Source organism: Ornithorhynchus anatinus, chromosome 14, assembly GCF_004115215.2.
Source record: "Ornithorhynchus anatinus isolate Pmale09 chromosome 14, mOrnAna1.pri.v4, whole genome shotgun sequence".
NCBI classification, from domain to species: domain Eukaryota; kingdom Metazoa; phylum Chordata; class Mammalia; order Monotremata; family Ornithorhynchidae; genus Ornithorhynchus; species Ornithorhynchus anatinus.
The window spans coordinates 44858703-44913047 of NC_041741.1; the positions used below are offsets into that span (position 1 = coordinate 44858703).

Genomic DNA, 54345 nt, shown 5'->3' on the forward strand with positions numbered 1-54345 from the left:
TAAGGATGACAGAACTGGGGCCTAAGGCTCCCAGCGTTTCTCATTCAAATCGCCAGGGAGAGATCACTCTGGGGCATTTGAAGTGATCCACAATTCTAATGCCCAAGGGACCAGGGGCTCAGATGGTTCTATGGATGCTTGCCTGTCAAAAGAGACACTGTTACAGTGATGTTTGTTAGGCGCTTACTAGATTCCAGGCACTTTATTAAGCGCCGTGAGGGACACCAGGTTGGACACAGTCCCTTTCCCATATGGGGCTCACCATCTAAGTGGGAGGGAGGACAGGTATCGAATGCCCATTTTACACTGGAGGAAACTGAGGTCCAGGGAAGTGAAGTGACTCGCCTAAGGTCACCCAGCAGGCAAGTGGTGGAGCCAGGATTAGAAACCAGGTCTTCTGTGCTTTTTCCACAACTTGCTCTGTTTTCTAGGAGGGAGAAGCCATAACAAAACCATCTCTTAGCATTTTGAGGCTCCATGACCTTGACCCTGTGCGAGAAAATCCAGGATGAAGGTCAAAGACGGCCGGTCGCTGCGGAATCGTTAGTGAATATTGGTTGAGGCCCAGAGCTAGCGGGATAGGTTGGCAAACCTTGGCCTCTTTGCCAGGCTGGTTGATCTGCCAGGCCAGGGCCACCGCCGGCTGCGTGTGCCAAGGGGGTTCTGAGGCTTGGTCTCTCCTCATCGTCATCGCTGGCGCCGTCTAAGCCCCTGGTTGGCGTTGAGGCCATGACTGTGGGCACTGCCCAGCTTCTGCTTAAGAGTGTGAGCCCCATGTGGGACGGGGACTGTGTCCAACCTGATTAACTTGTATCTACCTCAGAGCTTAGAACAGTGCTTGGCATTTAGTAAGCGCTGAACAAGTACCAACTCCACTGGCCTCAATGACCTGGCCAACTGTTAGTTGATCATCATGGCTATGGATTCTGGCTGGGGCCCCTTAGCTCACGCCCATGGAGATAGATGGGAGCGGCTTATTACGTTAGGGCGTACCTCCTTGGTGAGAGTGAAAGGGCCGAGCTCCCCCTTAGAATATGCTCCTTGTGGGGTCTCGAATCACACGGTCACACCGAAAGGCATTCCCGTGATCCTCTAGGAAGCGCTGCATGGGTCAATCCCTCCCCCACCCCGCCACCTCCCAAAGAAGGGGCCATTGTCCACAATGGGTTAATAAGTGATGCAAGGAAGAGGCCCTTTAAAACATGGTGCCCTCTGACCTTTCATAAATCACAGTGGCTGGGTTGAGGGGAGGGCGGGGGATTTTCTGGGAGAGGCGAGACATTGGCCAGGATTTGGGAATGGGGGCTTGTTGGGGGGGGGGGGTCCGAAGGCAGCTGCGCGCGACGTTGACATTGTTCCCACCATCTCTAAGTGCAACAAATCCCTCTATTGTGTTCCCGGTTTATCTGGTTCCTCTTGTTTATTAGCAGAGGTTGGTTGGCAGCGGTTCCAGCCCTGGGCGAGTGGAAAAGAGTGCTGGCACGCACCGAGGGGGGAGGGGGGAGCCGGAGGATGGGGGCGGGGGGGAGGGGGGGCCAAGGGTGTGGGGGGGGGCAACCTATCATCAATGCCTTTATTGTCCTGTCCCTTTTTGTTTCTACTGTAATGATATGTTGGAAAAAGGGGATTAGAAGAGAAAGAGAAAATGCGCGGGGGACTCGGGGAGGATCGTCGTCTGGGCCCGAAGCGGATGCGTCCGCAGCTGGGTAGGCCGAGCCTGGACGGGGCCGTCTCAGGGGAGCGCCGGCCGCCCTCACGAGGGGGCCCCCGGAGCCGAGGCCCAGCTGCCGGCGCCAGGGGACGGGGGACGGTGGGACCGTCGGCCTCCCGCAATCCCCCGCCCACCGCGGCCTGGCACCGGCTCCTCCTCCCGCTGCCTTCCGAACACCCTCCTGCCGAGGCCGGGCTCGGCCCTGGGTCCCGTTCCAGGTGACTCGAGGGTCTTCTCCGTCAAGTGGCGGGAGATGCCCCCAGGAGGCCGTTCCTTCGGGGTCCGGGCTCTCCCTCCGCGTGGCAGCCCTCCAGGACCCGGGGCAGCGCCCGGCCCAGAAGGCAGGGACTCCAGCTGGGACGGGCGCTGTGCTCAGCGCGATGGTGCCCAGTAGACACTGAGTCAGAATCCAGCCAACTCTGAGTGACTCAGAGGCTGATGATCTAGGCTGCCCCTTATCCAGCCCCTTGGCTTCCCTCCTCCCTTCCCTTGCCAGACGGTGGCCAGGGGCAGGGAGAGGAGGTGGAGCTCAGAACACACCATTTGGGCCGTGAAAGTCGATCTGGTCTGGTGAGAATGTCTAGGTGGGGAAGGATCAAGGTGAGGGCCTTGTCTCCGGAGCCTGGAGAGCAGAGAGAGGCGGGATGGGGAGGCCTGCTTGGGAGACGAAGGAGACGAGGTTGGGTTTGAGGCAGCTCGGCGGGCCCGGGGAGGACCGAGGAGCTCGGGGGTCTTCTCTTGGTCACCCCGCTCGCTGGGAGGTGGTCTCCCAAACCAGATCCTCCCCGGCAGGACCGGAGGAGGCAGGCGGGAGAGGCTAAGTGGCAATGGGGACCGCTCTAGCTCAGGCAGGCAACATGGCGCATTCCATGGTGGGAGAAACCTCAGGACGTTGGGGCCCCCATCCCCCAAGGCCTAAGGGTGTCCACAAGGAAGGGGCTCATTGGCTCCTGGCCACAGCAATGGAGATTCTGAAGAGAAAAATACCTTGATTTTCTGAAGCTGCTCACATCCGAAGGGCTCACAGTGCCCTTTCCGCATCCCTCTGAGGTAGGGAGGAGCAGGGATTATGATCCCAAGAGCCCTTTCGCAGGAAAAAAGGTCCCGGAACTGGTAACTTCTAGGTCCCAGCCTGAGGGAAGGGCTGTGTGTGTGGGGAGGGCGGGAAGCGGGGAGAGGGGAAGATGCTTCAATAACGTTGGTTCTGAGCCCGGAGCTTGGGGGCTCCAAAACAGCTGTTTGGTGGTGGCGGGGCGGGGCGGCTCTTTCAAAACCGCCTCCCTCCCTTCTTCCCTTTATCTTTTCCTAGCCTAGGGGTTGGCTCTCCTGCTCCTTTCTGTTGGTGGTTTGTGGAGCCCCCATTGGGTGTTTTCCACCTCCTCCAGCATTGGAGATGCTGGAATAATAATAATAATTGCGGTATTTGTTAAGCACTTACTATGTGCCGGGCACTGTACTAAGCGCTGGGCTGAACTCGAGCAAATCCAGTTGGACACCATCTCTGCACCAGACGGGGTTCCCAGTCCCAATCCTCATGCGTCTGTGCAGCCCTGCCATCCTCCTCTGGGCCCCTGCTCAGAGGAAGGGAATTTCCCCAGGAAGAGGCTCTTGGCTGGGCTGGGGGTGGAGGGGTGGGGAGTTGGGGAGGCGGGGGTCTTGGGAGAATAAGAGCTCTCAAGACTTCAGGTTCCTTCTCCTGCTTTTCTCTTTGAGAATAGTTTCTGCAACCAGATAAATCAATCAATCAATCTGTAGTATTTATTGAGCGTTTTCTACGTGCAGAGGACTGTACTAAGCACTTGGGAGAGTACAGTACAACAGATTTAGCAGATGTGATCCCTGCCCATAATGAATTTACAATCTAGAAGTGGAGACAGACATTAATATGTATGGATCTCAGCCTCCAGACCCCAGGTCTTGCAAACCTTGTGATTTTGCAGAGCTGATGCCGTCCATCAGGGCTCTAAGGGCTGAGGGTCAAAACGAGGCTCGATGACGCAGGAGCGCTCTTTCTTCCTTCCTTCCATCGTATTTATTGAGTGCTTACTGTGTGCAAAGCACTGTACTAAGCACATGGAGGAGTACAAAATGACAATAAAGAGATACATTCCCTGACCACAACGAGCTTCCTTGTGGGAATTCAGTAGAGCTAGGGTTGCCCTCAAGCAGCTTGGAGAACAGCATAGACTAGTGGGAAGAGCCTGGGTCTGGGAATCAGAGGACCTGAGTTCTAATTTTGGCTCCCACCACTTGTCTGCTGGGTGACCTTGGGCAAGTCACTTAACTTCTCTGTGCCTCAGTTCCCTCATCTGTAAAATGGGGATAAAGATAATGACTCCTATGTCAGAGACTGTGGCCAACATGAGTATCTTGTATCTACCCCAGAGCTCAGTAATAATAATATTTGTAAAGCGATTAGTGTGTGCCAGGCACTGTATTAAGCGCTGGGGTGGATACAAACAAATCGGGTTGATCATCCTCCCTGTCCCATGCGGTGCTCCCAATCTCAAACCCCATTTTACAGATGAGGTAACTGACGACGTCCCACCTCTGGCCTGGAAGGCCATCCCTCCTCAAATCCGCAAGCAATCACATTTCCCCCTTCAAAGCATTTCCCCCTTCAAAGCCCTCCTGAAGGCTCACCTCCTCCAAGAGGCCTTCCCAGGTCAAACCCCCTTTTCCTCAGGCCCCCCTCCCCTCCACTTTGTCCCGACTCACTCCCTTTACTCTACCCTACCACCCCCACCTCAACACCTATACACATCTATAATTCTATTTATTTATATTAATGCCTGTTTACTTGTTTTGACATGTATAGATCTATAATTCTATTTATTTATATCGATGCCTGTTTACTTGTGTTATATCTGCCTCCATTTCTAGACCGTAAACCCAGTATGGCAGGGATCGTCTCTCTTTATTGCTGAACTGTAGTTTCCAAGCGCTTAGTCCAGTGCTCTGCACACAGTAAACTCTCAATAAACATGAATGAATGTATGAACAAGTGGAGGAGCCGGGATTAGAACCCATGACCTTCCAAGTCCTAGGCCCGTGCTCTATCCACTACACCATGCTGCTTCTCAGTGACTGGCGCTCAGTAAGTGATTAACAAATATCATAAAAAAAGCCATCCTCGGGGAGACTCTGCTGCTCTACCCCACCTCGATCCCCTCACCATCCAGCCACTCCTTCAGATTGCAAGAAGAAGCCCAAGTTTCCTCTGGAAGCCCACCCACGGCCTGCTACAGAAGTGCCCCTCACCACAGGGCAAATCCCCACCCTTGCACCACCCCCCCAGGGGCACTGTCTGAAGAAATGTTCCCTTCCTGGATTCCAAATCCCACCTCCTCCAACAAGCCTCCCCGATTAATTCCCTGCATCCCCAATCTTATTGTCTCTCCCGTCATTTACTTATTTATTCCCATCTTCATTTGTGCGTGTTTGTTCAATTGCACATCTAATCATTTACTTTATTGACTCAATTTGTAAATGGTTTTATTTATGTCTCTTCCCGACTAGAGTGTAAGCTCCTTGTGGGCAGGGAAAGTGCCTCTTCTTTCCTTCCCAAATGCTTCATACAATGTATTGCATTAAAGGGTGCTCAGTATATATCAGTCCTGCTACTGCCTGTGAAACCGAGTTTGAATTTTGGATGATATTTGACCCTCCCCAATGGGCAAAGTGGCAGTCTCTCCTGGATAAGTATAACATTTCCCCACGGTCCTCTCTGGGAGACAGTGGAGTTGAAAAACCTCTGTCGCCAAGGAAGTTATTACATTCCTCTAGTTCTGTGGGATGGGGGGGATAGGGCAGAAAAATCATTTCCCCCCACTTTCCCCCAGTATAAGTGGATCAGTCCACGGCTGTCTTGAGAGAAAACGGAAGAGTCCGCTGGGGAGAACCATGGAGTGAACCCCAATAATGTAGGAGACGTTGGTCATGGCCATGAATCCACCTGATCGTGGACGAGAGAGGCCCCGGGACCCTCTGTTGCGTATGGCAATGACCACTGCGAATGGCAGGTCTCGTGGGGACTGGTGAATCAGAACCGGGTTGGGGGAGCCAAGAGAAAGAGAATGAATAATAATAATAATGATAATTTTTATGGTATTTGTCAAGCGCTTACTATGTACTAAGCACCGGGGTGGATACAAGCAAATTGGATCGGACACAGTCCCTGTCCCATGTGGGGCTCACAGTCTCAATCTCCATTGTACAGGTGAGGTAACTGAGACACAGAAAAGTGAAGTGACTTGCCCAAGGTCACACAGCAGACGAGTGGAGGAGCCGGGATTAGAACCCATGACCTTCTGGCTCCCAGGCCTGCTCTCTATCCACTAGTCCGGGGCCTCTGGTGAACTTTTCGCCATAGATTAAGCCAGGGCCTCCCCGTTCCCCACAGTGGCGCTTGGGGGGGTCAGTTCCAAAAGAAGCTTCCTTCCGCTCCAGCGCCCAGCTCCTTGAGCTCCTTGAGCTCTGGCCCCACAGGCCCCGGAAGGGACTGCCTGAAGCCCCCCTCCTTAGGGGTGCTGGGGTCCAACTGATCTCCGCAAACCCCAGCACAACTGCGAGATCTGCCGGGCCCACCAGCTTCCCTAGCTGGCCCGCCTAAGCCTCCGGAGCCATTCGGGCGGTGTAAGGAGGCTCGGTGGGGGCCGATCCGACTGGGTCCCTGGGGACCCCATCCTCTGCCCGCTCCCCAGAACCACGTCGGGGGAGTCGCCCCGCGCCCGCAGCGGAGATCCGCCCTTCTAAGAAGATCCTGTGGGTGCCCACCTCCCATCCAGCCCCTCACCCTGCCTCTTTAATGGGGAGATGGGGGGGAGGGGGACGCCCTCCCGTCTGTTCTGCCGCCCACCGGCCCCCCCCCAATCCCCTTCTGAAAGAACCCGAGGCCTCCGGGGCCCAGTGAGTCCCCCGGGCCCTCTCTCCCTTCCCGGGATGAATGGAGGCGGAAAGATGTCCCCACTTCAAACAGCCCCTTCCCAACCTCCCCCCACTGCCACCCCCACCACCCCAAAGCCGCCCCCTCCCCCTTTCCCCTTGGAACTTCCCTGCAGCTGCAGGGCTGGGGAGACAATTGGGTGTTTTAGAGAAATACATTTTTGGGCTAATTTGCCATGCATAAGTGTTTCTCTTACCCTTTAAAGGCCGGGAACAAAGAGCGCATTCTCCGCCCGGCCGGCCCGCTGGGGAGAGGGGCCCGCAGCTGGACGGCGCTGGACTCCTCAGCGCTGCCCTGCTCCTCTCGCTGAAGGCCTGGGAAAGCGATGGGGCCCGGAGCCCCCGCTCTGTCTCCCAACCCACCCCCCTCCGACCCCCACCCCAGTCGGCCCCACCGGCCCCCGCCCGACCCTTCTACCCTGGTTGCTCCTTCAAGACGAGAGCGAGAGTGGGCGTGAGCCGGGATGGGAGAGGGCTCTTCGTGCCAGTTAAGAGTGGGATCTTGGAGAGGGTTGGGGGGCAATGTTATCTCTTGGGGGGCACCGAGGCGGGGAGACGCATCAGGCAGGGATGGGGGTACCTCGAGTGGGTGTAACCATCACATGTGGGATTCATCAGTCACGTGTCAGGGCGTCGGTCATACGATGAGCGGATATTAGCATGTGTGGGTCAGGGTGTTAGGGCAGCTTTGCCCATTGATTCAAAAATCTCCCAGTCCTTCCCACGCACACACACCCACGGCCGGGGGAACACGCGATGCCGTAAGCATCTGTGATCTGGAGAAGTCCAGACCCTGGGCAGTGAGGGAAGGGGAATGGAGTGGTTGGGGTTTTTTTTTAAATTGATATTCCTATTTTCCTGGTTGGTTGGTAGGCTGGTCAGAACAATTCAGGAGCTCCCAGTTATGGACAAGCTGCATAGTAGTCACCTCGTAACCCTTGGTTAGGGACGGAACGCGTACCTCCGGGGGAAAACGAGGCACTGAGTGGGGTCGTGACGTGCCCACAGCACCCGGGTTGTCTGACTCCTCTTCCGCTGACCCCTATGACTTCAGGTGCCACCTTTCCATTCTGAGTGTGAGAGAGGAAAGGGGGCTGGGCATCTCTGGGGAGGGGGAGCTTTGGGGATAGAGCCAGGAGGGCAGGGTTTAGGACAGATTTCTCCTTTTCCTCCAGCTCCCACTTTTGGTCAACAATTTCTGTACAGTTGTGCCCCCCGCCTTCCCCTCCCCAGACTGTAAGCTCATTGTGGGCAGGGACTGTGTCTGTGGATTGTTGTATTGTCCTCTCCCAAGCGCTTAGTACAGTGCTCTGCACACAGTAAGCGCTCTATAAATATAATTGAATGAATGAAAGCTCCTGGAAGGCAGGGGCTGGGTTTTTACTCAAGTGCTAGTTCTCTATCCCCAAGAGATGCTAGATAAATACCACCAATTGATTGATTTAAACTTGCCGGGGGCAGGGAAAGTGTCTACCAACTCTGTTATATTGTTTGATTGTATTCTCCCAAGTGCTTAGTACGGTGCTGGGAACATAGTAAGTGCTCAATAAATACCACTGATTGATCGATTGATTGATTTCTCTGCTTTTACATTTTGGAGAAATAGTCTGAACTAGTGGAAGGAGCATGGGCCTAGGAGTCAGATGAAGTGGGTTCTAATCCCAACTCCACCATGCACTTGCTGTGTGACTTTGGGCAAGTCACTTATAACTTTTCTGTGCCTCAGTTCCCTCATCCACAAAATGGGGATTCAATACCCGTTCTCCCTCCTACTCAGGATGTGAGCCCCTTGTGGGACCTGATTATCTTGTATCTACCCTCGTGCTTAGTACAGTGCTTGGCACTTAGTAAGTGCTTGACAAATACCACAATTATTATTATTATTAAATACCACAATTATTATTATTATTACATCCTCTCATCATTCAATCACAATACTAATAATAATTACGGTATTTGTTAAGCGCTTTCTATGGGCCAAGACCCGTTCTAAGCGCTGGGGTAGGGACAAGGTAATCAGGTGGTCCCACGTGGGGCTCACAGTCTTCATCCCCATTTTACAGATGAGATCTCTGAGGCTCAGAGAAGTGAAGTGGCTTGCCCAAGGTCACACAGCAGACAAGCGGTGGAGCCGGGATTAGAACCCATCTCCTCTGACACCCAAGCCCGGGCTCTTTCCACTGAGCCACGCTGCTTCTCAAGCCCTTAGCCCAATGCGTTCTGTTCCCAGTGATAGAGTCTCCCTTTGAAAGTGTCAGGCAAGCCCTGTTCTGGTCCCAGAGACCCTATGCAAGGGAGGCGATTGTTAGCTTAGCGGTTTGCATAGTGATACTGACATAGGTGCCTGCCAGTCCCGTGTTCCCACTGTCGTGCAACAAGCAAGTAGGCGGGCAAGAATTCATCATGTAGCAACATTCCTCCTGCCCCCCATTTTACACACACCCCTCAAGGCCAAAGTGAACGCAACCCGGTGCCGATGATGTGCCAGTGTGGTCCTCCAACAGGCCTTCCCTGACTAAGCCCTCTTTTCCTTTTCTTCAACTCCCTTCTACATCATCCTGACTTGCTCCCTTTATTCATCCCCCCTTCCGAGCCCCACAGAACTTTTGTCCATATCTGTCATTTATTTATTTCTATTAATGTCCACCTCTCCGTCTAGACTGTAAGTTTGTTGTGGGCAGGGAAGGTGACTGTTATATTGTTATATGGTACTCTACCAAACGCTGAGTATGGTGCTCTGCAAACAATAAGGGTTCAATAAATACGACTGACTGATTGACTTCCCCACCTACCTTAGGATTCTTGCTGAATCTGTCCCCGACTCCGGACACTCTAGGTGGTTCCTGGGTCGCAGTTGTTCAGCGCCGATGGCCTCAGGAGGTAAGCGCTGCTTCTGGATGTTGCTCCTCTACTGAAGTGAAGGGTGGGCGAACTCTGAGGGAGTCTGACACAGGACGGTCGCAATAGCCTATTCAGCTGCTCTCTATACCCCGTTCTTCTCTGTCCTGTTGCCGACTGCTTCCTCGCGGCTTCCCTCCCCTGCCTGGGACTCTCTCCTGCTTCGCATCCTCAGATCGCAGCTCTTCCCCTCTCCAAAGGCCTCCTGAAATCCTATCTCCTCCAGGAGTCCCCTTGCCAATTAATCTTCTCTTCTACATTATGATTATTATTTATGGCATTTGTTAAGCACATACTATGTGCCAGGCACCGTGCTAAGTCCTGGGGGAGATACAAGATAAACAGGTTAGACACGGTGCCTGACCCCCATGGGGCTCACAGTCTTAATCCCCATTTTACAGAAGAGGCACGGAAAAGTGACTTGCCCAAGGTCACACAGAAGAACTTTTGCAGCAGCTCAATAAATGCTATTTGTCTATTGGTTGATTTGGGACCCATTTAGCCCCACTCAGAAGCGCCCAGGTCTGTGGGGTAGATGGAATAAATGAGCTGGGAGGGGTCACAGCCAAGTCAGCTGTCAATGGGGATAAATAATAATAGTAATGTTGGTATTTGTTAAGCGTTTACTATGTGCAGAGCACTGTTCTAAGCACTGGGGTAGATACAGGATAATCAGGTTGTCCCAAGTGAGGCTCACAGTCTTCATCCCCATTTTACAGATGAGGTAACTGAGGCACAGAGAAGTGAAGTGACTTGCCCACAGTCACACAGCTGACAAGTGCCAGATGCGGAATTCAAACCCATGACCTCTGACTCCCAAGCCCGTGCTCTTTCCACTGAGCCGCGCTGGATAAAGGCAGCTAGAAATCCAGGGAGGACGGTGCCCTCTGATACCCCTTTGAGTTGGCTCCCAGGCCGGCAGCACTGCCTTTCTCTGAATGTCCCTCTGTGGTTGAGGGTCCTCCATGGGGTGGGTAGGTCTTGGGGGGGAAGCGTGGGTTGTGGACGCTCACGTGCGTATCTGGGGTCTAATCCCGGCTCTGCCACTTCCTGCTATGTGACCTTGGACAAGTCACTTGACTTTTTCGCTCTGGTATTTGTTAAGGACTTACTAGGTGCCACCTGTCAGCTGTGTGACTGTGGGCAAGTCACTTAACTTCTCTGTGCCTCAGTTACCTCATCTGTAAAATGGGGATGAAGACTGTGAGCCCCACGTGGGACAACCTGATTACCTGCATCTACCCCAGTGCTTAGAACAGTGCTCGGCACATAGTAAGCGCTTAACAAATACCAACATTATTAGGTGTCAAACATCGGTTTAAGCACTGGGGTAGATGCAACCTCATCAGGTTGGACACAGTCTATGTCCCACAAGGGGCTCACAGACAATAATCGCCATTTTACAGAATAGGGAACTGAGGCACAGAGAAGCGAAGAGACTTGTCGAAGATCACACAGCAGGCAGACAGCCGGCATTAGAACCCGGGTCCTTTTGTCTCCCAAATCTGCCACACTTCTCTGGGCCTCAGTTTTCTTCTTCTGTAAAATGGGGATACTATACCTGTCTTCCCTCTTACTTAAACTGTAAGCTCCAGGGGAACAGGGACCGTGTCCGACCTGATGATCTTGTATCTACCTCAGGGCTTAGCACAGTGCTTGGCACACAGTGAGAGCTTAGCACAGACCACACACTATTATTATTAATAGAATAATAATTAGTAGAATAATTAATAGAATAATAATAACAGCAGCTCTGGCTTCCCTGCCTTTCCTGATGTCAGAATGGTGAAGCGACCAGTGGCAGGTAACAACACCTTGAAGAATTGCCAGGAAGGTGGTGGTGGAGGAGCCGGAAGGGCAGCTATTTTCATGGTTTATTATGATCCTTCCTTGCCTGCAGCCTGATTTCTTCCAAGCCCTAGATTAGTGGGTCTGGTTTCACGGGCATGGTTGGGGCATTCATTCAATCGGATTTATTGAGCGCTTACTGCATGCAGAGCGCTGTACTAAGCACTTGGGAGAGTACGATATAAAAATGAACCGACGCATTTCCTCCCACAACGAGCTCTGCAGATGGGGAGAAGACTCCCCCGGCCCCCAGGAGTGTGGGTGGGTATGGGAATAAAGCAGCAGGCAGTGGGATTCAGGGAAGTTTGCCTTGAGTCTATGCCTCCTAAGCACTTAGATATCCACCCCTTCTGCCACCCCTTCATATGTATATATCCTTATATATTTATGTGTAGCGTGGCTCAGTGGAAAAGAACCCGGGCTTGGGAGTCAGAGGTCATGGGTTCGAATCCCAGCTCTGCCACTTAGCTGGGTGACTGTGGGCAAGTCACTTCACTTCTCTGGGCCTCGGTGACCTCATCTGTAAAATGGGGATTAAGACTGTGAGACTCACGTGGGACAACCTGATTACCCTGTATCTACCCCAGCGCTTAGAACAGTGCTCTGCACATAGTAAGCGCTTAACAAATGCCAACATCATCATCATCATATATGCATGCATATATGTGTACATCCTCTTACTGTTAGTTCCTTAATAATAACAACAATAATGATAATAATAATAATTGTGGTGTTTGAGAAGCACTTACTGTGTGCCAGGCACTCTTCCAGTTATCGCCCAATCACCATCCTACCATTCCTCTCCAAATTCCTTGAGTGAGTTGCCCACACACGCTCTCCCCATTTTTGTCCACACACGCTCTCCCCATTTTCTCTCTTTCAATTCTCTCCTAGAGCCCCTCCAATCTGGCTTCCATCCCCTTCACTCCATAGAAACAGCCCTCTCAAAGATCACCACTGCTCTCCTTCTCGCCAAATCCAACAGCCTCTACTTCATCCTAAACGTCCTCGACCTCTCAGCTGCCTTCGACACTGAGGACCATCTCCTGAAAACGTTATAATAATAATAATGTTGGTATTTGTTAAGCACTTACTATGTGCCGAGCACTGTTCTAAGCGCTGGGGTAGATGCAAGATAATGAGGTTGTCCCACGTGAGGCTCACGGTCTTCATCCCCATTTTACAGATGAGGTCACTGAGGCACTGAGAAGTTACGTGACTTGCCCAAAGTCACACAGCTGACAGGTGGGTCCAACCTTGGCTTCACTGACTCTGTCCTCTTCCCAGTTCTCCTCTTACCTCTCTGGCCATTCATTCTCAGTCTCCTTCACGGGCTCCTCCTCTGCCTCCCACCCCCTAACTGCAAGGGTCCCTCAAAGCTCAGTTCTGGGTCCCCTTCTAGTCTCCATTTACACCCACTCCCTTGGAGAACTCATTTGCTCCCATGGCTTCAACTACTACTTCTACGCGGATGATCCCCAAATCTACATCTCCAGCCCTGATCTCTCTCCTTCTCTCCAGCCTCGCATCTCCTCCTGTCTTCAAGATATCTCTACTTGGATGCCCTCCCATCAACTCAAACTGAATATGTCCAAAACGGAGCTCTATCTTCCCACCCAAAGCCCTCCCCCTGACTTTCCCATCACTGTAGACGGCACCACCATCCTTCCTGTCTCACGAGCCCATAACCTCGGCGTTATCCTTGACTCGTCTCTTTCACTCAACCCACATATTCAATTCATCACTAAATCCCGTCAGTCCCACCTTCACAACATCGCTAAAATCCGCCGTTTCCTCTCCATCCCAACAGCTACCAGAACACTATACTAAGCACTTAGGAGAGTACAGTGTGAGAGTAAACGGATACATTCCTTGCCCACCACGAGCTTGCAGTCTAGAGGACGAGCTCCCTTCCCCTGGCTCCCTCCCACCGGATTATCTTGTATCAACCCCAGGTTTTGGTACAGTGCCTGGCACATAGGAAGTGCCTAACAAATGCCACAATCTTGTAGTAAGCGCTTAAGAAATACCGTTAAAAAAAAGAGGATGTGGCTTCTCTCTCTAGAGAGATCTTCAAGAAGAGGGTCTACGTCTGGGTTGCTGCAAGGGTAAGTCTGGCCGGGGGCAGGGAGATGGACTAGGTGGCCCCTCTTCCACCCCTGGCCGCCGGCCTCGCTCTCTCCCACCTGCCCAGCCCCCAGTGCACCCAGGGTTGAGTTGAAGTGTCTGAAGGGCTTGTCGTAACTCGGGGAGGGTCTGAGCATTGACGCCATTTCCTGTGAGAGACAGCCAAGGAAGAATGGAGAAAGAGGGAAAACTGAGACTGCCTGGGGCTTGAGAGACCTGCTGGGGCATTTCTCCTGGTCTCTTCCGGGGGAATGTGCTGAACAGATTGCTTGGATCTCCCCCTGCAAGGACCCCAGCCCGCCTCTGCCCTGCTCTAGCCCTAGCGAATCTCCTTCCCTCCCTCCTCCCAACGTCCCCAGCCTTCCTAAAATTCCCGGCTACTCTGTCTGACTCCCTGCTTCTTGTGGCAAGCCCCTCCTGTCAGAGAGCCTTTGATGGGGAACCAGGAAGAAGGCTATTGTAGAAAGCTGCAGAGTGGGGTGTAGTATGAGTGTGTGTGGATATGGGTGGGTATGCACGTGTGTGCACGTGTAATCACATGTGGGTGTGGGTGTGTGTACCATGTCAGCAGCCCCTTCTTGCCCTGCGAAACTGGAGAGTGGGAGAGGGAAGAAGCTCCATCTGCAGCTGGACTCTTTCTGGAGTTCTCCTCATCTACCAGGTCTTCCACCGTTCTGAGTCCTCCAGCCACCCTGGAGGCCGGACATGTTTTTATGGTATTTGCTAAACGCTTACTACGTCCCGGGCACCGTTCTAAACACCGGGGTAGATACGAACTAACGTAGTTGGACACGGTCCCTTTCCCAAATAGGGCTCACGATCTTAATCCCCATTTTACAGATGAGGTAACTGAGACACAGGGAAGCGAAGTGACTTGCCCGAGGTCACACGACAAATGATGAAGGCAGAATTAGAACCTAGGTCCTTCTGACTCACAGGTCCCTGCTCTATCCACTAGACCACCCTGCTTCTTTGGGCAGGCAGAAGTTCGGGCCCCTAAAGCCCGGTGGCCTCAAGTGGGCAGATCCTAGTCCAGGGACTCAGTGACTCGCTGAACAATAATAATAATAATAATAATGGTATTTATTAAGAGCTTACTATGTGCCAGGCACTGTACTAATCGCTGGGGTAGATACAAGCAAATAAGGTTGGACACGATCCCTATTCATTCACTTATTCAATCGTATTTATTGAGCGCTTACTATGTGCAGAGCACTGTACTAAGCGCTTGGAATGTAAAATTTGGCAACTGATAGAGACAATCCCTGCTAACCCACGTGGGACTCACGGTCTCGATCCCCATTTGACAGGTGAGGTAACTGAGGCACAGAGAAGTGAAATGTCTTGCCCAAGGTCACATAGCATACACGTGGTGGAGCCAGGATTAGAACCCAAGACCTCCTGACTCCCAGGCCTGTGCTCTATCCACTAAGCCATGCTGTTTCTCCGAATGTCCCCCTTCAAACAAGAAGCAGGTTCTGAACAATCTTAGGGCTTCTAGGACTCCCAATTCTGGACAGGGGGCTGCTGACTCACAGGATCTGGGTGGAGGAAATGGAACCCGGTGGCCATTAGAAAAAGTGGGACGGAAGGCAGAAACGTTATGGAGGGAGGGGGTGTTTCTAATGGCGGCTCCCACCCACGCGGGTAGCAATCGGCAGGGAAGGGGAGATGCTGCTTTGGAGATGTTGGGTGGGATGTGGGGCTTGGGGAGGGCCGATGGAGACCCAGACAATAAGAGAAAGAGTGTGTTTGTGGAGGCGGGTGAGGGTGGGTGCAGGCCCGGGGATCCTGGCTGGAGCCGAGGGGGCGGGTGTGCCCGGGCTCTGCCCCTGGGAAGTTGCCAGAGGCCTAGCTAGTCCGAATGGCCCAGGTAAGGTGTTGCCAGCGGGACCGGGTGCCAGCATAAACGCCCCAGGGCCCGGGGCAGAGAGACAGCGGAACACCAACCTGGGCGTTTGCGGTTAGAGTCACACACACCCGGAGCGCGGGGCTGGGGGGAGGCGGGGGTGGGGGGGACGGGGGACGGGAGGGGGGAAGTTAAGGAAGGTCGCGGAGGCGGGGGGTGGGTGGAGGGGGGAGCGGGCGGGAGGAAGGGGGAGTGGAGAGGGACAGCGGATTTATGTTTCCACATGATTTCCTTGCTTGTTTTCCAAGGGCTGCCGAGGGGGAGGAAAAAAAAGAAAAACTTCGAGAACACATATCCTGCCCCATGTGACTGCCCATTTACGAAAGCAACAGCGCAAGAGGTTGTGGGCAGCCCGCTCTGGGCCAGCACCCTCCCCCGTGCCCCCCGGCCGGGCACCGCGTGGCACCGTGAGAACCAGGGAGACTCTGGTCAGGAGAGGGCTGTGGCCTGGGTCTTGGTCCCTCGGTTACCCCTAAGCATCAGCACCTGGGGCAGCAGGCAGAGCTCGGCCCTGGCTACCGGGTTGGCTGGGGTTGGATCCAACTGCCTGCTGGTTGGCCCCTTCCCCTCTCTGGTCCTCAGTTTCCCCCTCCTCTGGGAAGGATGAAAATACCCTTTTCCCTCTGGACTGAAAGCTCATTATGGGCAGGGAATGAGATCGCTCATTCTGTTGTACTGTGCTCTCCCAAGTGCGTATTGCGGTGCTCTGTGCATAGTAAGCGTTCAATAAATACCATGGCTTGATTGGTTGAGAGGAACTTGTCCGTGGGCTGGAAATGCTGTTCTCCCCAGCCGGATTGAAGCCAACAGAGGCACGGAGAGGGCAGGTGAGCAGGCTTAGGTTCCAGATCCAATCGGCAATGGAGCTAGAATTTAAATTCAGAGCTCCCTGGATCTTCTTCTAAGCTCTGTCTACTTGGTGAGGCCATCTTGGGCCTGGGCCCAGAGCTGCATAAGTGGCCGCCGTTATGGGGGTGCTCTCTTCCGGGGACCATCCCGGCCTCCGGTCAGCCCTTGAAGCGCTAGATCAGGACCAGGTCAGAAAGCGTGGCAGCCAGCCCTGAGGTGTTCGGACCCAACTGGAGTCTCGATTACCTTCGGCTATTCCTTCAAAATGGCCAAGGATCGCCCTCTGTCTCTCTTTTATTTCACTGAGCTTGTGTAGGGTGGGATTACAGTCTTATTTAGCTTCCACAACAATCCTTCTCTCCCCTCGATCCCCAGGCCGGGCTCTCAGAGATGGGCACCCGGAGGACTCCTCCACCCAGAGCTCGGGGCTGGGGAAGGATTGAGAAGGGGTGGGGAATCCTGGCAGAAATGGTGCTTCCTCGAGACCCCTGAGGAACGACTCAACCCTGAGAGCTAGCACAGGCTACAGTTGGGAGACCGGTCTGCCTTGTAGCTCCCTGTGGGAGACACCTCGTTCTTCTCAATTGCACAGCCCCCAGAGGTCAAGACCGAGTGGAAGGGCCTGGCCAGCCCCGGTGGCGAGGAAGTCGGGGTGAGGGGAATGAGGAGAGTTGCAGGGAACTCAATTCCACACCCCAGGTCACTCTGAAACCTCCAGAGGAGTGCGGACCCTGGCAGACGCTGGACAGTAAGCTGGCCAGCCACTGGGAAAGGCCTGTCATGCATTCAGCCTCCATCTTGGATGGCCAACTCCATCCCAATTGGGAGGAGAGATTCCCAACGTTGGCACATCCAACTCCCGACTCCTCCTCCTCCCCCTCCTCCCCTCCCCAGGGCCCAGTTCCGGTCCCAACACCCGCTCCCGATGGGGTTAATTCACCCGGGTCCCTTTTTTTGCTTCGAGTTGTTTTCCAAGGGACTAAGAGAATAGTTCTCTTGTTACCAACATGGCTTCTGGGCATTTGGTAATGCTTTCCCTTTTCTCTCCCCATCCCACAAAGAAACCTTTTGTTCCTTTCCCTGCGTCTCTCCCTTGCTCTCTCTGCTCTCCCCCCCCCAACCATCCACCCCTCAATTCCCTCCCACCCCAACACCCGCCCTCCCAGCACCCCCTCCTCCACCCTACCGCCCCTCGGCTGTCAAGTGACCGGGGACTAGCAAGAATAGACCACGGCGTGGTCATGGCTCATCTCTCTCCGGGCCCGATGGGTTGGAGGCCTCAGGGAAGGTTGCCGCCGGGAAGGTTGTCGCCGTGGTGGGGGCGGGGAGGGCGGGGAGAGGGTGAGCCAAGGGCCCAGGCTCGCCGGCGGACATGTTGAGTCACCCCCTCTCCTCACCTCCCCCCGCCACCCTGCTCCGCCACCCGGTTCCCGGCGGTGACACACACAGGCGGCACTGTGGCCACCGGGCTGGGGGCCGGACCCAGCCTCTGGCAGGAGCCCAGCAGGGACCAGATCCTGAGGAGAATGGTGACAGCGATTCCAACGTTGGAAACCCAGAGACAGCGTCTTTCTTCCCTCTGGAGTGGGAAGCTCTCAGCTGCCTGGGGCCGGAGCTGCAGGTGCTCCAGTGAAAGGGCTCACAGGGACCTACTTTGACTCCAGCTCCGGACTGCAATGTCTCTGGGCAACGCCTGGCAGCCATGACGCCTCCGTCAGTCCCCCAGACATATCCCTCCGCCTTTTCCTCGGATTAAATCTCAGCAAGTCCCTGAGAAAGCTCCCTCCGGATTCCCTAGAGGTGTCCCTCCACCTTCTTCACAGAGAGAATCTCAGTGAGTCTCTGGGAAAGGTCCGTCTGAATTCCCAGCAGGCGTCCGTAGGCTTTCGCCACAGACCCAATCTCCACGAGTCTCTTAGAAAGTGTTCCATGAATTCCCAGTGGTATCCCTCCGCCTCCTACCACATGCAGTCCCTCAGCTGTAAGAGGCCTCCAGCAGTCCCACTACCTTCCTCAGGAGAGAACCCCTTACTTCTTTTTCCATCCCCTGTCCTGGAACTGACTTGCATGATGCCTCAGGTGAACCCCCATCCATCTGCAAACTACTCCTTCCTCAACTCCTCATTTACATAATCATTTACCTCCATCTTCACAGATACTCTCCAACAACAGAAAGTGCTCAATTAAGTGATTGATTGATTGTGCAAGATTCTGCCCCAATTTGTGCATTTTGGTCAAAAGTAACTGTCATTTCAGGATTCCCCCCACTTCCCCTTCATCTCCCCTCCCCCGGCACCCAGCATGTTGCCCGAAACTCCATTAAAGCCCAACCTCACTCCCAAACAACCATCTGAGCAACCCATCCCCAGCAGAGCCTCTGGAGTGAATTGTCAAGGCATATCTTTACACTTCCTTCAACAAGATTCCTCAGTTCTCCTCAAGGGGAGGGATAATACATCCAGGCCTGGGCTCATGAGACAGGAGGAGGGGTGTCCGTGGGCTTAAACTTAGGTGCTCAGTGAGGAAGGGGATCTCTAACTGAAATCTAGGAACAGTTTCCTCTTCTTTGATCCGGCCAAGCCAAGTTCCTTCCAACTTGGCCAGGGATGATCCCTCAGGCTAACCAAGGCGGAGGGGTATTCCCAAGAGGCCTCAAGTGACACCGTCCCCTGGGAAGGTGTGGGCTAAAACTTCAGTGAACGCTTTCAATGGCCCCATACCACAATCTTCTGAGGCTCCCTCCACCAAGAATTCAACTATGACAGGGCAGACCGGGGGCTACTTTTTCCCTCTCTCCTAGGATGGAAGCATAAACAAGGTCACCAAGGGTCACCTAGGTTCTGCCTTCCGTCCACATGGGCAGGGTGGGACCAGGGTCAGTGGCATCTCCTTCTCCGGGCGGTGGGCTGGACCCCAGGTCCCACCACTGGACCCGTTTCTGCTGAGTCCCGTTGAGTTGGCCAACGGGGAGAGAGCGCCAGAGAGCGGCTAAATAAAGCCGTGAGATCACATGTTCCGTCTTTCTCCTTTGCTCTTCTTGTTCCCCTTTCAGATAACAAGGCCTCCATTGATGCGAATGGGGAGGAGGCGGGATGGAGCTGGAGGGGGGAGGGGGAGGGGGCGAAGGAGAGAGGGGCGGGGATGGAGGGGTGTCATGGTCACTGCGATGCCCCCCGGCCATTGCTCCATGCCGCTTACCATGATGTTCCCACTGAGGGAGGGAGACCGAAAAAACAGTGATCTCATGGTTCTCCACTGACTCGGGGGCCCGGCGGGGAGGAGGGAGAAGTGCCCGGAGCAGGGTGGGAAGGGGAGGATTTGGGGCATGGGAGTGCCCGACTGGAGGGAGATAGAAGGAGAGCAGAGGGTGGGAAAGGGGGCGCGGGGCCCAGGGAAAGATGAGGAGAGGCTGGAAGTGTGGATGTGGGACCCTGAAGGGGAAAGGCGGGCACCCCAGCAAGGGACCAGAGGAAAGGCGGAAGAAGTATCCCGGGCCCAAGCGGCCCCCTCTCCTCACCATCCTCTTTGTCTCTCTTCCCCTCTTCTCTCATTTTCACCCTTTCCTTTTCCCAAAATGCTTACACTTCCGGAGTCAGTTCCCAGTTCCTCATCTTCCTTCCTGATTTCCATCCCCCAGAACCCTCCTCTCAGACCCCATCTTCCCACCCCTCTACCCTGGACCCCTCTGCCCCAAGACAGGGCTGTCCCCCCACCTTCTCTCTCCCTACTGGCCTGACTCCCCTACACCTCTCTACTTTCACTCCCTCCCTCCCTTTCTACTCCTTCCCACTCCAACTACCCCGGAGGAGATCTCTCCCTCCTTCCCCGGCTCCTCCCCTCCCAGGTCCCTTTGCTTTCCCGACGCCCACGTGCCCTGGTTCTCGGCCCGGGCCCCAACGTTGGGTCACCGGGCCTCTCTCTCCACCCACACTCTGGCTGGGTAGTTGGGCAGAGCTGGTTCATTCTAGATTTTTCAGGCGGGCCCTGACCCTCCACGCAACCCCCTCTTCTCCTTCCTCCTCTCCGGGCAGAGAGCAGGGATGGACCTGGGGCCAAAAGGTGTTAGGATGTCCAAGATGGAAGAAGTGAGGGGAGTGCAGGGAGCGGAAGGGATGGATGGGAAAGCGGAAGGGATGGATGGGAAAAGAGGACTGGGGACTGGAAAGAGATTGGAGGAAATGGCAGGTGTGTAAGGGATCTCTCCTTCTACAGCCCAGCCCAGCCCATGCAATTCGCTTTCATCTGTAAAAAGGGGAGCCCCATGTGGGACAGAGACTGTGTCCAACCTCATTAGCTTGTATCTACCCCAGTATTTAGAACAGAGCTTGGCACATAGTGTGCACTTAACTAGTACCATAATTATTATTATTACTTGAGCAGAGCCAGGGAGAGAAGGCCAGGTCTAGAATAATACTAATACTAATAATAATAATAGCAGCATAGATTAATGGAAAGAGACCGGGGTTGGGAGTCAGAGGTTGTGGGATCTAATCCCGGCTCTGCCACTTGTCAGCTGTGTGACTTTGGGCAAGTCACTTCACTTCTCTGTGCCACAGTTACCTCATTTGAAAAATGGGGATTAAGCCTGTGAGCCCCAAGTAGGACAACCTGATTACCTTGTATTTGCCCCAGCGGTTAGAACAGTGCTTAGCACATAGTAAATGCTTAACAAATACCATTATTATTATTATTATTATCATTGTTAAGCGCTTACTATTCATCAAGCACTGTTCTAAGCACTGGGGTAGATATACGCTATCTAGAAAGCCCCTCACCTCCTTGGGCTCCATCCCGGTCCTTCACCTGTCCCTATGTTGTGGCCTGAGTATTTGCCAGGCTTCAAGGACACCCCCAAGGGGAAGAGGATCGTGCCTGAGGAGAACCAGCCTACCCTTTGGGACTCAAGATCCCTGTTGAAGCCTTCTTGGAGAAGTAGATGGGGTGCTAATTTCAGGGGGCTACCAGTTCATCAGTTCTGTTGGCCTCCCTCCAGTGGTGGAGGCCCAAGGTAATGCCTCGAAGCCACTCGGATCCCACCAGGTCCCGGGCAGGTGGGGTTGTCTTTTGAGAGCTGCAGCTATCAAAGGTTCCTGGGCCGGCTCTTTGCCTCCCCGGCTTCCCCAAAGGCAAAGGGGATTGATGATGCCCCTTTGCCGTCTCCCCCTCAACGGCCCCAGGGAGGCTGCAGTGGCTGCTGCTGCTGCTGCTAATAGCCGGCCGACTGACAGTCCCTGTCCATCCCTCAGCTCCATGCACAATGGGCTAATTAACCCTTGACCCCGGGCTCTTTTTATCCACTTCCTCCACTTGGGGTGGAGGGCGGGAGAGGGAGAGGAGGCAGGAGTCCCTGTAAACCTCCAGCTGGAACAAAGCTGCAAAGGGCAGGAAGGAGCAGCCCAGAGGGAGGGAGGGACCCAGGGACGGATGTGCCCGACCCGGGCCTGGCACGGGACGGCTAACCCGCGCCCCTCCCGGCACCCGCTCGAACCCACCCTGCTGCCGGGCCCCGGGGTCACACCTGCGAGGTCCTTCCAACTGGATCGGGACTGGGAGTCTCCTCCAAGTTCCCCCAGTCCACCTGCCCTGACCAGGCAGGAGGGGAGCTCCGAGTGGGGGGGAAGAGGACCTGTCTGTCCCCCCCTTCCTCCCTCCTCATCCCCCCTTCTCCCTTCCCCCAGCGCTCCTAGGCCAGGAGGGGCCGAGGCAGGGAGGGGAGGGGATGGCGGGGAGCCCTCGGCCCCTGAACAATCGAGCACTGTCCCCCCGTCCGGCCCCGCCGCTCCCCCCGGGCCCAGGGCCGCACACCAGAGACCCAGCCGGGCTGGGAGCCTCTCCATCCGCTTTCATCACCGACCCTCGGGGTGGAGGGCTGGGGGGGGGCAGGGGTCACGGGGTCAGCCCAAAGACATGCCAAACTCCGCCAGAAATAGAGGCGGGGTAGGGGCAGGCCGGGCAGGGACGTGGCTGGGATTTCAGCTGGGGGAGACGGATCTGATTCCGACATTCCAGCCCGGGTCTGGAGGGGAACTCCAGTGATGGCTGAGAAAAGGGGCCCCTGGACAGAGTTCTATCTGAGCGGTCGGAGAGCGGGGCCTCCACGAAGCCAGACAAGGGGCAGATTCCTACGCCCAGGCCTACCCCACCTTGCGTGACCCTGCCCTTTTCCACCCCCAGGCAGGGCAAGATACGGTAGCGTGGCGTAGTGAGAGGTAGCATGGCATAGTGGATCGAGAATGGGCCTGGGAGTCGGAAGCTCATGGGTTCTAATCCCGGGTCCGCCACTTGTCGGCTGCGTGAACTTGGACAAGTTGCTTTTCTTTTCTGGGCCTCAGTTATCTCACCTGTCTAATGGGGATTGAGGCTGTGAGCGCCTCGTGGGACAGAGACTGTTTCCAACTTGACTAACTTGTTTCTTGCCCAGTGCTTGGAATAATGCTTGGCACATAGTAAGTGCTTAACAAGTACTATAATAATACTAATAACTCAATTTGCAGCATGGCTCAGTGGAAAGAGCCTGGGTTTTGGAGTCAGAGGTCATGAGTTCGACTCCCCGCTCTGCCACTTGCCAGCTGTGTGACTGTGGGCAAGTCACTTCACTTCTCGGTGCCTCAGTTACCTCATCTGTAAAATGGGGATTCATTGTGAGCCTCACGTGGGACGACCTGATGACCCTGTATCTCCCCCAGCGCTTAGAACAGTGCTCTGCACATAGTAAGCGCTTAACAAATACCAACATTATTCATTTGCTGGTATCCACCCCAGCACTTAGTAGAGTGCCTGACACATAGTAAGCGCTTAACAAATAACCCCCTCCCCCGCAACCCTCTGCTCCTCCCCCTTCCCCCTTCCCTTCCCTTCAGCACTGTGCTTATTTGTATATATTATTTATTACCCTATTTATTTTGTAAATGAGGTGTACATCTCCTTGATTCTATTTATCTTGATAATGTTGTCTTGTTTTTGTTTTGTTCTGCTTTGCTCTGCTGTCTCCCCCGTTTAGACTGGGAGCCCGTCATTGGGCAGGGAATGTCTCTATCTGTTGCCAAATTGTACATTCCAAGTGCTTAGTACAGTGCTCTGCACATAGTAAGCGCTCAATAAATACTATTGAATGAATGAATGAAAGTACTGTTATTATTATTAGGCAGGTGATGAGGGGTCGTAATGTCTCCTCAACAACCTCCCACCACACATCTGCCCACCCAGCCAATCTCTCCACCTAGGCCTCAGCCCCAGGCCGTAGTCGAGATCTCTCTCTAACACTTCCAATCCCGGAAGCCTCAGGAAGCCTCGCAGAGGCTGAAAATCTCCAGCCCAGCTGGGCACCAGGACTGTGAGCCCTGAAGTCAGTCTGTCATCTAGAGGAGCCCAGCGTTCCCCCACGAGGGAAAGGAAAAAGAAGGGGCCGCCCACGAATCCCAGATATGGCTCTAGCCCATCACCATCATCCTCACCGGTGGTGGGCCGTCTCAGGCTAAACTCTCTCTCCTCGGGAAGCTCATCTCTTCACATGGTTCCAGGAACCTCCTATCAATCAATCAATGGTATTTATTGAGCACTTACTTTCAGAGCACTGTACTTAGTGTTTGGGAGTGTACAAGACAACAGAGAAGCCAAGACAAGCCACCTCCCCCGTAGATATAAGTTCCATAAGTAGTCTTTTTATTCTTATTAGTAATAAAACAGAGATTGATCTTCCCAGCCGCCCCCTTCCCCTCCCCTACCCCCCAACTGCCCTGTAGGCCAAGGTCATTGATACTGACCCTTAGCTAATGGTTATGGTCATTCCAACCATGGCCAGTCACAATATATATCAGTGAGTAGGCTCTCAGACCAAACCGCAGAGAGCCTGAACTCTGCTCCTCCGGCCACCATGCCCTATTCCACCCCCTTATCGTCATCCATGTCTCTTGCATCATTTTTGAGTGTTCATCTTTCCCTTTGGGTCTGTCACCCACTCCCTCCCGCTTTTAGTCTTAGGTGGTGAGCCCCCTGTGAACTAGGGACTGTTCATAACTCTCACCAATGTATTTCTCCCCAGCACTTAGCACACAGTAGGCCCTTAATTATTAGTGTCATTACTGTGACTTCACGCTCGGCTTCAAGGCTCTCCACCAGATTGCCCACTTCTTACAGTAAGAGATCTCATTCACTCATACATTCGATCGTATTTATTGAGCGCTTACTCTGTGCAGAGCACTGAACTATGCGCTTGGAAAGTACAATTCGGCAACAGATAGAGACAATCCCTACCCAACAATGGGCTCACAAGTCTAGAAGCGGGGAGACAGACAACCAGACAAAACAAAACAAGTGGCCAGGCATCAACAACATCAATATAAATAAATTACAGATAAAAATATAGAACGCTTGATGAATTTGCATGTCATCCTTGAGCTGGGGCCATGCTAATCTTCTCTGTATCATTCCAATTTTAGTATAAGTGCCGCTCTATAAATGCCACTGAAGATGTGTAACTATCTAGTTTTATATAGAGTCTATCATATCAAGCATAGTATATTTTGTATTTACACTATAGTTATACGTATTCTCTATCTTCTGTATACGTTATATACAGACTACATGTATATATAAAACTGTAGTAATTGTGTGTGTGTGTGTGTGTGTGTATACCAGTATATATATATACAAACACAAATACACGTTATTGCTACTGGTTTTATCAATCAATTGTGGCTCTACCACTTGACTGCTGTGTGACCTTGAGAAAGTCATTTTACTTCTCTGTGCTTCAGTTACCTCATATAAAAATGAGGATTGAAACAGTGAGCCCCTTGTGGGACAGGGCTCGTTTCCAACCTGATTTGCTTGTATCCACCCCAGTGCTTAGTACAGTGCCTGGCACTTAGTAAGCAATTAACAAATACCACAGTTATTATTATTAACTCTAATTGTGTGCAGAGCACTGTACTGAGCACTTGGGAGTGTACACCAGAACAATAAACAGACACATTCCCTGCCTACAGTTCCCCTGACCAGAACGAGCTCACAGTTTAGAGGGGAAGGCAATCATTATTAAAGGCGTACTTTCCAAGCGCTTAAAACAGTGCTCTGCACACAGTAAGCACTCAATGAATTACTCTATTTTGTTAATGAGATGCACATCCCCTTGATTCTATTTATCGTGATAATGTTGTCTTGTTTTTGTTTCGTTCTGTTTTGCTCTGCTGTCTGTCTCCCTGCTTCTAGACTGTGAGCCCATTGTTGGGTAGGGATTGTCTCTATTTGTTGCTGAATTTGTACTTTTCAAGCACTTAGTCCAGTGTTCTGCACAAGGTAAGCGCTCAATAAATACAATTGAATGAATGAATGAATGAATGAATGAATGAATTAGAGAAGCAGCAGAGGAAAGAGCATGGGTCTGGGAGTCGGGGATTCTAAATCCCGGCTCCACCATTTTTTCCTGTGCCAACTTGGGCAAATCACTTAACTTCTCTGTGCCTCAACTCTCTCACTTGTAAAATGGCGATTAAGACCGTGAGCCCCATGTAGGACCTGGACTGTGTCCAAACCGGTTAGCTTGAATCTACCCCGGCGCTTAGTACGGTGCCTGGAACATATAAGTGCTTAACAGATACCATTAAAGAAAAATAAAGGAATCAGAAGAAATCTGGGTTCTATTCCTAGCTCCTCCAATTGACTGCTGTGTAACTTTTGGCAAGTCACTTAACTTCTCTGCTCAGTGGAAAGAGCACGGGCTTTGGAGTCAGGGCTCATGAGTTCGAATCCCAGCTCTGCCACTTGTCGGCTGGGTGACTGTGGGCAAGTCACTTAACTTCTCTGTGCCTCAGTTCCCTCATCTGTAAAATGGGGATTAAGACTGTGAGCCCCACGTGGGACAACCTGATTCCCCTATGTCTACCCCAGCGCTTAGAACAGTGCTCGGCACATAGTAAGCGCTTAACAAATACCAACATTATTATTATTATTATTCTCTGTGACTCAGTTTCCTCTGCTATCGGATCTCCCTCTTCCTCAGACTGTAAACCTCAGGTGGGAAAAGGACTGGGTCAGATCTGCTTATACTGTATCTATCCCAGTACTTAATACAGAGCTTGGCACATATTAAGAACTGTACAAACACCAATCAGTGGTATTTACTGAGCGCTCTCTGTTTGCACAACACAACACTAAGCGCTTGGGAAAGTACAATTCAATATAATTGGTGGATGTGATTCTTGCCCGCAAGATGCTTCCAGTCTGCAGTAAACTCATCTCTAGACTGTGATCTCGTTGTGGGCAGAGTTCAGTACAGTGTCATGCACACAGTAAGCACTCAATAAATATGACTGATTGATGATTATTATTATTCTTTTAATTGTTATTAGGGAGTAAAAGGAGCAGTTGGGAGAATTCACTAGCCCCAAGATTCCCAGGAAGAAAGTGGAACCTCGACTCTTTTCTCTAAGAAATTCATCTCCCCACTTGGTGCCTCCCAGAAGGTAGCAATGTGTGTCCCCCTGCCCTCGAGTTTCACGTCCACAGCGTCCTTTGTACTTTCCAAGCGCTTAGTACAGAGCTCCGCACATAGTAAGCACTCAATAAATACAATTGAATGAATGAAGCCAGCTGGCTATGGCTGGGTAAGGACCAAAGGCATCAGAAATTTAGAGGCAGAAGGAAACTAGGCATCAGTCAAGTCTGCTCTGTCACTGCAGGGATCAAATAAAGTTGAGGGAGAAGATCCTCCCCATCCCCCAACTCCTGCCCCCAAACGTGTCTTTGGTTTCCACTTCCATCTCCCCCTGAGACCTCTCTACTCGAGGAATCCGAATCTCCCCTCTGCAGGGTTATTAATAATAATAGCAATAATAGTAAAAATGATGATGGTATTTGTTAAGTGCATACTATGTGCCAAGCACCGTTCTAAGTCCTGGGGTAGATTGTCGAATTGTACTTTCCAAGCGCTTAGTACAGTACTCTGCACACAGTTAGTGATCAATAAATACGATTGAATGAATGAATGCAAGGTAGGTTGTTCCAGGTGGGGCTCACAGTCTTCCTCCCCATTTTCCAGATGAGGTAACTGAGGCCGCGGAGAATAATGATAGCAATGGTATTTGCTAAGCGCTTATTCTGTGCCAAGCACCCCGGAGGAGATGCAAGGTAATCAGGTGGTCCCACGTCGAGTTCACAGTCTTCGTCCCCATTTTCCAGATGAGGTAACCGAGGCCCAGAGAAGTGAAGTGACTCTCCCAAAGTCACACAGCTGACAAGTGACGGAGGCGGGATTAGAACCCATGACCTCTGATTCCTGCACCCGGGCTCTTTCCACTGAGCCTTGCTGCTTCTCAGAGCAGACACCTGGTTGAGCCGGGATTAATAATAATGATAATGGTATTTGTCAAGTTCTTAACTATGTGTCAGGTACTGTACTAAGCGCTGGGGTGGTTAGAAGGGGGTCAGATGGGACACAATCCCTGTCCCACGTGGGGCTCCCCATCTCAGTAGATGGGATTAGAACCCATTCATTCAATAGTATTTACTGAGCACTCACTATGTGCAGAGCACTGTACTAAGAGCTTGGAATGGACAACTGGGCAACAGATAGAGACCATCTCTGCCCAACGACGGGCTCCCAGCTAAAACATAATAATAATAATGGCATTTTTAAGCACTTACTATGTGCAAAGCACTGTTCTAAGCGCTGGGGGGTTACAAGGAGATCAGGTTGTCCCACGTGGGGCTCCCAGTCTTCATCCCCATTTGACAGAGGAGGTCATTGAGGCTCAGAGAATAATAATAATAATAATGTTGGTATTTGTTAAGCGCTTACTATGTGCAGAGCACTGTTCTAAGCGCTGGGGTAGGCACAGGGGAATCAGGTTGTCCCAGGTGGGGCTCACAGTCTTAATCCCCATTTTACAGATGAGGTAACTGAGGCCCAGAGAAGTGAAGTGACTTGCCCACGGCCACCCGGCAGACAAGTGGCAGAGGCGGCATTCGAACCCACGCCCTCTGACTCCCAAGCGCAGCCTCTTTCCACTGTGCCCCACTACCTGGCATCTCATCCTCGCTCTCGCCGCCCCCCACCAAACCCAGCCCTGACAGGGACAGCGTCTCCAGGGACTGTTGGGTGTGAGCGTGTCCTCTCCAGAGCGCTTAGTGCAGTGCTTTGCACGCGGGGAGCGCTCAATAAATAGGCTTGGCGGCACGAGCACTGCGGGAGGAGAACAGCGACGTTCCTCTGGGGCTCCAGCAGGGGGCGCTTTCGCCCCAGGAATGGGAAGCAGGGCCGGGGCCCAACAGCGAAATCGAGGCCGGTTATTGCTTTAAACTGCCAGATTTATGATTCTATTTCGTTTATTAACGCTGCGTGGATATCGATTCTTCTATTCATTTAATACTAATAATAACTGTGGTCTTTGTTAAGCGCTTACTTTGTGCCAAGCACTGTTCTAAGCGCCGGGGGAGATACAAACCGATCAAGTTGTCCCACCTGGGGCTCACAGTCTTAATCCCCATTTTCCAGATGAGGTCACTGAGGCACAGAGAAGTGAAGTGACTTGCTCAAGGTCACACAGCAGACAAGTGGCAGAGCCGGGGTTAGAAGCCACGACCTCGGATTCTCAAGCCCGGGCTCTTTCCACTGAGCCACGCTGCTTCTCTATGTGTAGAGCACTGTACTCAGCGCTCAGAGTGTACAGTTCGGTGACAGAGAGAGACAATCCCTGCCCAATAACGGGCTTATGATAATAATAATTAATGTTGGTATTTGTTAAGCGCTTATTATGTGCCGAGCACTGTTCTAAGCACTGGGGAGATGCAAGGCCATCAGGTTGTCCCACATGGGGCTCACGGTCTTCAGCCCCATTTCCCAGATGAGGGAACTGAGGCCGCAGAGAATAATAATAATAATGGCATTTGCTAAGCACTTACTATGTGCCAAGCACTGTTCTTAGCACCCAGGGGAGATGCAGGGTCATCAGGCCGTCCCACGTGGGGCTCATAGTCCTCAGCCCCATTTTCCAGATGAGGGAACTGAGGCACCGAGCAGTCAAGCGACTTGCCCACAGTCACGCAGCTGACAAATGGAGGAGCCAGGATTAGAACTCACGATCTCTAACTCCCAAGCCGGTCCTCTTTCCACTGTACTAAGCGCTGGGGTAGATATAAGTTAATCAGGTGGGAAACAGTCCCTGTCCCCCTTGGAGGTCACTGTCTAAATCCCCATTTTACAGATGAGGTAACTGAAGCCCAGAGAAATGAACTGACTCGCCCAAAGCCACAAAGCAGAGAAGTGGTGAAGTCGGGATTAGAATCCAGGTCCTTCCGATTCCCGGCCCCCTGCTCTATCCATTAGGCCAGACAGCTTCTCAAGCACGCTACTGAGAGCTTACTGTGCGCAGAGCACTGTTCAGAGAGCTTGGGAGAGCACAGTACCGCAAAGTTGTTAGACACGTGTCGTCATTTGCTCCTTCTCACCGGCCGGAAGGCCTGACGCCTGGGCCGGATGCCCAGGCCGCCGCCCTTCCTTCCCTGGGAATGAACCGGCAGGAGCTTTACAAGCAGATCTGGGCCCCAGGACTAGAAGCAGCGTGGCTCAGTGGAAAGAGCCGGGCCTGGGAGTCAGAGGTCATGGGTTCAAATCCCGGCTCAGCCGCCTGTCAGCTATGTGACTGTGAGCAAGTCACTTCATTCATTCATTCAATAGTATTTATTGAGCACTTACTAGGTGCAGAGCACTGTACTAAGAGCTTGGAATGTACAAATCGGTAACAGAGACAGTCCCTGCCCTCTGACGGGCTTACAGTCTAATCGGGGGAGACGGACAGACAGGAACAATAGCAATAAATAGAATCAAGTTCTATTCTTCATTTCTCTGGGCCTCAGTAACCTCATCTGGAAAATGGGGATGAAGACTGTGAGCCCCATGTGGGACAACCTGATCACCTTGTATCCTCCCCAGCACTTAGAACAGTGCTTTGCACATAGTAAGCGCTTAACAAATGCCATCATTCATTCATTCATTCATTCATTCATTCATTCATTCATTCATTCATTCTCTCTTGGGCAGCCGCGGGGCCTTTCCCACGAAGTGACCCAGCACCCAAGGTCTGGGTCTGCAAGAGGTCCCAGCTGCAGTCCTGGGATGAAGAAGAGAAGCAGTGTGGCTCAGTGGAAAGAGACCGGGCTTGGGAGTCAGAGGTCGTGGGTTCGAATCCCAGCTCTGCCACTTGTCAGCTGTGTGACTGTGGGCAAGTCACTTTGCTTCTCTGGGCCTCAGTGACCTCATCTGGAAAATGGGGATGAAGACTGTGAGCCCCAAGTGGGACCACCTGATCACCCTGTATCTCCCCCAGCGCTTAGAACAGTGCTCTGCACATAGTAAACTCTTAACAAATACCAACATTATTATTACATAGTAGGCGCTTCACAAATCCCAACATTATTATTGAATGAATGAATGAATGAATGAATGAATGAATGAATGAATGAATGAATGAATGACCGTGGCGGTGGAGCCCCCAGGCGGTGGGAAGGGGGAGTGCGGGAGGGGCGTCCCTCGCTCCCCATTGGGCGGCGGAGGAGGCGGGGCGGCTCCCGGCCAATCGGCTCCCGCCCCGCCCTCTCCATGGCGACGCCGGGCCCGCCCCCCCCCGGCCGCCGCTGGGGGCGGGACTTCCGGGCGGGGCCGCGGGCGGTGACGTCACAGGACCGGCCCCTGTCCACCGGCGGCGGCGGCGGCGGCGGCCCCCGGTGCCCCCGTCCGTCCGTCCGTCCGTCCCGCGGAGCCGGTGGGCGGTTTGGTGACTTCCGGTGAGGCCGGGACCCCGGGCCGAGGACTGGACGGGAACGGGAGAGGGCGAGGCCCCGAGCCCAGGAGGCCGCACGGCGTGGGGAGAGGTCAGAGGGCGCAACCGCCCCCCCCCCAAGGACCACCCCCTCCTCCTCCCCCTGCAAACACTCCTGCCTTCCTTCCTACCTTCCCTCTTTCCTTCCCCTTTCCCTCCTTTCATTCACTACTATTTATTGAGCGCTTCCTATGTGCAGAGCAGTGGCCTGAGCGCTTGGAATGGCCATGTCGGTATTTGTTAAGCGCTTACTATGTGCAGAGCACTGTTCTAAGCGCTGGGGGAGATCCAGGTTGTCCCACGTGAGGCTCCCAGTTAATCCCCATTTTCCAGATGAGGGAACTGAGGCCCAGAGAAGTGAAGTGACTTGGCCACGGTCCCACAGCTGACAAGTGGCAGAGCCGGGAGTCGAACCCATGACCTCTGACTCGCAAGCCCGGGCTCTTTCCACTGAGCCGCGCTGCTTCCTTTCTTTCCCAGCATCCCAGCTCGGCCACTTGTCAGCTGTGTGACTTTGGGCAAGTCACTTAACCTCTCGGTGCCTCAGTTTCCTCATCTGTAAAAATGGGGATTAAGACTGTGAGCCCCACGTGGGACAACCTGATTCCCCTGTGTCTCCCCCAGCACTTAGAACAGTGTTCAGCACATAGTAAGCGCTTAACAAATACCAACATTATTATCCATGGATATAGAGAAGCAGCAAGGCTCAGGGGTCATGGGTTCTCATCCTGACTCCACCACTTCATTCAGTAGTATTTATTGAACGCTTGCTATGTGCAGAGCACTGGACTAAGCGCTTGGAATGGACAGCTCGCTAACAGAGAGAAACAGCCCCTGCCCAACAACGAGCTTATAGTCTAATCGTTATTGAGCGCTTGCTGGGTGCGAGCACTGGACTAAGCACTTGGAAAGGACCATTTATAATTCATTCAATAGTATTTATTGAGCGCTTACTATGTGCGGAGCACTGGACTAAGTGCTTGGAATGGACAGATCAGTAACAGAGACAGTCCCTGCCCAACGACGGGCTTACAGTCCATTCGTTCAATAGTATTTATTGAGCGCTTACTATGTGCAGAGCACTGGACTAAGCGCTTGGAATGAACAGTCTAATCGGGGGAGACGGACAAGAACAATAGCAATAAGTAGGATCGAGGGGATGAACAGCTCATTAAAACAATAGCAACTAAATAGAATCAAGGGGATGTACATCTCATTAACAAAATAAATAGGGTAATGAAAATATGTACAGTTGAGCGGATGAGTACAGTGCTGAGGGGATGGGACGGGAGGGGGGGAGGAGCAGAGGGAAAGGGGGGAAAGAGGGTTTAGCTGAGGGGGGGTAGAGGGGGAGCAGAGGGAAAAGGGGAGCTCAGTCTGGGAAGGCCTCTTGGAGGAGGTGAGCTCTAAGTAGGGCATTGAAGAGGGGAAGAGAATGAGTTTGGCGGAGGTGAGGAGGGAGGGCCTTCCAGAACCGCGGGAGGACGTGGCCCGGGGGTCGACGGCGGGATAGGCGAGAATGGGGGACGGTGAGGAGGTGGGCGGCAGAGGAGCGGAGCGTGCACTTGTCAGCTGTGTGATTTTGGGCAAGTCACTTCACTTCTCTGTGCCTCGGTTACCTCATCTGTAAATTGGGGATAAAGACCGTGAGCCCCACGAGGGACACCCTGATTACCTTTTATCTGCCCCAGTGCTTAGAACAGTGCTTGGCACATAGTAAGCGCTTAACCAATACCACCATTATTATCATTTACTTTCTCCAGGACGTCCCGTCCTCCGCCCTAATCCACAACCTTTCTAATGGTTCTTCCGTTATCGTCGTTAGGGTCTCTATCCATCCGGCTGCCGGTCTGCCTCTTCCGCATTTGCCCCGGACTTTTCCTAGCATGAGTTTCTTCTCCAGAGAATTAATCTTCCTCATTATGGGTCCAAAATACGCTAATCTAAGTCGAGGCATTTGGCCTTCCAAAAGACCGCTTTGGCTTAATTCGCTCCAAAATCCATTGGTTTGGTTTTCGGGCAGTCTGTGGTATTCTCAATCAATCAATCAATCAGTCATATCTGTTGCCGAATTGAACTTTTCAAGCGCTTAATACAGTGCTCCGCACACAGTAAGCACTCAATAAATACAATTGAATGAATGAATATCAAGCGCTTACTGTGTGCGGAGCACTGTGCTAGGCACTTGGGAGCATCCAGTGTAACCCACACATTCCCTGCTGGAGGTTATCACTGGATCAGATCATCCAGTCCCGGGCTCTAACTTCAATAATAATAATAATACTAATGGTATTTGTTAAGCACTTACTATGTGCCGAGCACTATTCTCAGTGCTGGGGTAGATATACAAGGTAATCAGGTTGTCTCATGCGGAGCTCACATTTTTAATAGCCATTTTACAGATGTGGTAACTGAGGCACAGAGAAGTTAAATGGCTTGCCCAAGGTCACACAGCAGACAAGTGGCGGAGCTGGGATTAGAACTCATGGCCTCTGACTTCCAAGCCCATGCTCTTTCCACAAGGCCACGCTGCTTCTTCAACTCCAACAGCCGCTCCAGGATTAATGGAGCTGCTGTGTGAAGGTGGCCTTATTGTCATCTTGATTATTATTATTAGCAATAGTAATAATAGTAATATAATTGTGGTGTTTGTTAAATGCTTACAACGTGCCAGGCACTGTACTAAGCATCGAGGTGGATACAAGCAAATTGGGTTGGACACGGTCCGTGTCCCCATGGGCCACACAGCCTTAATCCCCATTTTACGGACGACGTAACTGAGGCCCAGAGAAGTGAAATGCGTCGCCTGAGGTCTCACAGCAGACGGGTGGCCGAGCCGGGATTAGAACCCAGGTCTTTCTGATTCCCAGTCCCATGCTCTGTCCATTAGGCCATGCTGCTTCTCTTGTGAGGGATATGCCAACGAATGCTTCTGGCTTTCCCCCTCATGACCGGTCACAGACTTATCTGTGAATCTCCATAAACCATTTTTTTGAGTTTTCTCACGTCCCAACGTTATCCAGAACAGTTGGGTGGAACCCGACAGCCTCTATCCAAGCCCCTCTTCCACCTACTTTCAGCCTCCCTGGCCTGTCACGGTCCTTGGGTCACGGATACCAGCTTTCCACACTCAAGGATTAATGGTAGGGGAGGGTTTGGCTAAGAGTACCATGTTCCTCCCTTTTGTGATTTTGTAAGCCTCAGTCTTGCCTCCTCTCGGCCTGCACCTTTCCAGACGGAAGCATCGTAATCTTTGCCGTCCCTTCTCAAGGGGGACTGCTCCATCCAAATAGTGGAAGTGGAGGGATTGGAGTCCTGCTCCCTCTTCCCTCAGAGGTACAGGGAAATGGAAATTCTGAGACACTCCTACGGGTACAGGGGGATGGAAAAAAGGGAGGCATCTGGGACCCCGGGAGCCAGAGTTACCCGTCCCTGTGTTAACGTGTCTCTTCCCCCCGCAGATCTGGTCAGGAAATTTCCTCCACCGCCGCATCTGGCCTTTGCCGCCATGTTTGCCGACTTGGATTATGACATCGAGGAGGACAAGCTGTGAGTCCCCCCTCACCCCCTGTCCCGGAAGAGAGGGACCTCCAGCCCAGCAGGCAGGCTCCGGTGGCTCTCCTCTCTCGGAGGCTCCCATCCTGGGGGCCCCGCCTCGTGTTCCCATCCTGATCCTTTTCCGTCCAGGACCTGGGAGACAGACAGCCAGATGAGGAACTCACTCCCCACCTGCTGTCCTCAGGCTCTCTTGCTGCTTAAGCGCTTAGTACAGTCCTCTGCCCGGAGTAAGCGCTCACTCAATTGATCGAGGGCCCGGCGGGAGAGCCGAGGGCGCTGTCCTGGAATGGCTGGCTGGAATGATGACCACGCAGCATTTTCCAGGGGCCTCGGCCTCCTCCCCTGGCAGAATGGAGATGGCGAGCGTCGTTCCTCAGGTCCCCTCCATCCTGCCGATTCTCCCCGTTCTACCGAAGGGGAAACTGAGGCCCAGAGTGGTAATGGGACCCGGGTGCCCAGTCTTCCAGGCCCCTGCTCCCTTGCTCTCCACAGGACTTTTGGGTGTTGGGAGCAGCCCATGGAGGCTCCTGCCCACAAGGAGATAAGCCAATAGAACCGGACTTCCAGAGAAATCCCAGAACAAGGAGGGTCAGGCCGTTGGAGAGAGTGGCTGTAAGGTCAGAGGGCTATGGGAGGAGATGGGGCAGGATGGGGTGACCTGCAGGTTGTCCCCCTAGGTGCCCGCCTTTTCCCTGCCTCACCTGTTCACAGGTGGAATGGCCTGGGGTCCCTGTCCGATCCCTGGCTGGCAAGGGGGCACCCAAGGCAGAGGAAGGAGGAAGTGCAGGATTTGGGGACAGAGGAAGTAGGATCCCAGGTTTGGCCCGGGAGGTTTTGGGGGACTCTTCTCCTCCTCATCAGAATGATTGGGTGCTTGCTGTGTGCAGAGCACCATTCTAGGGCTTGGGAGCCTACAGTCAATCAGGTTCACAGTCCCTGCCTTCAGGAGGCTTCCAATCTTAGCACCCTCCCCTCACCGTGAACCTCCTCCTCCTGTCCTCACACCCTCCCCTCACCCTCCCGTTTGGATCCTGCCTCATCCCTCTCTCCCTCTTTGCACCCTAGAGGGATCCCGACTGTGCCCGGAACGGTGACCCTACGGAAGGACCCACAGAACCTGATTGGGATCAGCATTGGGGGAGGGGCGCAGTACTGCCCCTGTCTCTATATCGTCCAGGTAGGAGGTCTCCGCAACAGAGCTGGGGAAGGCAGGCACCTCACGCTTAGTACAGTGCTCTGCACTCAGTAAGCGCCCAGTAAATACAGTTGAATGAATGAAGGAATGGGAGGGTCTGGCCCGTTAGCCCTGCATTTCTCGAGGGTTTCCAGGTTGGGATTACCCAGACTTTGCCGGTGGCCCGTCAGAATCCAGCCTTTCCGCTTCACGGGTTGAGGTGGAACCGGGGCCCCGGAGAGAAGGTGGGGCTTGCCCCAGGTCACCCAGTGGAGCCCAGCGTGAGCCCGCCTGGCCCGACGTGGCCAGGCCCGGCTCCGGCCGGAAATTCCCTCTCCGGGGCAAGCGCGGCGGCACATGGCCCCTCGGTCCAGCATCGAGTCCCCGCCACCCACCCCAGAACCGGGTGGGACCCGTTCCAAACCAAACCTCCCTCCCGACACCTTGCTCTCCCCTCGCCCCGGCCCAGGTGTTCGACAACACGCCGGCGGCCCTGGATGGGACCGTGGCGGCTGGCGACGAGATCACCGGCGTGAATGGCAAGTCGGTCAAAGGCAAAACCAAAGTGGAAGTGGCCAAGATGATCCAGGTGGTGAAGGTGAGGAGGCGCGTCCTGGGGCATCGGGGAGAACTGGGTGGGGGGGGGGGACAGGGATGGCTCTGACTCCTACAGCTTTATGGCTGCTATGGGTGGGTGAGCCCCAGCTCCTCATGCCCCCAAAGTGCTGGAGCAGGGAGCGGCGGGCCGGGGGGAGTCCGGGTGACTGCTGCCCATCCTGCCGTCCCCAGGGAGAAGTGACGATCCACTACAACAAGCTGCAGGCCGACCCCAAGCAGGGCAAGTCACTGGACATTGGTAAGGAGGTGGCCCCCTGACCCCACCTCTCTCCGGGGTCCAATCGGGCGAGAGAGGGGAAGGAAAGCACATGGCTTCGTTCTCCCCCCGCTTCCCGGCTCCCACACTTCCCAGCAAACCGGCAGGGATTTCAAACTGACCACCAGCCAGGGAGAGACCCCACTCCACCCTGCATTACAAAGACCCACAACAACCCAAAGAAGAGCACTCACTTCACCCCCTTTTAGTAGAGAACTTCCCCCACCACCCTTCTTTCCATCAGAGATACCCTCGGCCTTCCAAAGCAGAGCTCCTCGCAGCACCACCTTCCATTAGAGAGACCCCCAGCAATCCCACATAACCAGGCAGCAAACCGATTACCCTGTGGCTGGCGCGGAGCGGGCGAGGCAGATTCCCCTCGGGCCGCGAATGAGGAGGGAGGTGTCGAGCGAAGTGGGAGTCCGGGAATCCCTGGTGGAAGGCCTGGCTCTAGCCCCTGAGGTGGGTTTGGGGTGGGGGGGGAGGATGGAGCCACAGGTTTGCCCGGCTAAACTCTAACCCCCGCTGGCCTCCCGTGTCTCCCCGGCTCGGCCCTGCGGGGTCCAGTGCTGAAGAAGGTGAAGCACCGGCTGGTGGAGAACATGAGTTCGGGGACCGCAGATGCCCTGGGCCTGAGCCGTGCCATCCTCTGCAATGGTGAGTGCGGCCCCGGGCGACGGGGATGCCCTTTCCCCTGATACGGTCGGGAGGCAGACCGGATCGTCGCCCTCCCCGTCGACAGCCCCCGTTTCCCCCTGCAAGCAGAGGCCCTGTCCTCACCGTGGATTCTCTTCTGCCTCTTGCCCTGGACCAGGGCCACTTCCCAACCTCGTCTTAGAGAGGCCTTCTTCTCCTGGGGTGAGGATGAGCGGAGTTTTTTTGGAAAGAGAAAGCAGTGTGTCCTAGTGGATAGAACATGGGCCAGGGAGTCTGCAGGACCTGGGTTCTAATTCTAGTTCCGCCGCTTGTCTGTCGTGTGACTTGGGGCAAGTCACTTCTCTGGGCCTCAGTTACCTCATCTGTAAAATGGGGATTAAGACCGTGAGCCCCAGGCGGGACCAGGACTGTGTCCAACCCGATTAGCTAGTATCCACCCCAGCGCTTAGTACAGTGCTGGGCACCAAAGGCAGCACTTAACAAATACCATTAAAAAAACCCAGAGACACCAACAACAAAAAGCAGCTTCATTCTTTCGGTCCAATTTATTGAGCGCTTACTATGTGCAGAGCCCTGGACTAAGCGCTTGGAATGGACAATTCGGCAACAGATAGAGACCATCCCTTCCCAATGATGGGCTCACGGTTTAGAGAGACTGGAGAGATTGCAGAGCTGTCCAGGAACAGGGGGATAGATTAGATGACTTCCCACCTCAGGATTGCAGGATTTTACTTCCTTTGGGAGTGGTCGACCAACAGGGTCAAAGAATGGCCACCAGTGTCCCGTTCCCCTGTGGACAGGCCCGTTAGCATTCCCCCCGACCCCACCCACCCAGCCTCTTCTCCCTAGGACCCTGCTGCTGCAGCGTGGTTCATTGGAAAGAGCATGGGCTTTGGAGTCAGAGGTCATGGGTTCGAATCCCGGCTCCACCACTTGTCAGCTGTGTGACTGTGGGCAAGTCAATTAACTTCTCTGTGCCTCAGTTACCTCATCTGTAAAATGGGGATTAAGACTGTGAACCCCACGTGGGACAACCTGATGACCCTGGATCTCCCCCAGCGCTTAGAACAGCGCTCAGCACATAGTAAGCGCTTAACAAATACCAACATTATTACTGTTAACCACAATTTTCAAGTGTTAAAAGCACCCGACGCTGAGTGTTTGGCACCAAGCTAGCGCTTAACAAATACCATCATCATCGTCATTATTATTATTATTATCCCAGCCCCAGCCACCCTGGAATGCCCTCGACCCCCCGCCCATTCTGGCTCATCGTCGGTTTTCCTCCCCTTTCCCAGGGGACCTCTACAGTTGTTCTATGCAGCTGTTGCGCCAGCCCCCCGAGGCAGCCGCAATTCAACCACTCGGGACAGAGAGCTTTATATTTATCCCAAATGCTGCCAATAAAGCCCCAACCCTCCTCCCACCAGCATCAGCCCGGGATTATATATAGGAGCGGCTCACGCCTAGCTATAATGGGAATAAATGTATAAATGCTTAGCTCGCTCTGTAGAGGCACAGAGGCGTTTTTGGCTCTGGTGGGGGTTGCCGGGGGCTCATTACTAAGGGTGTATAAATGGGATCTGGCTATTTTTTGTCTCTCTCTGCCTATAAATCCCCGTTGCTGTAGTTACCGGGAGTCGGGGTGAGATTAGAACGGGTTGTTTTTTTCTTTAAAAAAAAAAAGAGAGAGAAAAAAACTCTCAAAAATCTTTCTTAAAATAGGATTTCCCAAAATGAAACTGTCATGATGGCTAAGATTCAAGGTCCCGTGACCCAGCGGAGCTAAAAACCACATCACTTCGCCTGTGTGCTGCCTTCCCCCCCAGCCCCCGTTCCCCCACCCTTCAGGGCCTCCAGCGTTCTGCTCCCTTTTACAGATGGGGAGATCGAGGCCCAGAGAGGCCCAGGGTCCACGGACACTTCCTTTGACACCTTAATTCTGTTGCACTCTACTCTCCCAGGTGGTTGGTAAATTGTCCCGCACATAATAAGCGCTCGATGGATACGATCGATTGATGGCCAATGCCCCTCCGACGGCCGCTTCTGCAGCCACAGGGAAGGCTGTGCTCTACCGGCGAGAATTCTAGGTCCTCATCGGTTGTCCAGCGGCTTCTTACCCAGCGAGAGCCCTGGGGGTCAGGGTTTGCGCGTACATGCCAATAATGGTATTTGTCAAGTGCTCGCTGTGGGCTGAGCACTGGGGAAGATAAAATACAAGCAGACCAGACACAGTCCTGAGTCCACCTGGAGCTCACAGTCTAAGGGGGGAGAAGAACAGGTATTGAATCCCCATTTTGTAGATGAGGAAGTTGAGGCACTGAGAACCCAAGTGCCTTGTCCCAGGGCACCAGGCCAAGATTAGAATCCAGATCTCCTAATTCCCAGTCATTCATTCATTCATTCATTCATTCAGTCGTATTTATTGAGCACTTACTGTGTGCAGAGCATGGTAGTGAGCGCTTGGAAAGTACAATTCAGCAACAGATAGAGACGATCCCTTCCCAACAACGGGCTCCCAGTCGAGAAGGGGGAGAACGAGTCCTGATCTCGTTCCACTAGACCATGTGAGTTTCCGTTCCTGGCTCTCCCGGGGGAGAGCTCCTCGGTCCCTTCTCTCCCCGTCCCTTTTCCAGCCTCCAAGGTCCTGGAAAGGGCAGTGCGACCGGATCCGGAGCGTCCGCCCTTTGAGCTGTCCCGCAGAGGGCCGTGGGCTGGCTGGTGCCCGGCCGGGAGCCGGCTCCCGGAGTTCAGCTACCACCTCTCCTGGCCCACATCCCCTTCTCCACGGAGTTCTCCTCTAAATACCCTACATCTACATCCCCTTCTCCTCTAAATACCAGGGATCGTCATTCCCATTTCACAGATGAGAGACTCGAGGCCCAGAAAAATTGTGACTTGCCCAGTGTCACACAGCAGACCTATGGCAGATCGGGGATTAGAACCCAGGTTCTGTGACTCCCAGGTCCGGTGTCTCTCCACTAGGCCACTCTGCTTCCCTCGGGGCCGCTTTGCCCCCACCCCGGCTGGCTTCTCCCCCTCCTCGCAGCCAGCTCCCCGTTGGGTGGGACCCTGAACTTTTCCTTCCAACCCCTGACCCCGTCTTCCCCATAAGCCTTTCCTTCCCCCCACCCCGGCCTCCCTCACCCCCTCGTGCCTAACCAAGCCCCCCTCCCGGCTGTCTCCCGGCACAGACGGTCTGGTGAAGAGGCTGGAGGAGCTGGAGCGGACGGCGGAGCTGTACAAAGGTGAGTGGCGGCGCCGCCCGTCCGTCTCATTCATTCAATAGCGCTTACTATGTGCAGAGCACTGTACTGAGCTCTTGGACAATTCGGCCACAGAGACAATCCCTGCCCATTGACGGGCTTAACGGTCTACAGCGCAGGTAAAGGGGGCTCGCGTGCCCCCAGACCCCCGGACCTGGCTTGACCCCTCTGTCCCCCACAGGCATGACCGAGCACACCAAGAGCCTGCTGCGGGCTTTCTTCGAGCTGTCCCAGACCCACCGAGGTGAGGGCTTGCCGCGGCCTGTAGCCGGGGTCCCCCGGCCCCCCCGCCCGGTGCTCCGCCCCCCCCCCCCCCCCCCCCCCCCCCCCCCCCCCCCGGCTTCCCTCCTGCCGTCAATAGCGTGTCTCGGTCCCGGCAGGGGGCACTCTTACCCTAACTCCCACCCACCAACTCGGCAGGCAGCTGCGGGGCGGAGGAGGAAGACCGAGCGCCTGGGGAGGAGAGCGGGTGCGGGCCGGCGCAGAGGGGGCTTCTTCCCGGGGCCTGGCAGGGTGTACCGCCCGGGCGCCGCCGACTACACCGCAGGGAAGCTGCCGGTGGCATTTCCCCCTGCAGATCCCATTTCTCTCTGTGCAGAAATGATCTCCGGTCGGTCAGTCAGGGCATTTACTGAGCATTTACCGTGTGCAGAGCACTGCACGAAACACTTGGGAGAGTACAATAATAATGTTGGTGTTTGTTAAGCGCTTACTATGTGCAGAGCACTGTTCTAAGCGCTGGGGTAGATACAGCCCCATGGGGCTCACAGTTAATCCCCATTTTACAGATGAGGTAACTGGGGCACAGAGAAGTGAAGTGACTTGCCCACGGTCACACAGCTGAGGAGTGGCAGAGCCAGGATTCGAATCCATGACCTCCGACTCCCAAGCGCGGGCTCTTTCCGCCGAGCCACGCTGCTTCTCCTGAGCAGGCCCATGTGACCGTAGCCCGCAAGGAGTCTATGATCTAGTGGATTGTTTAAGTAATTTCCAGGGTGGTTTTTTTTTCGTGGAGGGGCTGGGGGAGTCGCCCTGTTGGCTGTCAGTGAAGACAGTCCAGCCCTCCCCGCAAACTCTCTGACTTGTGTTAATCCAGTCCAGTGAGGACACTGAGCCTCACTCCCTTGCCCATGCAAACTCTGGCGGTCCAAATGGAAAACTTTAGGAGTTCAAAGAGGAGTTGCTGACTCACTGTAGATGTTCCACGCGCCCCCGTCCCCCGCCCACGGGTCTCCCGTAGAGCCCCTCGGCCTGGGCGCTCTACGTGGGGGCGGGGGGGGGCGCGTGCCCTACAGAGACATCTGGTCCCACCACGCGTGTCCCCGTCACCTAGCCTTCGGGGACGTGTTCTCCGTGATCGGGGTGCGGGAGCCCCAGCCCGCCGCCAGCGAGGCCTTCGTCAAGTTTGCCGACGCTCACCGCAACATCGAGAAGTTTGGGATTCGGCTGCTGAAAACCATCAAGCCCGTAGGTGCCTCAGATTTCCGGGGCGTGGCCGCGTGTGTCTGTGGCGGAGTGGATGTGTGTATATGTGTGTCTGCGAGAGAGCGGTGCCGTCGAGCCCCTGCCCTCCCAAAACGTCTCGCACACCGTTCCGACCGGTAAGGATTTCCCCCCCATCTCTCTCTCGGGCCGGACCGTTTGCTTCCTCTCGTGACGCAGCTGTCGCCTCTTCCAGGCAGTCTTCCCAGACCAGCTCTACAAGGCCCTCTGTCACTCCTAACATTCTAGGACTGTGCTGATCTGACTGTATTTACCCCTGCGCTTAGTACAGAGCTTGCGTATAAGTGCATAAATAGTACAATTATTCCACCGGTCCAGCATCCCTCTCGCCTTCCTCAAAGGTCCGGGCCCTTCCACGAGCACTTTTGCGTGGGGAGAACCTTCTCGAGACTGTTGGTTAGTTGTCAGGGGCTTCGGTGCCTTGGCCTTTCTACACCCCCGCCAGAAACGAGTATTTGTGCAGCACATACCGTGTGCAGTGCACTGAACTGAGCACACGTGGGCGAGTACTACAGAGTTTAGACGATGCCGTCCCTTCCACCAAGGAGGTTACAATCCAGCGAGGCTGGGGGGAGAGCTTCAGAGACCTCCGGAACGTAAGCTAATTGTGCGTAGGGAACACGTCTGCCAATTCTGTTTTTTCATCCTCTCCCATCCCTTAGTACAGTGCTGTGTACACAAAGCGTACCGTTGATAGAGCGAGAGGGGGACAGGAAAGAAAGCTAGCTGAGAGGAGGTGCCCTCTCTTCAGCTTTCATCATCTTCTCCTCCCCCACGCCGAGCTTTCCTTTGCAGGCTGTCTCCAGCCAGCTCTCATTCATTCAGTAGTATTTATTGAGCGCTCACTGTGTGCAGGACACTGTACTAAGCGCTTGGAATGGACAGTTCGGCAACAGGGACAATCCCTGCCCATTGACGGGCTTACAGTCTAATCGGGAGAGACGGACAAAAACAAGACAGCTTAATCACGATAAAGAGAATCAAGGGGACGGACACCTCATTAACAAAATAAATAGGGCTGCTCCCCCCCCACCACTCACCGCCATCACAGGGAAGCAGATTGAATGAATGAGAGCAGGGGCCTGGGCATCAAAGGACCCGGGTCCTAATTCCAGCCCTGCCACTTATCTGCACTTGGACAAGTTGCTTCACTTCTCTGCGCCTCAGTTTCCTCCTCTGTAAAATGGGGATTAAATCCTTTGCCCTCCTACCTAGACTGTGAGGCCCAAGCAAGACAGAGATTGTGCTTTGCACACAGTAAGCGCTCAATAAATACGAGTGAATGAGGGAACGATAACCTTGTATCTACCCCAGCGCTTAGAATGGTCACATAGTAAGTGCTAAACAAATACCATAATAATAAATTAAAAACAGTAATAGCCGGTGATGTCTTCTTTTGGGTTCTAGTCTCTGAGCCCCTCAAAAGTAGAGATCGTCTTCCCTCCTCTTATTTCCTGTTCCTGCAGTGACTCGGACAGGGCCTTGCTCACGGTGGGTGCCGGTACACGGGGCGGGCTGACTGTGGGCAAGTCACTTAACTTCTCTGTGCCTCAGTTACCTCATCTGTAAAATGGGGATTAAGACTGTGAGCCCCACGTGGGACAACCTGATTCTCCTGTGTCTACCCCAGCGCTTAGAACAGTGCTCTGCACATAGTAAGCGCTTAACAAATACCAACATTATTATTTTTGACCGACTCTTTGCTCCCCGCCCCCCAGATGCTGACCGACCTGAACACCTACCTGAATAAAGCCATCCCCGACACCCGCCTCACCATCAAGAAGTACTTGGATGTCAAGTTCGAGTACCTAGTGAGTGGACACCTTCCCAACCCCCCTCCCCAACTATCACCACCATCCCCTCCACCGACCGTAACCCCACCCCCGTCCTCCACCCCACCAGCCCTTTGGGAAGGGCCAGGCTGATGGAGGAGCTAGGCGGGTCTACGGGCAGAGCCCATCCCGTGGCAGCCCCTGGCAGAGACAGGGTACCTGATCATGGGGGCCCCGGGGCGGGCGAGAGGAGGCCACGGGGGGTGCTTGCTGGGTGCAGCCTGACCGTGTAGGGAGCAAGAGGTGGGTGTCGCTAGGCTGGGCAGCAGATGGGCTTAGCCGGGGACGGGGGGTCAGGGCTGGAGAGTGGGGAGCTCCCGGGGAGTCCGCCCCTCAGCCTCTCCTCGACGTTTCCTCCGCAGTCCTACTGCCTGAAGGTGAAGGAGATGGACGATGAGGAATACAGCTGCATCGTGAGTGCCCGTTGGAGCCTTTGCCCACCCACCCCCATCCCCATCCCCCCGGACCCTAGGTTCAAAGCCCTCTGCTCACCCACTCCTGTCCCCACAGGCCCTCCATTCAAAGCCTGCCATCTGCCCTCCACCTAACCACTCTTGCTAACCATGGGCTCTGTGCTCGAAGCTTGCTATCTGCCCCCTGGCATCCCCCCCCCACCCCTGCCCCCACGGGTCCTGTGAGGACTGGGCATCCGCACACCCATCCCGGGCAGCCATGGGACAGGTGGGGCCATGCTGTGGCATCGGGGTGAGGCCTGGGCAGTTGGGAGGCTGGAGAGAGGCTGGCCCGGGGCTGAGGCTGGGACTGGCCCTTGGAAACATCACCCCGGCCCCCGACCCCACCCCCAAACAGCCGGAGACCAGCATCTCGGGACCTGGGGACCCCCCGGGTCCTCGGCCCTGTTTCCTGACCGGTAGGGCTCCCCGCCCCCTCCAGGTTGGGGACCTCAGGGCTTCTCCGCACGCTGGGAGGGCCCGGGGGTGTCTCGCGGGTGGGGGGTGGGGAGAGGGCCAGGGTGTCGATGAGCGCGGCTCCCCGCAGGCCCTGGGCGAGCCCCTGTACCGGGTCAGCACCGGCAACTACGAGTACCGGCTCATCCTGCGCTGTCGCCAGGAGGCACGCACGCGGTTCGCCAAGATGCGGAAGGACGTGCTGGAGAAGATCGAGCTGCTGGACCAGAAACACGGTCAGCCGGGCCCGGGGGGCAGGGGTGGGGTATGGCCTCTGGACTGACCTCAGACCCCAGATCCTAGAAGGGCCAGCTCCCACCCCGGGACAGACACCAGGCCCCGACCCCAGACGGCTACCTCTCTCCCCGGTACTGCTCGGCCCCGGCCCCGACTCCGGCTGGCCAGCTCCCGCCTCGGGACGCCCCCCGTGTCCCATTTTCTGCCCTGGGCACCGGGTAGCCCCCTCCCCCCAAGACGGTGAGCCCCCGCCCCAGGCCCGACCCCCCCGCCATCTAAGGCCATAGACAGTGAGCTTCTGCCCCGGGGCCCCTCCTCTGGTGGGCGCTGACGCCCTCTCGCTCCGGCCCACAGTGCAGGACATAGTCTTCCAGCTGCAACGCTTCGTGTCCACCATGTCCAAGTACTACGACGACTGCTACGCGGTGCTGCGCGACGCCGACGTGTTCCCCATCGAGGTGGACCTGGCCCGCACCACGCTGAGCTACGGCCGCAAGGACACGTTCACCGACGGGGCGGACGAGGACGAGGTCGAGGTCGAGGACGAGGAGAGGAGGAGGGCGGCGGCGGGGGAGGCGGCCGGGGGCAGCGGTCGCCCGCGGGACGAGGACGGCCAGAAGCTGATCGACGACGCCTGAACGGGGTCTGCGGGCGGGGGTCGGGGAGGGTCCGGGGGCGGGGCCGCCCGGGGACACGCCGCCGACAGAGACGGATCATAAAGTGGCTCTGGTGCGGCGGCCTCTTCTCTCCTCCTGTCTCTGAGGCCGTGGCCCCCGGACCTTGATCTGGGTGTCGCCCCCGCTCCGCTCCCCGCCCCCTCCGATCCCACCACCTCCCCCGGAGAGTACTGGCCAGCGGCCGTCCCGGTGTCCTGGTGTCCTGGTCCCGGTGGAGGGACGTCCCCGTGGCCCCCGCCTCAAACACCCCCACCCCTCAGCCCCTTCTCCGACAGCCCAGAGGCCGGCCCGCACCCAGAGAAGGTTGGAGGGGGATGGGGTCAGAGGCGGGGGGGCGGGACCAGCCCTGGACCAAAGCTGCGGGCGGCTCCTCCCTGGCAGCTGGCTCCGCTGCAGGGCTGGAGCTCGTGGTGGCCAAGTTAGGGTTGAGCTTCCCGTGTCGGTCAAGAGTCCTCCGGCTGTGCGGAGTCGGGACCGTGGGAGCGGCACGGGGTTGGGGGAAACACAGGGGAGGGAAAGTCTGTACTTTGATAAAGACGAACCTGGATCGTGACCGTTTTGCAGGCTGTTCAGAAGGGCCTGGGCCCTTCCCGGACCCAGTATCAGGTGAGCATCTGACCTAAGCATCAAGATGCTGTCAGACCCTGTCTCTTCCCCTGCCCCCGCAACAATATCTCAGACACACATACACAACACACGCTCATACATGGACAGCCGGCCTTGCTTTTTGCAAACAGGCTTCCGGCTCCAGCGGGGGTCCCGGGGAACCGGGGAGTGGCTGACTTTATTCTGCTCACTGCCCTTGTCCTCCTGGCAGAGCACAGAGGGGCAGGGCAGTAGGGGGTACCATCCCCCTCTTTGCCGGACTATCAGGTCCGGGGCGTGGTCCTGGAGCCGAGGGGTAGCGGAGCCCCTAAGCCGCTTAGGCTTGGCTCGTGTGTGCCAGGCACGAGCTCCCCCTCGGATCCACGGCCCAAGCCCCTTTCTGTCACACCCCTTCCCGGGCTTTCCCTTAAGGGCTTTGCCACCCTCAAAGGCTCCATTGTGGTTGCGCTCAGCTGCTTCTCCCAGGAGCTCCAGTGGCTCCTTCCCGTAATCCTCCCTCCCCTCTCCGTCAGGGGATGGAGGCTAACTCCTGTCCTATTGCTTGTCCCTCAGTTGCCTCCCTAGCAAAGCCCCAGGCTGGGGAACCCGAGGCAGTACCCCTCCACCCCTCCATCCCTGCTGGGCAGCCCAGGAGACTGAGGTAAGGAAGAGAGCTCCGGGACTCCTTGCCTCCTGGCCTGTAGACCCTCTCCAACGAAAGGCCTCGACCAGCCCCCTGCCCTGGGGTAGGATGAAGAAATTCTCAGGGAAACTGAGGCACAGAGTCAGCAGGGTCAGTCAGGAGTCCTGTTTCCCAACCTTGTTGTGGGGGCAGAGGAACCGAGTCACTTTTATTTTACGGGCGAAGGGGGGGCAGGAGCCAGGAGTAAAAAAAACAGCTTTGGTCCTCAGCCCCGGACATGACTCCGGACCCCCTCCCTTTTTCTCTCCCACTCTGTCTCTGCCCCGTCCACCTCCCTGTGCCCCACACCCTCTCGCCGCGGGAAAGGTACCCACTAGAAGTTGCGTCTGTCCAGGGTCTCATCTGAGCTCCCCTTCCCGGCCTCCGGTGCTCTTTCCTCCTCGGGTCCCCTCTCCTCCATAGGCGGGTTGGACTCGGGCTCAGCCTCCGCAAGGGGCGGCGGGGCCTCGGGGGCATCGGCCTCGGCGTCCTCGGTGTCACTGTCCCCTCTGGGGGCGGGGGGCTGGAGCTCAGGGGGTGGGAGCGGCTCCTCGGCGGGCCGGAGGCAGCAGAACGTGGCAGTGGCCAGGAAGAAGGCGGAGAGGATGACCTCCGACCCCGCCAGGTAGAAGATGATTTCGTAGTTCTGGAGGGCGTCTACCAGGCGGCCTGTGGAGAAGGGGAAAGAAGAGGAGAGTATTCGGCAGCGGGCTGCGCCGCGGGGGAATGGGGAAAGGCGGAGTCACCGACCTACAGGCCCCCGTGACGGGGCTAGCTTGACTACAGACCCAGCACCTCTGGACAGAGTCCAGGGCCACCCTGGAGGAACTGGCAACGGCTTCATTGACGAACGATGCTCTCTCGGCCTCTGTCTCGATGTTAGTCTGTGTCTCGACCCGCCTCTCCTCAGTGCTTCTCTGTCTCTCCCCTCTCTCTGCTTCTTTCTCTGCACCTCTCTGGCTCTCTCTGTCTCTCTGCCTCCCTCTCTGCACATCTCTGCCTCCCTTGCTCCTGCCTCTCTCTACCTCCCTTTCTCTGCCTCCCTCACTCTTTCCCTCTGCTCCCCTCACTCTCTTCCTCTGCCTCCTCACTCTTTGCCTCTCTTTCTTTCTGCCTCTCTCTCTGCCTCCCTACTCTTTCCCTCTGCTCCCCTCACTCTCTTCCTCTGCCTCCTCACTCTTTGCCTCTCTTTCTTTCTGCCTCTCTGCCTCCCTCTTTCGTTCTGCCTCTCTCTACCTCCCTTTCTCTGCCTCCCTACTCTTTCCCTCTGCTCCCCTCACTCTCTTCCTCTGCCTCCTCACTCTTTGCCTTTCTTTCTGCCTCTCTCTCTGCCTCCCTCTTTCTTTCTGTACCTCTCTGCCCCCCCTCTGTCTCACTCTGCCTCTCTCCCCACCTCTCTTTTTCTGCCTCTTTCTGCCTCTCTTGCTCTCTCCACTTCTTTCTCTCTGCCTCTCTCCACTTCTTTCTCTCCTCTCTGTCTCTCCCTTCCCCTGTCTCTGGGTGGGTCTTTCCCTGAGTGGGCATGGCGGGGTGGGGAGGGGGCGGCGCACCTGCAGAGGGTGGGCCGATGAGGACGGCGAAAGCCTCCACCAGGAGCACGAGGCCGATGGCGCTGGAGAACTTGCGTGGGCCGACGGTGGCCATGAGCACTTCGAACTGCAGGGCCCCGACCATGCCGTAGGAGAGGCCGAAGGAGACGCAGAAGCCCACCAGGGCCGGGTAGGTGCGGGCCCGGGCGCTGCACACGTCGGTCAGGCCGTTGAAGAGCATGGCCAGGCTGAAGAAGTAGGCCACGCGGGGTCGCACCCAGCCCAGCCCGGCCACGGCCCCGCAGGACGGCCGGGCCAAGATGTCCACGAAGCCGATGACCGACAGCAGGAAGGCGGCCTCCACGTCCGGCACGCCCGAGTCCTTGGCGTAGTTGACCAGGAGGATGGCGGGCACGAAGAGGCCCAGCACCAGGACGAACTTAGCCACCACGTAGACCACGAAGCCACGCTCGGTGAAGATGGAGAAGTCCAGAAGCTTCTTCCTCTCCTTCCTCTTCCGGTTCGACCCTCGGCCTGGCGCCCTCCCCTCCTCCGCCACCCCCAGGGGCAGCATCTCCTTGGCCTCGGCCGGGGCCGGGGCCGGCGGCCTCATGACGGCCCCGCAGGTGCAGCAGTTGAGCAGGAGCCCCCCCATGATGAGGAAGCCCCCCCGCCAGCCGAAGCGCTCCAGCAGCACCTGGCCCAGGGGCGAGAGGGCCGACAGAAAGACGGGGCTGCCGGCCGCCGCTAGCCCGTTGGCCAGGGGCCGGCGCCGGTCGAAGTAGGTGCCCAGCATGATGAGGGAGGGCTGGAAGTTGAGGGCCAGGCCCAGACCTGGAGATGGCGAAGAAGAAGAGGAGGAGATGGTGAAGGAGAAGGGCCCCGGACTGGAAGAGATGCTGGGAGTAATAATAATAACTGTGGTATCTGTTAAACACTTACTATGTTCCAGGCACTGTACTAAGCACTGGGGTGGATACAAGCAAATAGGGTTGGACACAGTCCCCGCCCCACGTGGGGCTCACAGTCTCGAGCAGAGCAGAGGGCTGGAGGAAGAGGGGGACCAGGAGGCAGAAAGAAGCAGGGAGGCGTCAGAGTCTTGGCGGAACTAAAACTGGGCTGGGTGGAGGGTCAGACTCCCGCTGGGGGCTCGAGAGTAGAAAGGGGCAGATCAACCATCCCAGGATCCCTGGAAACTGCCCACTGCCAACCTCTCAACCCTGGGAGGCGGGAAGGAACGGGAAAGGGGTCGGACGGTAACCCTCCTCGGGTTCCCCCGGGGGCCGCCCCCTCCCTCCTCCCGTCCCTCCGTCCGACCGGCCCTCGGCACCTGTGAGCACGCCGGCCGTCAGATACAGCTCGATGATGTTGGTGGTGAAGGCGGCCAGGACCATGCCCGAGGAAGCCAGCAGGCCCCCCACCAGCATGACCGGCCGGCAGCCAAACCGGTTCACCAGGATGCTGGACACGGGGCCTGGCGGAGAAGAGGGACGGGGCTGAGCCCCCGGGCCCCCTAACCGCTTCTCTCCCTCAGGTCCCTACCGGCTGGGGAGCCCCACTCCCCGATCCCAGCCCCACGTGGGGGCCGGGGAGCTGGACGGAGGGTGCCTCGGCTACAGAGGGAGAGGAGACAGGAGACGCTGTGGGTCTTCTGCCCCAACCAAAGCAGCAGTGCCCGGGCCCTCGGAAAAGGTCACGACCCCACCGAGCCTATCTGAGGAGGAAAGGGAGGGCAGCTCTGGGCTGGGACGGGTCAGGGGTGGGCCTGCCTGGAGGCAGGGGCACGGACTAGATTACTATTATATCGTTATATTTGTTAAATACTTACTATGTGCCAGATACTGTTCTTAGCAATGGGATGTATACAAGGTAATCGGGTTGAACACAGACCCTGTCCCACATAGGGCTGTCTTAATCCCCATTTTACAGGTGAGGTAACTGAGGCTTGGAGAACCAAAGCGACTTGCCCCAGGCCTCACAGCAGAGAAGTGGAGCAGATGGGATTAGAGCCCAGGTCCTTCTGACTCCCAGGCCTGTGGTCTATCCCTTAGGCCACGCTGCTTAATGATTTCGACCGGTTCCTTCTAGGTCTTGGGTTCTAGGTTCCCCACCCGGCCAGATTTGGGTGGGAGGAGGGTTGGGGGGTGGGTTGTCAGACCTGTGCCGTACAGCATGGCCAGCATGATGGAGGAGATCCAGGCCGTGTCGCTGTAGCCCACCCCGAAGTCCCGCATCAGCTCCTTGAAGTAGACGCTGACGGCCTTGGGGAAGGCGTAGGAGAAGCCGGTGATGACGAAGCAGCCGAGCAGCACGACCCAGCCCCAGCCGCCGTCGGGGGGTCGCGCCAGGGGTTCCTCAACCGGTCCGCCCGCGCCCATGGCCGCCCCTCTGCGCGGGACGGAGGGCGCCCGGCTCCGGGAGCTGCGGGAGAGGGCGGGAGCGGGAAGGCCGGTCAGAGAATAGGGGGTCTGCCGCACACGGGCACCCGATAATGATATTAATAATAATAAATAATAATAAGCGTGGTATCTGTAAGCACTTACTCTGTACCAGACACTGTACTAAGCACTGGGGTGGATACCAGCGAATCGGGGTGACACAGTCCCTGTCCCACATGTGACTCACAGTGTCAACCCCCATTTTAAAAATGAGGTAACATGCACAAAGAAGTTAAGTGACTTACCCAAAGTCACCCAACAGACAAGTGGCGGAGCGGGAATTAGAACCCATGACCCTCTGACTCCCAGGCCCAAGCTGAATCGTACTCGTTAAGCATTTACGACATGCCAAGCACTGTTCTAAGCGCTGGAGTAGATACAAGGTATTCAGATTGGAAACGGAGCTCCCACTCTTAATCCTTATTTTACAGATGAGGTAACTGAGGCCCAAAGAAGTGAAGTGACTTGCCAAGGTCACACAGCAGACACTTGGCGGAGCTGGAATTAGAAACCACGATCTTCTGACTCCCAGGCCCGGGCTCTATCCCTTAAACCACACTGCTTCTCCTCGTCTCCCGATTACCCCCGGCCCCGACCTCCCTCGAGGGGAGACGTAGCTAGAGAACAAGGGATGGAGCCAGGAGTCCTGCTCCCCGGCGAGCCTCCAGTCGAACGAGGAACGCAGAGCCACTGGGGGAGTGGGACTCCTGGCTCCATCCCTGGCAATGTGGCCCTCAGAGGCCTTTCTGCCACCCGTCCTCGGTGGAGGGGCGGGAGGAGGGTGCTGGGGCAGGTCCTCTTTAAGGGTCCCTCTTCCCCACTGCCTTCCCGCCCCTCCGCCTGCTGAGGAGATGGTCGAGGGGCTCCCGCAGGCCGGGCCTGTTGCTGTCGGGGCGCAGAGACGAATAGGACCCGAGCAAGATTCAGCCGGACCGAATCCCGCCTGTATCGGGCCCGACTAGCCGCAGTCTACCTCGGCGCTTAGTTCAGTGCCTGGCACACGGTAAAGCGCTAGACAAATACCACTACAAATCCCCACCCTTGAACCCCGATCCTGGCCTTCCGAACAGCGTGGCTTAGTGGAAAGAGCCCGGGTTTGGAAGTCAGAGGATGTGGGTTCTAATCCCGACTCTGCCGCTTATCTGCTGTGTGACCTTGGGCAAGTCACTTCACTTCTCTGAGCCTTAGTTATCTCATCTGAAAAATGGGGATTAAGACTGTGGGCCCCACAGGGGACAACCGGATTCCCTTGTATCTACCCCAGCGCTTATAATGGTGCTTGGCACATAGTAAGCGCTCATCCAAATACCGTAATTATCATTATTATTCCCTGCTCTGGATGGGCTCCTTAGGTCAGGCTCTGCCCCTTGGCCTCGCCCGCCCCGTTTTCAGCTGCTCTGATTGGCTGTGACCATAATAAAAATAATAATAATGTTGGTATTTGTTAAGTGCTTACTATGTGCCGAGCACTGTTCTAAGCACTGGGGTAATCAGGGTGTCCCACTTGGGGCTCACAGTCTTTATCCCCATTTTACAGATGAGGTAACTGAGGCACAGAGAAGTGAAGTGACTCGCCCACAGTCATACAGCTAAGAGGCAGAGCTGAATTCGAATCTATGACCTCTGACTCCCAAGCCCGGGCTCTTTCCACTGAGCCACGCTGCTTCTCTACTGTGAGCCCGGATGCCCGGGTCCAGACTTCCCTAAGCCCGAGCGATCCCACAGAGAATCTGTTTCCCGAGGCTTTCCCATCCTATTCAGTCCTGCCCAGATAACAATAATAATAATAACAATGATGGTCTTTGTCAAGCGCTTACTACTTGCCAGGCACTGTACTAAACGCTGGAGTGGATACAAGCAAACCGGGCTAAACACAGTCACTGTCCTAAATGGGGCTCACAATCCCTATCTCCATCCCACAGATGAGGTAACTGAGGTCCAGAGAAGTGAAGCGACTCTCCCAAGATCACACAAACAGACAAGTGGCAGAGTGGGGATTAGAACTCATGACCTTCTGACTCCTCTTGCTGGCTCGGGGTCGGGCCCGGAGGGGGGTTGTTTTCCTCCTCCCCTCCCTCTCAGAGTCCCTGGCCCCTCTTCCTCTCTCATCTCATCCATTCGTTCAATCAATCGTATTTATTGAGCGCTTACTAAGTACTTACAGCACTGTATCAAGCGCTTGGGAAGTACATTATAGCAATAAAGAGAGACGATCCCTGCCCACAACGTGCTTACGGTCTAGAGTAGGGGAGACTTCTCGCCCTAGTCGGCTCACCCGCGCAGGCCCTCCGCATTTCCCAGGTCCCACCCCAGCCAGAACGCCCGGCGGGGTCATGCGCTGGGTCTCCCGCTTGCCCGCTTGCCCCAGCCCAGGCCCCTCCATCCCCTCCATCCCCTCCCCAAGAGACCCCCGAGGCACTGACCTGAGGTGCTGAGGCGCCTGTCCGTCTCCTCCCTCGCCAGCTGAGCCTGTGGCCGGCTCTGGTTGAACTGCGGGGGGCGAGGCCGGCCCCCCCAAGTCTGAGAGGCGCCGCTGGGTCCCGGGGGTCCCCGCCGTGCCGGGCGACGAGCCGGCCGGGATGGGGTCCGCTTCGCCCCAGGGCCCGCTCCGGACTGGCCTCGCTCCCCCACGCTCGCCGGCTGGGGCTGGCGGCCCCGGCGGGCAGGAGGGGCTTTAGCCTGGGCCGGGGGCCCGGGGCTGAGCCAGCGGGGCCTGCCTCCACTCAGCTAAGAAGCTTTTGGCTTTTGGAGTGGGGAGGGGGCGTGGAGGGAAGAGAGCGGGGGCCCCGCTCTGACTCTCCCTCCCTCCGTGCTGGGGATGAGTAGGTGGGCTGATCAGGAGAGGGTAGACAGGGCAGTTTCAGTTGTGCTGGGAAAGCCCAGCTGAGGCTGGCCATCTTATCTCACTTTGAGCCCCCAGACTGGCCCCTTTAGCCACCGTTGCCCCCTCTCTCTCTTGCCTGGAACTCTCTTTCCGTACATAGCCCTGTCCCTCTCTCCAAAGCCCTTCTAAAACCACCTCCTCCAGGAAGCTTTCCTGACCGAGCTATCATCCCATAACCGATTTTGCCTCTCCCGTGCACTTAGTCCCACCCCAAGCTTTTAGGTAATAATGATAACAATAATTCTGGTAGTTGTTAAGCCCTTATTATGTGCCAAGCCCTATTCTAAGCGCTGGGGTACCTGAAAGTTAACCAGGTTGGACATAATAATAATGTTGGTATTTGTTAAGCGCTTACTATGTGCAAAGCACTGTTCTAAGCGCTGGGGTAGACAAAGGGGAATCAGGTTGTCCCACGTGGGGCTCGCAGTCTTAATCCCCA

General features: G+C 55.4%; 2 protein-coding genes and 1 non-coding gene across 4 annotated transcripts; 1 reads left to right on the forward strand and 2 right to left on the reverse strand.

The window, feature by feature from the left end:
- Positions 1–24641: 24641 nt before the first annotated feature.
- LOC114816786 lies at positions 24642–24750 on the reverse strand. Its single transcript, XR_003764593.1, has one exon. It is a non-coding gene; the product is annotated as a U6 spliceosomal RNA (small nuclear RNA).
- Positions 24751–30975: 6225 nt separating this feature from the next.
- Positions 30976–46341, forward strand: PICK1 (protein interacting with PRKCA 1). 2 transcript variants are annotated; one of them, XM_029079469.2, is made up of 13 exons: positions 30976–31067; positions 34564–34651; positions 35726–35837; positions 36304–36432; positions 36624–36690; positions 37276–37365; positions 40560–40613; positions 40813–40875; positions 41965–42098; positions 43853–43945; positions 44329–44379; positions 44966–45110; positions 45466–46341. In XM_029079469.2, exons 2-13 carry the CDS (start codon positions 34611–34613, stop codon positions 45747–45749), a joined length of 1263 nt encoding a protein of 420 aa, XP_028935302.1. In that variant the 5' UTR covers positions 30976–31067; positions 34564–34610; the 3' UTR covers positions 45750–46341. The 2 variants fall into 2 exon arrangements, with proteins under 2 accessions (XP_028935302.1, XP_028935301.1); XM_029079468.1 differs by having other exon boundaries at positions 31001–31154.
- An 852-nt stretch (positions 46342–47193) lies between these two features.
- On the reverse strand, positions 47194–50962 carry SLC16A8 (solute carrier family 16 member 8). The gene is made up of 4 exons (XM_001519675.4): positions 50743–50962; positions 49915–50058; positions 48606–49418; positions 47194–47724 (listed from the first exon to the last, which is right to left on the reverse strand). The coding sequence occupies exons 1-4, from the start codon at positions 50960–50962 to the stop codon at positions 47390–47392; spliced, it is 1512 nt and encodes a 503-aa protein (XP_001519725.3). The 3' UTR covers positions 47194–47389.
- Between the last annotated feature and the right edge of the window lie 3383 nt (positions 50963–54345).

Bases quoted from the DNA above. Each gene is read 5' to 3' on its own strand.
- PICK1 (XM_029079469.2), top strand. From the start codon at position 34,611: ATGTTTGCCGACTTGGATTATGACATCGAGGAGGACAAGCT. The intron at 34,652-35,725 runs GTGAGTCCCCCC...TTTGCACCCTAG, and splicing joins GACATCGAGGAGGACAAGCT to AGGGATCCCGACTGTGCCCG. The intron at 35,838-36,303 runs GTAGGAGGTCTC...GCCCCGGCCCAG, and splicing joins CCTGTCTCTATATCGTCCAG to GTGTTCGACAACACGCCGGC.
- SLC16A8 (XM_001519675.4), bottom strand. From the start codon at position 50,962: ATGGGCGCGGGCGGACCGGTTGAGGAACCCCTGGCGCGACCCCCCGAC. The intron at 50,059-50,742 runs GTCTGACAACCC...CTTCTCCGCCAG, and splicing joins GGCCATGCTGTACGGCACAG to GCCCCGTGTCCAGCATCCTG. The intron at 47,725-48,605 runs GTGCGCCGCCCC...CCTTCTCCACAG, and splicing joins CATCGGCCCACCCTCTGCAG to GCCGCCTGGTAGACGCCCTC.